This window comes from Balaenoptera borealis, assembly GCF_965194805.1.
Source record: "Balaenoptera borealis genome assembly, chromosome: 3".
In the NCBI taxonomy this organism is placed as follows: Eukaryota; Metazoa; Chordata; class Mammalia; order Artiodactyla; family Balaenopteridae; genus Balaenoptera; species Balaenoptera borealis.
In genome coordinates this window covers 674,398-743,050 of record NC_138866.1, presented here as the reverse complement: position 1 = coordinate 743,050, position 68,653 = coordinate 674,398, and the positions used below count along the sequence as shown (strand labels likewise).

Here is a 68,653-nt window from a genome sequence, read left to right as displayed (position 1 = left end):
CACAGGCGCATACCAGCCCCTCTGTGCCACGGTATGGCCCACGGAAGTCTTGATGGTTTCACGGTAACCCAGACAAGGGGAGCAGGACGTGGGCGCCTTGCCCGCAGAGGGCGGGACGTGAGGGTCCAGTGACCTGGGACTTGGCAGGATAGACCCCTTTGCCCCTGAACTTTAAGAAAAAGGCACTGAGCTCAGGTGCCTTTGTGGGCGTGGAGGAAAGGGCTCCCCACTGAAAAGCCCCCAGCTCCGAGTGGGGACAAAGCAAGAGCAAACCCTACAGCAAGCAGGTCCCTGATGACCGAGGGGCGTCCCGGTGCCTGAAGGAGGCAGGTAGGAATTCCCTGCGTGTTGCCTCCAGAGGTCCCAGTGGGAGGGTCCCAACAGAGGTCCCCATGCAACAGGTAACCATCCTCACTTCGAGAAACAGCTCCTGGCTTGGGCCAGGTGGGCTGAGGACACCAGACAGTGGAACACCGAACGCTCAGGTGGCCAGCCTGCCCAGCGGGAATGGGTGTTGTCTGGACCAGGGGCTGGGCTGGGTCCATCGCCAGGTGGGCGTAGTGTGTCTCCCGCAGGTGTCCAGCACTACATGCATGGCTTCGTCTGTGGCTCCCAAGCTGGGGAGAGACCACCAGATAGAGCCCAGTGTACAGGGGGCTCTGTACGGTCTCGGGCACCCACTGCAGCCGCGACCGCCCGGGGGGCACGGCCGGCTGCCTGGGGCAGGTTGCTTACACTGGATCTTTCCCACCACGGACGGACAGTCATTCTGTCTCCAGCCCCTCCCCCGTCACGGACTTCTGTCTTATTGTCCATCAGGGTCTCCGTGGTGGCTAATTTCATATGTCACCTTGACTGGCCTGGGGAGGTCGGGGTACCTGGTACGACATTTTTCTGGGTGTGTGAGGTGTTTCTGGGTGGGCTCAGCGTTTGAATCTGACGGTGGCCTGAGTGCGGTCGGCCTCGTCCGGTCCTGGAGGCCTGAGTGGGGCCCTCGGCCCCTGTCTGACTGTGGGGCTGGGGCCGCGGCCTCCTGCCCTCAGGCCTCCTGTTCTCTGGCCTTCAGACCTGGACCGGGATCTAAACCCCTGTCTACAGCTCTCAGGTCTCAGCCTTCCATCCACACCACTGGCTCCTGGTCCCCAGCCTGCAAATGGCAGTTCGTGGGGCCTCTCAGCCTCCAGACCACCTGAGCCCACTCCTCACAATAAACCTCTTTCTAAAAAGACACCCCCTGCTAGTCTCTGGAGACTAGTTCTCTGGAGAACCCTGACTAGTCATCTCCCCCACACACCACTCCTGACCCCAAGCTCACTCTGGAAGGAAAGCCAGTGTCTTATCCCAAATCTGCCACGAGCCCCAGTGGGAGGCAAGAATTGTGGAGACACCGAAGGGGCCCCAGCGTCCCTCCCCCCCCGCACAGGGTCTCCGCCCCACGCTCTGAGCCGTGGGGAACGGGAACGGGGACCCCAGCGCAGGCCCCCAGCGCAGGCATCCTCACCAGCAGGGCTGGCTCCCCGCGTCCCGCTCCCTGGTCGGGACCCATGCCCGTTGCTTGCCCCCAGGAGCCCCGAGGGGTCCACCACCTGTCTCGGACCCCCTGCTCTGCCCCGTCTCTGGTCAGCCCCGCCCATGCCCAGCACGTCCTCTAGGACTGCTGGCCCCTAAGAGGATCCAAGGCACCGAACGAGATTGTCAAATGCCCTCTTAAAGTCCACGGTAATTACTTCCAGAGGGTTTTATAGTCCCCGAGGAGTCAGATAGCCACGCCCCACCGTCCAGGAAGGCAGTATTTCACCATCAAGGACACGACCCTGGGTATTTACAGACGGTAATGAGACTGTCCACTGCTCGATGTTACCATAAATAAGCAGTGAAAACTGCTGAGTTTCATGCAATTTCCCCTGATTGCCTGGAAGGCGTCATTATTTTAATAAAAAAAACTAATCAGCCAGAGTCCCCAGCATATCAGGCTCGGCGTTAATTACATAGAGGCTGGTGGGTGGGAGCTGACTGTCATGGGGTGGGGTGGGGGGTTCTTTTATGTTAAAAGGAGTGAATTAAAAGAAAGAGTAGGACTTTCCACACCTTAAAAATAGAGGTGATGTACAGGATGTCTTCCTGACCCAAGGGACAGACACTAAAGACCACCTTCCCATTATCCACCTGGCCTTCTGAAGTCATGACCCGCAGCCCTTTTCCCATCCAAGGTAGCAGTGCACCCCCTCTACATGAATGTTTCTTGGTTCCCCTTATAGCTGGAGAGGGCCAGGCAGCACAGTTTGGACCAACGTGATGTTAGTAGAAGTACTGGGTGGGTTTCCCAGAAAGTAATACAAAAGCAGAAAGACTCAGTCATCAGGTTTGCCTTCCTTTTTCACTCTCTTTTGTCTTCTGTCCTGCCCCCACTTCCTGCTGGAACACAGATGTGATACTGGAGGTGGAGCAGCCATTTTGTGACCATGAGGCTATTAGCCGAAGGACAAAAGCCACATTAAGGATGGCCTAACAGAAAGAGCTGAGTCCTTGCATCACCATGGAGACCCTAAATTAGAGTTTGGAATCTGTCTACTTTGGAGACTGGTCAAGGCTCAGGTGCCCACCCTCTCCTGTAGATGTCAAGGCCCTGGGGTACTCAGCCTGTTACTCCAGGAGGTTGCTTCCTGAGGCCATGGTGGAGTGTGGGGGGCAGTGTCAGGAGAGTAGGGGGCTTCACTCCAGACTGCAGCTGGTTTCCCCCAGTCAGGGTCAGGGTCAAAATTACAGCCATCCTTTCATGGTGAGAATGAATGCCTGTCCCACAGCCCCTCCTGTCCTCAGAAGAAATCATCATACCCCTGCCCTCCCCGTCCAGCAGGGAGTCCAGCAGGGGTCCCCAGGGTGCCCTTCTGGGGATCGGGAAGGTCCATCCACCTGATGGGAGACGCTTCTCCCAGCGCCAGGCAGAACCTCCCAGACCAGTCTGAAGGTGAGTGTTTCAGAGTCCAGAGGGCTGCCAGGCACCCCTGCTTCCCTCTGATGCATACGAGGCCCCAACCCCTTCCCCACTCACATCAGGGGCTCTGCGCCCAGCGGGATCTTTGAAGCCACACGGGGGGAACGCTCCACTGGGGATGAGCCTGAATGGCTCTCGAGGATACTCGGGCCAGCAGAGCCTCTGAGGTTGTCCAGGCCGGCCCAGCCCAGAGGAAGGCCCCGCTGCAGCCCCCCTGCGAGGTCCCGGCAGGTGTTACTAGGCCTGTCACTGCCCAGCCAGTCAGAGCGGGGGAAGGGAGCCCTTGAGACACTAGACAGGGCAGTGGGGAAGGGGCTGACCCCCTACATCCCCTCCAATTAGCAGTCCCCACGCTGACAAGCAGGGCCGCGCAGGAGCCAAATGGAGCCTTCAGGAGGGAGGTCAGCTGATGGAACTGCGGTGGGGAATCTACTTTGTAATAAAACTGTTCATAAAAGTGAAATGTCGGTTAAAGGCTGCGTTTCCGCGGGGAATCAGTTTTTATGTCACTGCCTGTCTTGGAGAAGCAGGGACCTCTCTGCTCACCATCCGGCTGGGCTCGGCAGGGGGTGTGGGACCTCAGGGGCTTCACAGGGGCAGGGGGCCCCATGAAGCTGCAGGTTAGAGGGACCCCAAAAGCCTCTGCTCCCCCGGCCCTCGGCCCTAAACGGGAGCCGTGGGGACCGGCCACCGTGGGCACCGGCCACCGTGGGCACCAGCATGAGGGTCCACCAGCAGGACAGGGTCCAAAGAGCAGGCTGGGGCGGGAGGCGAGCGGTAAAGAGGGGCAGAGGGGTCTCCCCCAGACGCTCCTCCACTTACCCAGGCTGCGCAACCTCAAGCTGTGCAACGAGGCGAACTCAAGCAGCCACTTTACGGGGCCTCAGTGGAGCCACTGGCCCCAGTACAGGTGGCCGAGTGGGCGGAGAAGCGGATCTGTGGCCAGTTCCTGTGTCTGGAGGCTAATTTCCCGAGGAGTCTGGACTCGGAGGGGGGGGTCTGGCAGTGCCAGGCGTGGGGAGGATCCCCAGGCACAGGCGAGGCGGTCCTGGCACGAGGCGTAAGGGGTCACTGGTGCAGCTGCGTCGACGGCACCTGAGGCTGGAGGTGTCAAGGCTCCCTCCCTCACGTGGCCAGGGCGCTACACGAGGCCTCCCGTGTGGCCCGGGCTTCGTCAAGGCGCAGCGGCCGCGTTCCCAGGGGCTGCCCCAGAGAGCCAGGTGAAGCTGCCACCTTTACAGCCGAGCCTGGCAAGTCACACAGGGTCACGTCCCCCACGTCTGGTCAGCTGGGGAGACCCAACGAGACCCGCCCTGTGCCAGGGAGGAAGGTGGGCTCCACCGCTCGATGGCGGCGGGGGGGTGGGCGTGAGCACCTGGACGGGCCTTAGGCAGACGAGAGAGGCTCCCCCAGCCGCGAGGGGCTCCTGGTCATTACGGTCCCTTGTGGTCGCCCCCGTGGGTTGGGCTGGACTAATTCTCACGCTTTCGGGGACTAAAATACTGCAGAAGAGATGGGGTGTGCTTCTAAGATTAGGTTAAGAAAAGACTGGCTTCCGTCCTGTGGCCTCCCCTGCTGTCCCCCACCCTACCTCCCTGGGGGAGCCAGCTGCCGTGCCGCGAGGCAGCCCCGTGGAGAGGCCCAGGTGACAAGGAGCGGAGGCCTCCTGCCAACAGCCGGCGAGGGAGCCCAGGTGGGTCCTTCCCCAGTGGAGCCTTCAGGCAACGGCAGCCCCGGGCTGCACCTGTGAGACCTGCGCGGAGGCGCCTGGCTGAGCCACACCTGGATTCCTGACTCACCCGCGCTGTGAGGTGGTGAGTGCGTGTTGGTCCCAGCTGGCCAGCTCAGGGCCGTCTGTTACGCGGCCGTAGGTAACTAATACACCCCTGTGGTTTGGGGGCTGCAGGGGACGGCTCGGAGATCGTGGTTATTCTTTGAAGAGTCCGTATTGCTGAGAGACACTTACAGAGGCACCTGGGATTTGCAGGTGAGGAGAGGGGGGCGCAGGTCGTGAGAGACAAGCCTGGAGGGCCGAGGCCCGTGAGGCAGGGAGCGCGCGAGGGTCCGCTGCGCGGTCTGCCCTGCTCTGGGTGCGTTTGCTCGACGTGCTCACACACGGGCCTGCAGACCGTCCCTGCCGCCCTGGGTGCTGCTGGGAACGGGCCCGCCGCCCGGCAAGGGCACCCTCCCTCGTCACAGCCCCTCCTGTCCTCACCCCAGGGCCCCCTCCTGTGGGCTGGACACTCCCCGGGGCAGGAGAAGCCCCAGCCTCCCGGACGGTGGGCCACGGCTGCGCCGGGGGAAGTCATGGCAGCCCCCAAGGTCCCCCCGGTCAGCCAGCTGGAGGTGAGGGCAGAACAGGGGGGCAGGGGGGGCCCTGCTGGGAGCCGGAGCAACCTAGGGTCCCCGAGTCTGGAGGCGGGTGGATTCCCCAGCCCCGAATGCCCCCCCACTGCAGCGCCTTTGCGCTTGGCTGCTGCCCCCTCTGCAGTGAGGGGAGACCCCAGAGGAGGGGCCGCCTCTGCGCTGCTCCTCCGGGAGCCCCAGTGCCTGCGCGTGGCTGGCCCTGCACCCCTTCCCTCCCGGGCTGCAGCCTTCATCAGCCAGCCTCCCGCCTTCCTCCCTCCTAAAGGCCCCGGCTCGGAGCTGGACCTTGACGCAGAGCTCCCAGCCCAGCCCCGAAGACCTCCCTGCCCCCACCCCACCCTGCAGGCCAAGGCCCTCAGCCCCTGGGACCTCGTCCCTGCGTGCCTGTGACTGTGGGCGGCAGCGCGGTGACGCAGCTCCTGTCACCCCAGCCACCAGGGCGCCTCCTGTCCCTCTACGACAGTCCAGGCGGGACTTTCCCCAGGAATTCTGTCCCCACGCTGCCAGCGCCTCAGGGCAGGCAGTGCCCCTCGGGGGCCTGTCCCTGCCGCAGCTTCAGGCGGGCTCTGTCGGTGGTGCCACCGACCCAGGGGCCCGCAGAGTGGTGGCCACTGCCTCTCAAGGGGAGGGGGGAGCAACCCTGAGCACCTGATGGTGGGAGGTAGGGGGGGTGCCCCTGGCAGCTCGGGGTCTTCTCCCACCTGCCCCCAGTCCGGTGAGCACACCCGTCGGGGCTGGGCTTAGCCTGCATCTGCCAGGGTGGGAGCCACAGGCCTGACCCACCCACGTGCCGTGAGGGCTGGGCTCCCCGCCGCCCAGCTCCTTCCTCAGAAGGGGAGAAGTCTCTGCAGAGCAGCTCGCGCCGGTGCAGGCACCTGTGGGCAGGTGAGCCAGGCGCCGAGACGTCCAGGGACCCTGGCCCACCTGAGGCCCGCCTGAGTCCGTCCCGGGCCAAGAACAATGTTCCTCCCGGGTTGCCCGTGCGCCCGCCCAGCCGGCCAGTGACGACCTCTCTCCATCTCAAGACGTTCTCCTTCCCAGCTAATCCAGCTGGCGTCTTCTCCACCTCACTCTAATTTACAAGGCAGCTGGAGCACAGGACACTTTTAATAAAAATTAGGTACAAGCAGATACAGGGGATTAATCGTTGTATTATGATTTTATAGTTCTCCATATACAGCGGCACGGAAAAGGCAATGAGAGCAGAGCCACTTCAGGCAGATAAAATGGGGCATTTATTTTTAATGGAAAGAGAATTTCAGGACTCGCCCAGCCGTGGAGAGAGCTGCTGAGTCCTCAATGGTGGGACAAAGACGAGCCAGAGGCATGGTGGCCTTGGCGAAGTGCCCCCCCTCAGGGTGGGGTAGAGACCTCCGGGGCTTGCCAGGGCCGGTGGGGGGAGGTCGCCAGGTGGGGATTTCCCCCCAGATCAGAGGGGCATGAGGCCCTGCTTGAGACAGGGACCAGGATGGGGCCTTGCAGGCCTAAGCCTCAGTTTCCCACCTGTACAGCAAGGGCAGGATGAGCAATTAGGAGCAGCGGATGCCCCTTAAGGCCCAGGGGAGGGACGTCACAAAGCGTGACCTGCCATAGCCTCTGCTCCTCTCCTGCGGAGCAACATTTATTGAGCACCTACTGTCTTCCCTGAAATCACAGCTCTGCCTTAAATCCTACCCAAACCTGGCTGGTGGCACGGTCGTGGGCCTGCCTCAGCCAGGCGGGTCTGGCCCAAGCTCAGGCCTCGGGAGGCCTTCCTCTCATCCCCACTCCTGCCTCCAGGACCCACCAGGCTGCTTCAGACCAGCTCAGAGCTTGAAAAATGCACCATCGGTGGAAAGAGAGCCAAAGGCTACAGCAGCTGGGAACCCCCGGGGTGTCACTGGTGGGTGGGATCTGGCCTAGCGGGTAGGTGGGGTGGCAAGGAGGGCAGAGCCTTGGGGACGTTGAGGGCTTTGGGGGAGAAGAGGACCAGGGCTCTCGTCCCAGAGCCCTGAGGTGCTTGTCCCGCCCTGTCCAACCTGCAGCCCTAACGGGAAGAGACAACACCGACACCAACTGGCCTTCCCTGGCCCCCAGGCTTCTGCGCAAACCACTGTCCCTACCCACCCCCTGGCCGTCCACACGGCTCTGCTGCTGACCGAAGGCCTCTCGTCCAGCCAACGAGGTGCAGGAACGCACGGGCTGAACCTGACCCCCCGATCCTGCAGCCACCTGATGGGACAGTGACACGGTCTCCAAAGACGGGGCTGAGCGCCAGCAGGGTGGCCACACCCTGTGGGGTCAGGGGGGCCTCCAGGATTCACAGTGCTCCAGAGACCCAGGGCTGGAAACAGGAGGGGCTCCTCCATGGTTACCCGGGGGACCCCTGAGTCACCCTGGGAGTCCGGTCCTTAAACTGCAGGTGGTCAGCTGACCTCAGAGTCCGGCCGAGGACAGTGCCAGTGGCGGCCCAGTGCCTCCAGGCCTCCCAGACAGGCTCACCCGCCACCAGACCCCGAGGGTGCTGAGCCAGTGTTAGGACCGGCCTCTGAGGACACGGATTCAGCTGAGCCTCCAAAGCCAACTAGATCACATCACGTACCTCGCCTGGGAGCAGGGGAGGTGGGGGAAGCCCTCTGGGTCCTGCACATCAAAACCCAGAGGTAGCGGAGGCTCCATGAATGCAGAAGTTGATCAATTGATCCACTGAGAAACACAGAACAAACCTCGGAGGCAGCGCCAGTGGAGGCCCCCCGCCCCGTGCCAGGGCCCCTCCAGAACCGGGAGGCGGGCCTGATGCTCCCACTTTCTAAATCACGCAAATTAATTTAGAAATCAGAACGGCTCCCGCAGCTAGACTGCAGCTTTCAAAACAGCTTAACAAATTACCAAACCCCCTTTAAGAAGACAAATTACTCCGGCTCCTCCGCGCCTGCCTGGTTAATTATGCATGCGCTTTTGTTAGGCCTTGTTAAATATTCACTAGCTGCAGGTTTGCACTTGTGAACCAAAGCTTCACTCTGCGCTGGGGGGGGCCAGCGTTTGTGCCCCCTGCTGTCCCGGCACCCAGGCACCTCGGGCCTTGGGACCACCGTGCAAGTTCCCCCCTCAGCCCCCGGCAGGTGCCCCCACCTGACTGACCGCGGACCTGTCACATCCGGTCTCTCTCCCAGGGTCCCTGCCTGTCCCCGGGTCACACTGGGCACCGCTGCCTGTGCGGGGGCAGACCCTGCACCCTCCTCCTGTCCCAGACTCGGCCCCCTGGGGGGCTCAGTATTGCCGGTGACAGCTGGTGACAGCCATCCCCTGGGGCCCACCCTCAGCCACCCCGGCCGCGCCCTTTGCCTCCTGACCACCCAGCGTTCACTGATTCCCTCCTTCCCTCGCACTGACCGGGCTCCAGCCTCACCAGTGCCCGCACGGGCTCTCAGCCCTCAGCCCCTGAGCCCCGGCATCCCCCCCCAGAGGGGACACTCGGCCTGTGCGGCGCCGGGGCGGCCTGGGCTGGTGCCTCGAAGCAGATGACACCGAGTGACCGGGCGTAAGGGACGCACAACCAGGCCGGAGCTCCGGCAGCCGGGCAGGTCTCGGAAGGAGCGCCGTCCCTTGCTGGGGTGGGGTCTCCGGTCCAGTGCCCTCCCTCGAAAATCTCAGAATCACTGGACCTCAGAGCTGCAGGCGCCTCAGCTGCCGCCAGCCCAGCCCGCGCTTGATGGGGGGTGAGGCCGAGACCCGGGGCACCTGCTCCAGGACCCAGGCCGCCGCCGGCCCGGTCCCTCAAGCCCCTGCTCTGCCTCCCCTGCCCCGCCCCGTGAGCTCCTGTGGGTTAGACGGCGCTGGACATCAACTCCCAATATCTCTCACAAATGTCCCACCCAGTGAAGCCCACATGAAGGGGACCAAAAAGGACAGGGCAGCTGCTGTCGACCGCTGGACCCCACGCTTCCCCCTGGACTTGGGGAGCTCTGAAAGCGGGCCCTGCTCCCCAGCGCACACGCACACGTGTGTGTACACGCCCACGCACATGTGCGCACACACCTACGACACACGCGTACACATGCCTACACGTGCAGGCACACCGAGTACACAGGAGCGCGCGCACACACACACGTGCACACTCACTCATGCACGCGGCCGCGCAGAAGCCCTGGCCGCGACACCACCTCGTGGCTCCAGGGCAGGGACCCGACCCGCAGGGTCCACTCCTCATGGAGGACCTGTGGCCAAGTGAGGAAGGGGGACTCGATCAGGGTGTCCCCGCGAGCTGGCGGCCAGGCTGGACGGGGCTGCCCTCAAGGCTGGGACAAGGACGAGCTGGGCCGGGCAAGCGAGGCTGGTTCATGCAGGCGCAGGGGTGCAGGGGTGCAGGGCGGCCCCTCCCCGGCCCCACGTCCCCCCTCCCAGCAGCCCACGGCCTGTCTTCACCGTAGTAGGGCCCAACCTCGCACACCTCTCTTCCCTCCCTGTGCCGTGGCCCAGCCCCCGAGCTCGTGTGGTGGGTGCACTGTGGCCCACGGTGAGGTCTGCCACGTCTTAACCGGGCACCGACGGGTTAAAACGCAGCAGATTCCATATCCGTGTCCCAACGTCCAGCCTCGCCGTGAAGCAGGAGCGCAGGGAGGGAGGCGGGGCTGTTCCCAGGTGCAGGGGCGCTGCTCCCTCCGGCAGGGTGAGGTCTCCAGCCCCTACCTCACCTCCTTGCCCCGGCTCAGGACATGCCTAGTCCTGGGTGCGGGGGCCTGACTCTGGACCTGCAGCCCTCCCCCCGCCCCACCCAGCCACCTGTCCCTAGCCCTGTCCTGGGCCACACCCAAAGGCAGGTGGAGAAGACTTCGCTCCCAGCTTCCCTGGGGCACCTCTTCACCCCAGCCCCCTTCCTCCCCCACCCACCCCAGCTCTCCAGCCTGACAGGGACCTTAGGGTCGCTCCTCGGCTCCCCACCCTTCCTGGGGCACCCGCGGCCCACCCTGCGCCGGCCACGCACCCCGAGGCCCGCTAGCCCCCCATGCCCTCCCAGAGCAGCCTGCGGTCAGACGGGACACCCCGGGCTTTCTCTGCAAGGGCTGCCAAAGACACGGTAAGTGTCCCCTGGGCGAGGCGCTGGGCGGGCGCGGGGAGCACGGCCCTCAGAGCTGGGCGGCCTGGCCTGCCTTTGCACTCACTTTGGAAACTGTCAGTTCAGCAGTCTGGCTAACTACCTGCTCGGCGGTGGCCTTAAAACTGTCCACACTCATAAATCACCCCGGGATTTAAATAAGCGCCGGTGGCAGGTAATTTTTCAGAACTCCCCACACTCACGCACGGCGAGCGTGGTCGTGCAGGATCATGGGTGGAGCGCGAGAAAATGAATTGAGGCAGGTCCGGGGGCGCGGCGGCCCGTCACCCGGGAGAGCCTACGGAGGGAGGTGAGCTGCCGGAGCCTGGCGGCCGGTCAGGACTTCCCCGCTCCACTGAGGCCCACCGCACAGCCCAGACACCACTGGCTTGCAGCCTACCAGCACGGGGCCCCTCCTATGGGGTCTGGACGGATGGTTTCCTCCCTCTGGGTCTGCTTGCTCACCACGAGGAGGCTTTCCCCGAGGGGATCAAGTGCTGATGGCGGGATCAGGCCCCGAGCACAGAAGGGGCCACAAAGGAGCTGTGTCCGGGGCGTCTCCTTGTGCCACGGCCTGGAGGGGCAAGAGAGAATTAAACACCCCCTTGGGACATTTTCCCAGGCTGCCGCCACCCCAGCAGGGGAAGCAGGAGCCCCTCCACGCCTGCCCCACCACTGCAACCCTCACCCGCTTGCTCAGCGCAGACTCCCAGAGCCCTGCTGCCGGCCCCCGGCCCCCGAGGAGCCTATTCTCCGAGGGGTCCCCCGGGCCACTCACCACCTTCCTATTCTTCCTGTTCGGGCAGGGGAAACAGGAGAAGCCAACACTTCCCACCCATTGTCAACGCTCTCGGGAGGGCTGGACAGGGGTCCCAGGGCGGTCGGCGGCCCCATGACCCAGCACCCACCGTGATGCCCAGGGTGTGACGGTGAGGAGGGAGCCCAGACCGTCTCCCAGGATGCAGTCTGGCTCCCCACACGGCCAAGAAAGATGTGCGTGGATGTGATCCCCGAGAGCCAATGGCCAGGCCCCTGCGTGCACCCCACTCCCTCGGGCACGGCCGGGTCAGGCTCTTCAGGTGTGAGCAGAGAGCTCCTGGGGTCCCCCGAGCTGGGCCAGCCGAGGAGCACGGTGGTCCTGAGAAGGGCATGCCCCCCGACCAGGCTGTGACTCCCCGGGGCGTCTCAGGCCCCAGGCACACTGTCGGGGCCTGGGGGTGTGGGTTGTCCTCACCCAGCTGGAAACTGCACCCCTGGCGGGCCCTGCCTTTGGGAAATGCACTGCCCTCATTGGTTCCCCAGATATCTAGTCGGCTGGGCCTTAGGGTGGCGTGGAAGGGCCCCCTCCGGGTGGGGCCCCGTCCTGCTAACCCCTGCCTCACCCCCGTGACCAGCGGGGACGCGCCTGGCCTCCTGGTCCGTCCTCCACCGCCACCTGGTGGCCGGTCGGCCCACACCCGCGGCCACCCGCCAGCCTGCCCCTCCTCCGCCTCACCTGCCGGACGGCCAGCTGGACCGGCCCGGACTCCCCGAGCACAGCCCGGTGTCCAGGCAGCTCCAGCCCTGGTCCTGGCTGGGGACGGATGCCCTTGGTCTGGAAAAGGAGTTTTGCTCATCAGAAGGAGCTCTGTCTCCCGAGGGAAAGACAATAAAAAGAACATAAATGCATGAAATTAGAGCTGCCCCAGGCGGAGAGGGGCCCCGTCCTGATTGCTAATCAAATTCTCATTCCTAAGGATCTTTAAAATCCTTCTTGTGCCGTGTTATTGTCTCGAAAGAGCTGTTATTACTCATGTAAAAAAAACTTATAAAAAATTCTAATCAGCGTGGGTCTTAAACCTCGGCGTCTGGCGCCCAGCGCTACACCATCGGCAGGGCCGTTTACGAGCCATTTCACACCCGGCGGCTGGCCCCTCCGCCTCATTGCTTTTGTTGCCCATCATAGTGATAAAGACGGTGTTTTGTGACCCCAAAGTTATTTATTAACACCCAGTATTTTCCACACAATCCCTGGGGCAGCGAGGGCGAGCTCCTGGGAGGTTGGGGACCGTGTCGTTGGCGTGCACAACGGTGTCCAGGCCCAAGTGGCCCCCGCTCCACCGTCCCCTTCAGCTTTACCTGGATAACTCGCAACTGCGCCTGCCCGGCCAGCACAGGGCAAAGCCGGGCAGACCCTTTAGCAGGACCGGGCGTCTGAGGCCCCCAGCAGCTGGTTGCCAGGTCCTGCTGCAGGTCCCACCCTGAGAGCCTGTGCGACCACCGTGCGCCCAGGACACTGCACGATTCCTCAGGCCAGGGCCACAGTGAGTGTGCAGAGCTCGAGACCTGGACCCAGCGCATCACTCAGTGGGACCTACGGGTCACCCCATCTCAGGCCCCAGCTTCCCTGTCTGGGGCCCCGGAGTGGTCAGGCTCTCTGGGCTGGAGTCCAGCTCGACAACGCGCCTGAGTGTGACCTGAGTGCTTGCTTGTCCCTGGAGCCCCAGGCCCCCCAGCTGAAGCTGCAACTGCCAGGCTGGGGGCAGTCGCTGGGCTTGGGTGAGGCGCCCACAGTCACCGGAGCTTCCTAGTCACGTCCAAGGGGGTCCAGCTCCCCATGGCTGTGGGATCCCCTCGTGCGGGCCGCCGACCACCTCTCGCCCCACAGGTCAGCGGAAGCTTGTCCCCCGGAGGTGCCGCTCAGCCTGGGGAGAGACGGGAGGGTCTGTCACCACGCAATGCAGGGCGCAGGGGACCTGGCCGCCGTGTGCCCCTCCTGGCCGGAGGCCTGGGAAACGCTGGCCACGTCTGTCTCCGAGGGGGACGCTTGCCTTTCTGCCCCTTCCCTACTCAGGCTGCAGGCTCTGCCCGGTGCCCACACGGACGTCCTTCACCAGCCTCTCCGGAGGGTGGGAGGCCAGCGCTGCGGACGGGGACAAGCATGAAGGCGCAGCAGGGTCCACCACGGCTAGCAGCACCCTCTCCTTCCCCAGGGGAGGCCAGGCAGGCGGGGCACCATGCGCGCACCCCAGCCCACATCGGGCCCCGCTGGCTGACCCACGGCGCAGAATTGGCAGCCTTCCCTCCCTGGGCCCCCGCCCGGGGCCACCCACCCGCACAGGGATCCGTGTGACAGCGACAGTGGGGCCTGGGCCAGGCATCCTGGCAGGTGTGGGAGGGGTGTGAAAGCAGGTGTGCACAGGTGGGCACTGCCTCGGAGGCCTCGGGCTCCAGGGATGCCCAGTGGAGAGCACAGCCCCATTCTCTCCCTCTGAGTCGCCTGTGAACCCCTGACCTCGGCAGAAGGAGATCCGTCCAAACAGCCGTGTCTCGGAACACGCTCGTCCACCTAGGATCCGAAAGAGGCCGACCTGCCTCTCCGTTCAGGATGGGCTGAAGGTGAGTTCCGGGGAGGGGCCGGGCTTCCAAGTCAGAGGGGCAGAGGATGACCCAGGGTGACCCTAAGCCCACCTTTCTTATTGAGGGGCCCGTCTCGGCTTCTTCTGTGCCCGTTGGAAAGTCTGCCGCCGGGCTGCATGGGGGCCAGGACTGCAGGAGGCCAGTGATTGTTCACAGGGAGAAACAGTGAATTAACTGCGCTGTGAGGGCCTCCCCCTCCTCCGTTGCCTTTTCTTTAGCTCCAACTGCAGGCAGACGGGCTCCCACACGAAGTCGTTTATTCACACAGCCCTTCAGCAGCCCACACGCACCCACCCAAAGTCATTTATTCACACAACTCTTCAGCAGCCCACACGCACCGCAGACCCTCCTCGGAGCCAGGGCTACGGGGCCGGGGTGCACAGCAACGGGCCAAGGGCCTTGCCCCCTGGAGCACCTGCCAAGCGAGACTCGTCAAGATGCAAGCTCCAGAGAGGGGCCTGCAGGGACGCAGGGGACGTGGCAGGGCCAGACCCCCCCAGGGGTCCCACCAAGGCAACTTTGGACAAGAGCTGGGGGGTGGGGGCCTGGGCCGGGAGGAGGCACGAAAGGCCCCGAGGTGGGATCGGTGGTGAGCAGCCAGGGCACCTGGGCCTCAGGTACGCAGGGGGGGCCCCTGCTGCAGGCTGCAGGGCAGGGAGGGGCCTCTGGGCCTGAGGAGGGAACGGGGCGGCTGGTCAGGGGAGGCCCGCGCCCCCGACTCCAGCGAGGGGCACACAGCGCTCAACCTACCTCCCTGGTTCTGTTTCCTGCATTCTCCCCAAGTTGCCTGGAGTCCAAATATTCCCACTTCTAAAATCCCCCCGGGATGGCAGGGTGGCAGAATGTGGGGCCGAGGAACACCCCCTTGGAAGAGGCGAGAGGGCCTGCTGATACGATGCGAGAAATCCATCACACCGGCTCCTAAATCCTCGCGCCCTCCCAGGACACGGCCCAGATTAAAATGCATGATCCTCTGATGCCAGGGCCCACGCGGCTGGTCTCCCTCAGAGCCAATACGGAAGCATAACTCAGCGGGCAGAGTGCAGATTTCCCCCAGGTAAACGCCGAAGAGCACCCGTGCTGACACCCTAGACCACCCGCCCCGGCCCCCGCTTGGACCCCGGTCCCTAACATGCACTTGGGTCCTGTGGGTGGGAGGCCCTGCCTCACTGTGTCCTCGGGGCCTTTACCCAACTGGGCGTGATGTCCTCGTCTGCAGGAGGAGGGGTCGGCCAGAGTCAGGGCTCGCCAGGCTTCACTAGCCAGGTATGGACGGGACCTGGTGACCCTGCACCCCAGGGCCATGGCAGGTGGCTCTGGGGGAGGGGGCACTGCAGCCACCCAGGTCCCCCCCCGGCAGCCCTAGGGGTCAGCGGCTCAGCCAGCTGCCTTGGCCAGAGTGTTCCATTCCACTGTCTGATCCGGCACCACCAGCAGCACCACGTACGTTCTGGCGGTGCAGACTCTGGGCTGCCCAGACCTCCAGAACCAGAGCCCTGCTTTCCCGAGATTCCCAGCCGGATGGCCGGGCTGCATGAGGCCACAGGAGGCCTCCTCTGCCTTCAGTCTGGGTGTCCCTGGCTCATGGAATGGGGTACACTGTTTCTTGGAAGCGGGGAGCTGGGCCTCTGCTGGGGGAGGCACTGAGGCACAGCCTCCACGGGCCACTCGGGCGGTCACGGGCCGGGGTCCCGCGACGGGAGAAAGAGGGCCTTCCCGCCGCCTCTCCCAGGCCCTCGGCCCCAGCCCGGAGTCCCTCCAGCCCTTCCTGCCCAGCTGCTCCCGCCCGCGGGCCCCCCCACCACAGGCTGCCTCTGTCCTAAGGTTTGTCCGAGCTCCCGCCCCCCCAGCACCGGCCTCCCCACTTGCGGCCTCTTCCGACTTCAGAAACTCAGTCCCAACTCCCGCCGTCGCCTCCCAGGACCCCTGACCCGCCCTCCTGCCATCCCCTGGGCCCACTTGGGCAGGGGGGTCCCTATTGTCTCCCAGCCCACACCTCAGCTACCTGGACCCTGCCTGGCCTCCGCTCGCTGCTCGCCCGGGGCCTGGCACGGGGTCAGCCCGGGCACAAATGTGCCGAGTGGATGAGCAGACAGTCGCGCCGCCAGCCCCCGCGGACCCTCCAGCCCTCGGCCCCTCCAGCACGTCCAGCAGGGAGGTGCCTGCGGGCCTGAGGGGTGTCCCGCGCCCACGCCAGCCACCCCTACCTGCCGGGGGTGGGGCAGGGCTGCACCTGAAACAGTGCGACTTCGCGAACACTGTTCTACAGGGAAGGCGGCACACAAGCTCTAAATAAGCCCCAGAAAGGAAAATAAGACTGTTTTACCACGGAATCAATTCACCTCTGATTCTAATGCTCTGAAAAGGTATTTTATCGTGATGACTCCATTATTCCATCAGACGGTGTGCAATAAACTCCCCCTCCCCGACTTCGCAGCCGGGCTCGTCCGCCACGTGGGCAGGGCTCCCAGTGTTTATAGCCAACCCTGCGCGGCCAGAGCACTCGGGTCCCCTTTAGCGTGATTTTATGGAATATTCCACCATCCGGGTAATAGAAAGTCTAGCACTTAATTAACCTCCCTCAGCTGCACAGTCTGCCGCAGGGTCTGCGGCTCAGATGGCGCACAGGTGAGCCACCACGCCCCCAGATACAGAGCATGAACCCCACAGGGCCCGGGGGGCAGAGCTCGGGGCTCAGCTGGGCTCCCTGTCTCCTGCCAGCCAAGTATCAGTGGCCATGTCCCCAGGCCAGCTACCTGGCCTCCTGCCCCCGGGGGACCGAGGGCCCCTCCCTCCCAGAGGTCTTGTTCCAGCCACGCCTGAGCGCGTGTCATGTGTGTGTGTGCGTGTGTGCATGCGTTCGTGTGAGTGTGCATGTGTGCCTGTGAGTGTGCATGTGTACATGTGCCTGTGTGTGTGTCTGTGTGTGTGTGTGCGTGCCTGTGTATGTGTGTGCGTGTGCACGTGCATGTGTGTCTGTGTGTGTGTGTGCGTGCCTGTGTATGTGTGTGCGTGTGCACGTGCATGCGTGCCTGTGTATGTGTGTGCGTGTGCACGTGCATGTGTGTCTGTGTATGTGTGTGTGTGTGCACGTGCATGCGTGCCTGTGTATGTGTGTGCGTGTGCACGTGCATGTGTGTCTGTGTGTGTGTGCGTGTGCACGTGCATGTGTGTCTGTGTATGTGTGTGCGTGTGCACGTGCACGTGTACATGTGCTCTGCATGTGTACGTGTGTGAGCATGGTCCCCAAGGGTGAGCCAGCAAGCATGGGACTGACCAACCACCCAGTGGGCGCCGAGGGACAGCAGGGGACAGTCCTGCTGAGTAGAGCACTTCCTGCCATCGTTTTCCAGACCCATAACGGCCACCTGGCCCTGTTCTAGGCATCGGGGGAGGTGCGGGAACACAGAGGAGTGACTACAGGGCCCTCTCACAGGGCAGGGCCACGGGAGGAGGGCAGATGTGCTGACAGTGGGCCCAGAACAGAGGGAGGGTGACGTCTGGGGGACGGGGAGGCCACAGGGCCGTGGAGATAAAGCTGAGTCTTAAAAGAACAGGCCCAGAGGCCACCGTGTGTCTGTCCCACGGAGGTAGACACAGGGCCCACCACTGCTCCATCCTGCGTGGTCCCCAAGCACGTGCTGGGTCTCCTCAGACACGTGTGGATGGAGGGCAGCTGAGGTCAGAGACAGCGGGAGTAGCAGGGACAGGTCTGTGTGAGGGGAGCAGTGGGCCATACGAGGGAGGGCTGCAGAGGGTACAGGGTGGGGTGAGGTGGGAGGGCCGTGTGTGAGCCGAGTAGGGAGAGCACAAGGCCTCTGAGAGCCCAAGTGTGACCTTCGACTACCCAAATCTCTCATGCCCTCCATATCCAGGAAGATGGGCAGGGCTGGCACTGGTCCCTTTGGCACCTCTGCCCCTCCTCCAGTAAATATAAGTTGGCTCCTTGTTGCATGCACAACGTGAACAACTGCGCATGGCCGCTGTCCAGGGATCCCAGAAACAAACTTGTTTGTAAATTGGAGACCAAAGCCTGTCTGCCCTGTGTGGGGCCAGGCAAGGCTCCTGCGGCTCAAACACGCCCTTTCTGCTCCACCTGGCTGTACACACACACGCGCACACACGCCCACCCACACTCCTGCCAGACACAGGCACACACTCGCGCACATCTCCTCCCCGGCGAGGTGACATTGCACATGGGGTGGAGGCAGCTGGGCAGGAGTCAGGCCGAAAGAACAACAGGGGCCGAAGGGCAGCAGGGGGAGAAGCAACCTCAGAGGACACCCTAGGTGCTGTGGGCACGAACACGCGTGTGCCGGGGTTGAGCACGGCTGCGGCGTGCTCACGCAGGACTCACCCGGGAGGCTGGAAACGTCCCTGTGCTCTGGGCTGAGTCGGTCAACGCTGCAGCATGAGCAGGCTTCCGGGAGGCGGCGTCGGGCACCCTCGGCCGCCCCGCTTTTGTTCCGGGGACCCAGAGGGCGGGCAGCTATTCTGCAGTGTGAGCGTGCACCCCTCCCCGGTTCAGTCGCCACGGCCTGGACCTTCCTGAAGCGATGCCTGTGCTACCCGAGCGTGTGTGGACACTCGCAGCCGAGCCAGGTGGCGCCCAGTAACCCGACGACACCGTGATGCCCGGCGCGTGGCTGCACTCAACCTCTGGCGCCCCACTTTGGAGTCGGGAAACTCCGCAGCCGTGGGCGCTCGGGTGACGGGAGACCCAGCGAGTGGACCACCGCGGGGGTGTCGCCGAAGGAGCCGGCACGCTCGCTGTCCCCGGGAGGCCGTGTCCTCCGCTCTGCAGACCCCACCACGGTCAGCGGCCTGTAGGGCCCCGCCCTGCAGCCCTGTAACCCTCTAGACCAGCCTCGAGACCGAAGAAAGAGCCCAGAGTCAGGACAGAGACCCCAGTGACTTTTTGGGCAGGGAAACCTACACGTCGGAGGCAAAGGTCCTGGAGCGACACCCCAGTGGGCACAGCGGACGGCAGGTAGGACAGGCAGCAGTCTTTGCTCACGGGGCGGGCGGGAGGAGGCTAGCCGTATGGGGGGCACAGTGTCAGAGGGCTCCTGGGCTGCTGGACCACTCCCCACACAGCTCTGTGGGTCAGGACCGTCATTTCCATCGCCAGGCGCCTCTGGCCACCTGTCCCCACATAGGGGACACGGGGGCCGTGCTCGCAGCCCTGGCCACTGGAAGGTTCCCCAGCCCTGTCATCTACCCCTCCCTCGCCACATCAGCTGTTAGTTTTCGCACCACACTTTTTTTTAAAAAAACGGTGATTTTTCTTTTTTTTTTAAATTTATTTATTTATTTATTTATTATTTTTGGCCGCGTTGGGTCTTCGTTGCTGCGCATGGGCTTTCTCTAGTTGCGGCGAGCGGGGGCTACTCTTCGTTGTGGTGCGCGGGCTTCTCATTGCGGTGGCTTCTCTTGCTGCAGAGCACGGGCTCTAGGCGCGCGGGCTTCAGTAGTTGTGGCACGCAGGCTCTAGAGCGCAGGCTCAGTAGTTGTGGCGCACAGGCTCAGTAGTAGTGGCGTGTGGGCTTCAGTAGTTGTGGCACATGGGCTCAGTAGTTGTGGCTCGTGGGCTCTAGAGCGCAGGCTCAGTAGTTGTGGCTTACGGGCTCAGTAGTTGTGGCTCATGGGCTCTAGAGCACAGGCTCAGTAGTTGTGGTGCACGGGCTTAGTTGCTCTGCGGCATGTGGGATCTTCCCGGACAAGGGATCGAACCCATGTCCCCTGCATTAGCAGGCGGATTCTTAACCACTGCGCCACCAGGAAAGTCCCTTCGCATCACTGGCGAACACAGTCAGCTCCTGGGACCAGGGCTGGAGTTTTCCTCCATCGTTAGCAAATCAAAGAGAAGGCCCCCGCTTCCGGAGGCCCCCGGTGTGAGTTGAAAGCATGATGTTGGTGTGGACCGTCTTGCCCACCAGGTCCGGTTAGCACGACACCTTGGGCATGGTGGAGCCACATGATTTTCTGCAGATTAGGGAGGGGCAGGGAGTCCCGGCAGACTGGATCGAAACAGGAGAGCCAGAGGGGGACGAAGCCCGGAAGCAAGGCTGCGTGTACTGCTGTCCTGCGCAGGGAAAGGCCAACGAGCCCGGCTCCTCTTCACGGACGGGGAACGAGGACGAGGTATCTGGAGCAGCTGGTGCAGCCCCTGCAGACGTGGGTGACCTGCGCCGTTCCAGGGACCGCGCCAGGCAGAGCAGCTTCCGCTTGGGCTGACGCAGGCTCAGGTTTGGGGTGACCCACCATTTCCTACCATCATCTACTTGGCTTTTGCTGGGGCCACACAGGTGAGCTGAGGGGGACATGGTGGGACCACCAACCATGTATCCTTGGGGACATGGTGGGACCACCAACCGTGTATCCTTGGAGTCTTCGGGGATGGTTTCCATTTCCGTCAAGCACTCAGGATGCGTGGAATGACTCTCTTGGGCAGGGTGTTGGTTGGTTGGTTGGTTAGTTGGGTTTGGTTTTTGTTATCATCATGGCTCTTACCCCACAGGTCAGGGGAGCAATGAGAGGGCTCTGCAGCTGCTGAGGGCACACAGCACAAGCGTGAAGCAGGGGCTGGGGCAAAGGCAGCAAGCCCGGTCTGCAGATCACTGGACCCACTGTGAGGTGGGCTCGAGCTGGTCCATTTGTCTCCTGGCCTCCATAAGCTCTCCCTCGAATCCTGACGGGACCTGGGTCCCCTGATATCAACGCCAGCCCAGACCCTTTATCCCTCAGCTCTCTAAAGGTCTGGCTATGTCTCCTTCCAGCACATGGTTTCTCTAGAGACCTACAGACTGACTCTTCCTGCCTTTTCGGGCCAGCCAACTTGGGGAGGCTTCTCTCTGCATAAGGCAGAGGGTCCGAAGGATAAGCATTCCCCGCCCTGAGGCTGAAGGCTTCAGGCACAGCCCAGGGCGGACAACACCCCATGACAAGCACACCTGGGCCACGCAAACCTGTGGGCATCCAGGTCCCGGGCTGCTGAGCCGCTGCTGGGTCTGCCCCAGTGTGGACCAGCGCCACGTGCCTGCCTGCTACTTTCAGAGTGTGGCGCTCAGATCCCTCCAGAGCCTGCAGCAGCCCCAGGGTGAGGATTCCTACGGGAGAGGGGCCAGCGGCTCTCAGCTGGGCAGGCACCGGCCCAAAGTCACGCAGTCAGGGATGGCGGAGCTGGGGGCCCTGCCTTCTGCCTCCAGTGACAAGCTCTTTCTAACGTTCTGTGCCTACAGCTCTAGGCGGCCACGTGACACAGGTGCCAGGACAGCCCCAGTGGCCCTGGTTCAAACCCCGACTCTATGAGCTGCCCCCTCGGGGCCTCGTGTGGGCACTTCCCCCCAAAATCTGTGTTCTGGTCGGGCCAACACGAGGGCCCATCCATGGGGCTCCATCCATGGCGGGGTCCGAGAGGCTCTGAGCCATGCGGGGGTCTGGCACACATCCTGGCCCAACGAACACACCTCACCTTTGTGGACAGAGCATGTGCCCACACGTGTGTGTGCGCGCGGCATGCGTGCACATGGATGCACAATCCTGGAGTGTGAACCTGGGGTGTGTGAGACGGGTATGAACGCTCAGCCCTGGGGCTGGCCAGAGGCAGGTCCCCGAGCCCAAGAATGGGAGTGGCACCCACAAAACGGGAGATTGGCCACCACGGACGGCTCTAACCAGGGAGCCCAAGCCAGGGTGACCTGATCGCCCCATTAAAGGCCAAGCAGACCCCCTCAGCAGGTCAGGCCAGCAGGCTGAGCTACCCCCACTCCCGCAACCCTCCCCGCTGCTCCAGCCGCCCAGGCCCTGCTGGAAAAACAGCTGTGACGGGCAGCTTCCCGCGGCCCCTGCCTCGGTTACGGCTTATGTACGGCCCCCCAGGCAGCTGGCTCTCGGGAGGGACCGGCTTTACAAATAAAATTTATCATTGTAATTATGGCTCCTGTAGAGAGCTGACGACTTCTACGGCTTCCTGGAGGTCATGAATAATTTAGGAGAAGGGAAAAGGGGCCGCTTCTGTTAGTGCACAATGGGGCCCAGCGGTTCCCGTTACCGCGACTGCTGAAGACCAGGGGGCCCACGTCCGCTGCTTCCGACAGGAGCAGCCCAGCCACACGGTGACCCAGGTCCCCGCCAGGCTCTGCGGGGACGCTGCCCAGGCCCCCCCCCTCTTGTGAAGTGGGGCCTTGGCTGGGTGGCAGGGTGAGCAGACACGGCCCTAACTGCCAGAGGGTCCGTGCTTCAGGCTGAGAATGACAAGCTGTGGGCTCCCCAGTTAAGGGCATTGATGCTGCACCCCCAGGGCTGTGACCTCAGGCGGGACCCTCAACCTGCATCCCAACCAGAAGGGAAGCGTCTCTCCTGGCGCACACAAGGGCCAGACCCCAACCCGCTGAACCGTCGAGCTCTCCCTCCCTCTGCACGTCCCCACAGCACACGTGATCCTGGGGTCGTGTGGAGCCCTTGAGAGGCCCCGAAGGCAGGAATCATCTTTTCTTGCCTCCAGTGATGGAGGGCTCACTACCTCACTACTGGTGGAAATTCTCCCCACCTCTTCCTTCCCCCAAGAAGGGCGGCCTGCACCTGTGGACCCCACCCCAGTCTCCTGTCCTGGATCCACCCAGATGGTACATCAGCCCCTCCGACCCAAAGTCTGCCCTCTCCTTTCCCCCCTTCCCCTCCCTCCCCCTCTCCTGAGTCCCCACCCTCAAGCCCACCAAGTCCACCTGTGACCTCCTCACAGCCAGGCCCAGTGGTGAATTTCCTCTCCTCGTCCCTCCTGCCCTGGCGGTGGCCCTGAGAGCGCCCCCTTCCTCCCTGCCCCCCGCCACCCTGGGCTGTACCACCCCACAGGCCCCCTGCTCCACCTCCCTGCCTGGCTTCTCCCCACCACGCCAGCCTGACCTGGGTCCAAGGCTCATGCTCGGACCTCACGATGCGCCTCTGTCCCTGGGCACCCCTGGGTCACTCCTTCAGGCCCAAAGCTTTCTATGTCATCTCTAAGATGGCTGGTTCATTTCCCATAGATGCCATAACAAAAAGCCGTAAACCCTATGACTTAAGCAACAGAAAACAACAGAAACTTATTCTCTCGGCGTTCTGAGGGATCCTAAATCAGGGCGTTGGCAGGATCGCGCTGCCTCCAGGGGCTCAGGGGAAGGGTCCCTGCAGCCTCTCTCAGCCTCTGATGGCTGCCAGTGTCTGTGCCTTGTGGCCCCATCCCTCCAAGCTCTGCACCTGTGGTCACATCACTGCTTCCTCTTCTGCGTCAAATCTCCCCCTTATGGGAACACAGGTGATGGCACCAAGTAAGTTAACATCCACAGGTTCCAGAAATGTGATGTGGACATGTCTTGGGGAACCATTTTTCAAGCTAGCAAGAGGGTGACCCCAAATTCATATCTCCCATCTGGAGACACCTGGAACCAGATACGTACATCCAACTCCCCCCGCCCCGACTTGGAAGCCCCTCAAACATCTCAAATTAACTGGCTCTCATATTTAATCCCCATGGTACCCCCAAAACCTGCACCCCTGCCATCTGTGGTGGGCAGAATAATGCCCCCAAAAGATGTCCACATACGAACCCCCTGAATCTGTGACTATGTTAGGTCACATGGCCAAGGGGAATTAGGTTGCAGATAGAATTAAAGTTGCATGACTTTAAAATGGGGAGATGATCCTGGATTGAGGGGGCGGGACAATGTAGTCACAGGGTCCTTATTGGTTGAAGGTCGGGGGCAGGAGGTTGGAGTGATGTGAGGTGAGGTGACTGGACCAGACAGTGCTGGCTCTGAAGCCCGAGGCAGGGACCACGGGCTGGGGAAGGTGGGGCCTCCAGAGGCAGGAAAAGCCAAGGAAACGATGGTCCCTGGAGCCTCCAGACGGGCCAGCCCTGCCCACACCCTGAGCTCAGCGCATTTCCCACTTCTGGCCTCCAGCACTGCCGAGACTACATTTGGATTGTGTAAAGTCACTGTTTGCAGTCATTTGTGACAGCGGCCACTGGCGGCACCTACACCGTCTTCCCCAGGCCAGCAGCCTTGTAGCACCCTTGACCCTCACACACCCACACCTGACCCCTCAGTGAGTCCCACACCCACCCTCCCACCCTCCCCCCAGTCCTTCCCCCAGGGGAAGGCAACCGAAGGGCCCAATTAAACCCCTCAGGTCACATCCATCCTCTGCCCCATCCCGTGGGTGCCGAGGCCCGTGCAGTGGCCTACAGGGCTCCGCAGGAGCCCCCCTGCCTGACTTCCCGCCGCTCCTCACCTGCCTGGGAACCCTCCACCAAGCACCCCCCCAGTGTCTTCCAGAAGGCGTGGAGCAGCTGACCGTCCACTGCTGAGAAGACTGTCGGTAAGACGCGGCCCTGCCCAGCCGAGGGGCCCAGGGCTGGCCCTGATGGGCAAGGACGTGGTCTGGGCACCTGGTCCCAGCAGCTCACACCGTCCCTGAAGTTCTGTTGCAGGTGCAGGAGGGATGCCATCTGGGCTCTCCCACCCCTGTTCCCACCTGACCCTGCAGGGCTTTCTGCATTCAGGCAAGACCTCTGTCCCAGGAGGGGGGCCTGGGAGTCGGGGCCAGTACTGGGGGGCGAGTGGGGTGAAGACAACGTGGAGGGTCACCATGAGGCTCCCGAGTCACCCTCCCCGACCTCCGGCCTCTGCACGGAGACCAGGCCTGGGAAGGCTCATTTTGTGTGTCAGCTTGGCTGGGCCACGGGTGCCACAGGTGTTTGGTGGGACTTTCTTCTGGGTGTCTCTGGCTGAGAGTAACATCTGAACGGGTGGTCTGAGTCAAGCAGGTGCCCTCCCCTTGCGGGTGGGCCTCGTCCAGTCCTGGAGGCCTCAACAGAGCAGAAGTGAGTGATGCAGAATCCGCTCTCCTGGCCCGACGGTCTCCAGCTCGGACAGCGGTCTCCTGCCTTTGGACGTGGACCGGAGCCACCGCTGGCTCTCCTGGTCCCCCGCTTGCTGCCAGCGGATCGTGGGACCCCTCAGCCTCCGCACCCAACCATGAGAGCCAGACCCTGCGGTCACTGTCTCTACACACGTCCTGTTGGCCCGTTTCTCTGGAGATCCCCGAGTAATACAGCCCTCCCCCCAGCCCCCTCTCTTCTTGGGTTTCACAGCTGTTGTTGGGACCACAGAGCCGCCTCCTGCTGAGCAATGGCTGTGCTACTAGGACACAGGGCCCCAGGGCCTGGCACAGGGCGGGTGTGCAATGCAGACCTGTGGGGGGGGGCAGGAGGAGGGAGGGACGGAGGGAGGGAGGGGGAGGAGGGAGGAAGGGAGGGAGGGGTGAGGGAGGGAGGGGGATGGAGGGAGGGAGGGGGAGAGGGGGAGGGAGGGACGGTGCCCGCCTGAGCTGAGCTGGTGCGGCTGAGCCTTTGAGCCAGTGCAGCTCTTGGAAGACCCAAGGGCCGGCATCAGAGGCAGAGTGTTGGGTGGGGGGGAGGCAGAGGGTGGGGTGATGTGGGGGCCTGGCGGGGCACAGCCTGTAGGAGGGTGGGGTGATGTGGGGGCCTGGCGGGGCACAGCCTGTAGGAGGGTGGGGTGACACCAGAGTCCAGCCCCCGACTGACCCTGCCCCAGGGTGGAGCCCCAAAACAGAGAGGGGCCGGCCCTGACCCCTGCTCCTGCGCCCTCGTGCGTCCTGCCTTGGGGTCCCAGGAGGAAAAGGCAAAGCACAGGTCCCAGGCTGCCGGTTAAGGGCACAACGGCTGAGTCCCGACATTGCCCCAGCAGGCGGGGCAGAGGGGGCAGCAGGGGCGAGGAGCCAGCATTTCCCAGGGTCTGTCCTGCGCTGGGAGCTGGGGGCATTCAGCTCTCTATTGCGTCCTATTGCCTGGCAGGTGCTGAGCTGCCCAGACTTGTAGATGAGCAAAGTGCAGCTCAGAGAGGGGAGGTAACTTGCCCAAAGTCACACAGCCATGAGGGGTGGGCCTGGCCCAGTCTCGGCACCCCCTTTGTCCTCCAGCCAGCTCCTGATGTCCTGGCACGTGTGGCAGCCCTGATGGAACCGGGTCTGAGAGAGGCTGGTGCCGGTGGCTGCGGGCCCGGGGGGTGCGGGCAGATCCCTGATGGGTTTGTACGGTTTCCACCGATCAAGGGGGCTGCCCGAGGGACGTGGAGAGAGCCCTGACCCCTGTGCCTCTCTGCTGGGTGTGGAGGAGGTACAGCCGTAGGAACCGCCCCCACCGCCGTGTGCCTGGGTTGGACCGGGGCGGCGAGGGGCAGTGTGACAGAGGGTGACTGACTCTCAGTGTCCCAGGGTCCCCTGAGGGCTGCACGTGGCCACAGTGGCCTGGACCCCACGGGCTGTGCATGTTCTGTGCAGAAGCTGGCGAGGGGCTCTGGGCTGGCGCTCCCCCCGCCGCCGTGTCCACACTAGGGCCGGGCAGCAAACTTTCCTAGTAACGGGCCAGATGGCAAATGCTTTAGGCTCCGTGGCCGTGCTCAACTTTGCCCTCATGGGGCGAAGGCAGCCGTGGACAGAAAGCAAGGCTGCGTGGCTGTGTTCCAGTAAAGCCCTACTCACTTTCATTTACAAAAACTGCGGGTGGGCAGGGCGGCCGAGGGATGGAGTTTCTGAGCCATTTTCTGGAGGCGGGCTGGGCAGAGGGGGTCCTAGAGTCACACGAGACCCCCTCCCCCTGAGCCCTTGCCCCGAGGCCACCTCTGTCGGCTTCCTGTCCACAGGGGGCTGGGGCCTGTCCCACCACAGGAGGTGCTGCACTGCTCAGGCTGGGGCTCCAGGGCGGACGTTTATGTCCCCTCTTGCTGACCAGAGAGGAGGGAACGGCCAGCGCCGGCTGTCCCTGAGGACGCCCTGTCCCGCTGCCCGCGTAGCAGTTTGCTCGGGTAATTTACTAGCTCTGAGGCAATGTCGGGACTCAGCCGTTGTGCCCTTAACCGGCTGCCTGGGACCTGTGCTTTGCCTTTTCCTCCTGGGACCCCAAGGCAGGACGCATGAGGGCGCAGGAGCAGGGGTCAGGGCCGGCCCCTCTGTTTCGGGGCTCCACCCTGGGGCAGGGTCAGTCGGGGGCTGGACTCTGGTGTCACCCCACCCTCCTACAGGCTGCGCCCCGCCAGGCCCCCACATCACCCCACCCTCCTACAGGCTGCACCCCGCCAGGCCCCCACATCACCCCACCCTCCTACAGCCAGCACCCCGCCAGGGCCCAACATCACCCCACCCTCTGCCTTCCCCCCACCCAACACTCTTCCTCTGATGCCGGCCCTTGGGTCTTCCAAAAGCTGCACGTCTCCAGAACTGGCCTGGGAAGACACATACGGGTCTGGAGGGCAGGGGGGGCGCTGCCCCCTCGTCTTTTCTGCAGGCCGGGCCTGTGTTCTCAGGGCCTGGGAAATGGCCACCTCCTCTCCCGCTCTGGGGCCAGTGGCCTGTCCTCGGGGTCGCTGCTATTTCTGCCAAAGAGGAGAGGTAATTATAGCTCAGCCTCTGCCAGCTGGCCGAGCTCTGCCACCTGGCAGAGGGGCCTGGGGCGGGGACACAGGCCGGCCACAGATTGGCCCCACAGGCAGGCAGGCCGCAGCTCCAGACCAGGGCAGCAGGAGGCCGGGCAGTCGCGGCCCCGTTCACCTGAGCAGCCCAGCACCCGCCTCTCCAGGGCGCAGGAGGGGCACCGCCAGCGAGACCAGGCCAGGATTATGCGGCACGGTGCCCACTGGGGGACGCCACAGCGCCCAGCTGGCACCACCCCTCACAGGCCCAGGAGGGAGCCAGGTGAGAGCCACTCAGGGGCACAGGGGATGCTCGCTCCGCATCAGGGCATGAGGCAGCCGGAGCGGAGAGATTCCCCAGAATGGATGCGGGCGGAGACCCTGCTGCAGGCGGGCGCGCGGCAGTGGACTGAGGCCGGGCGGCGCGCACTGTGGCCCTGGACGGGGGCTGGGGGGCCGCCCATCCCACCCACCCGGGCCGTGCGCTCTCAGCGCTCATTCGAGTACAGTCCCAGGCAAACCAGGCAGTGGGTGACGTCAGAAGCCCCGGCACCTCTGAACCTCGTGTTTGGTGTGTACAGGGTGGGTGGCCGGCGCACTCAGCCGTGTCCCAGGCCACTGGTGCTCTGAGCCCCTCCCCCGCGGCCAGGCCTGACATGAGGGCCCCACCGGCCCTTCACCCGCGCTCCTGCCTGAGGCCATGTGCAGGCGAAGCTGGACTGTGGGTCCCTCCACGCGCCACCCCGCGAGGACCCAAGCCTTCCGAGGCCCGGGAGCCAGGGTTCTCGGGCTCTGGGCATTTCGCACGGGCCGCGGCACAGGCGGCAGGGTCGGGCACCGACGCCAGCAAGCCTTCCCCAGAGGCCCTCAGGGGCCCTGCTGTGGGCCGAGCCCAGAGGGAACAGATGCGTTACTGGGGTCACTTGAGCCCAGGCCATGGCTTTTGGGCATCCCCAGAGACACGGCTCTTTTCTGAGCTGACTCTATCAGAGGGAATCCATATCCTGGCCCACCGTGCGCGTGGGGCTCAGGACGCACCATTTATTTGGCACTTGCTGTGTGCAGGTACCCCGGGAGGCCTAGCTCTCCATCTTGACAGCACTCTGGACGGTGGGCAGAAGCTGGGGGTGGGAACGTGGGTTGATGTGGCCGGTGTCCGAGTGGGGGTCCACCTGCCCTGTCACCTGGGGCTCCCGAGGCCGAGGCTGGCTGTCCCCACGCACCCAGCAGGCACACAGCCATCACCCGGTCCTGCTGCCACCCCATGTCCTGAATGTGCCCTAGAGAGGTGTGGGCCTCGCATCTCAGTGTGGAAGGGGCCTCGGGACCACCGGGCCAGTTCCCACTCTCTGGATCCCCGCGCCGGGCAGGGCCAGCGGGCGCCGGGCAGGCCTAGTGAGCAAGGCCAGCCCCACGGGGCCTCCCCGGGAGTCCTCCCCTGGCTTAATTCAGAAATGGTGTGATCTGGGAAGCTGCCAGGCTGGGAGCTTTGGGCTGGGAGCAGCCGCTAGCCAGCCAGCCCTCACTCTGTTCCCCGCCCTCCCGAGGGAAGGCCAGCATGGGGGTGGCCACAGCCTCCCGTCTCGTTTTCCCGCTGAGGAAACGCGCAGCTCGTGGCCTCAGGCCCCTTAATTCAGCCAAGCTGCTCTGGGCAGGGGGTCAAACTGCCACCAGGACGCCTCAGGGTAGGACAGCCCAGAGGACCGCTGAGGCCACTGCCCCGTGGCTGGAATGGAAACTTCTCGGCTGGCCTGTGAGCGGCTCCGGTTCCCACTGTGCTGGAGGCTCTGATCGCCAGAGGATTATAGGCCGTCAGGTGGGCGAGCTCACGCAGGGCTGCGACAGCTGCAGGAGCCCAGGTGGGCCGAGCAGTGTGCGCGCGCGCGTGTGTGTGTGTGTGAGCCTGTGTGTATAAACGTGTGTGTGGGATGTGCATATGTGTACGAGTGTGTGTGTTTGCATGTGATGTGTGTACATGTGGGTTGTGTGTGTGAGATGTGTGTATGGTGTGTGCGTATGAGTGTGTGTGTCTGTGTAGGTATGTGTGTATGTGTGTGGTGTGTGTTGTGTGCATGTGTGATGTGTGTGTGCATATGTGTGGTGTGTGTGTGTGTGTCTGTGTGTGGTGTGTGTATGTGCATGTGGTGTGTGAGTTGGTGCGCATGAGCTCAGCCTCCCCGGCGAGGTCCTGGCGTGGTCCTCTGCCTGCGCCAGCCCCGGAGGCGGTGTCCCCCGCGACAGGACAGCGGGAGGGGCCCGGCCGTGGCGCTGCTGCCCCGAGCCCGGGGCTCCTGAGGGCTGTGCGACTCGGCAAGCTTGTCTGTCCCCTGCGCCCTGAGGTCCCCACGGGCGGACAGGCGCAGGGAGGGTTCGAGGGGCGATGGAGCAGGTGCGGGTGCTGAGCCGGTGCCAGGCGTGGGGTCAGAGCCAAGGAGGGGCCCTCCCTGTGCAGGGCCGGCACCGCGCCGGGGGTCTCAGAGGTCCCTCAATGAGGACAGAGGTGTGCCAGCAGGCCGCGGGGGAGGGAGCGGGGGACAGACCCAGGGCCGCGACAGCCTGGCCCACAGGAGGCGGAAGGCCAGTGAGCGGTGTCACAAGCGGTGGGGCAGGTGTGGGCAGCGGGACAGGCGGCCGGGACCCAGGACTCAGCATTGCTCGAGGCAGTGAACCAAGTGGAGCCGGCCCGGCCCAGCCAGCAGCCCTTGGAGGCCGGGGGAGCAGGCGGGGTGGGGGGACGGGGTGCAGAGCTGGGCTGGAGGGACCCCTGTGGATGTTGTCACTGTCTCCCAAAGGCGCATCAGGTAGGGTGGGAGGGAGGGTGCTCGCCCAAACCGCGCAGACTGTCAGGGTGGGGGTCTTGTGGGCGTGTCGTCCTGGCCAGACCCCCTTCTCCTGGAACGCGGGCGGAAGCCTGGGGACCCCGCTCGGCACCCTCCAGGGCCCGCAGGGCTGGAGCAGGAGCTCTGGGGGAGGCCCAGGGCAGGTCCCCACCCCGGGAAGGACAGGCTCCCCTCCTCTCCAGGCGGTGTTCTGGGAAGCCCCACCCTCAGGGGGCGTGCCCTCCCCAGGCAGGGGACGGGGCAGAGCGGGGGTGACACTCCGCAGGCCCAGGCCCAGAGCTATTTTCCACCCTTTATCACCCATCTGTCACGAGGCAGCCTGAGAGCCAGGGCACTCGTATTACACGCTGTCCCTGCCAGAGCCCAAGGCCTCCCGCTCCCACATGGGGCCCTGTCCTCGCCATCCAGCCCGGGGTGGAGGGGCCCCTGCTGGCGCTGGAGGAGGCCTGGGGGGCAGGCGAGAGGTGGTACCCGGAGCGGCTTTACCTGCTGAGCCAACCAGAGCCACACGCTACTCCTCCGTTTTCCTGGTGGGGAAACTGAGGCCTGGGGCCGTCCCTCCGCTTGACCAAGGCTCCTGAGACAAAAGGGCAGAACCCAGGGCTCAGGCCAGTCCTGGGGGTCTGCAGAGGCCCCGCTTCCTCTGGGGAGGGGGGTGGCAGGGATAACACTTTAACGGGAAGCTGGAGCCTGAGCCAGGCTGCCGGGCGGGGTGAGGACGCTGGGCTCGGGGGACCACCTGGGAGCAGAGAAAGGCCCAGGCAAAGGCACAGGCCGGAGAGGGCCCAGGGCTCCTGAGAGGCGCGGGAGAGGCGACATCCCACAGGAGGCTCTCACCGTGTACGCAGGCTCCGTGCCAGGTGGTCACACCCTCTCCCTGAGTGATGACCACGGCTGATGGCCGCGAGCACAGGCGGGTCCCCAGGTCGCCTCTGGGCCCTGACGTGAGCTGCCTCACTCAGCCCCACCGGAGCCACGGGGGAAGCTGCTACTGCTGTTTTCATTTTCAGCCGAGCAAACTGAGGCACCGGGCGGTTAAGAGACTTGCCAAGGTCACACAAGGTCACGGGAGGCACAGGACGGAGCCGAGTGAGGCTGCCTGCGCTGGAAGCACAGAGCTGCCAGGGACACACACCACGCTGCACGCGCACACACGCATGTACACACACGTGCACACCCAGTTGCAGGTACACACATGCACACAGGCACATTCACACACACACTCGCACATGTGTGAACACAGCACGCACACAAGCGTGCACACATGTACATCTATGGACACCCACACGTGCACACTCACACACAAGTGCTCACACAGCTGTGCACACACTCACACATTGTCCCACCGCCCCCGGCCTGGGGGGAGGGCCTTGGGCACAGCAGGGGCTCGACAGCTGGGCCCGCTGGCAGTGACACTGTCACAGACACACACCCCGCCCTCCTCCCCCCCGGGGCTGAAGCTGGGCCCCCAGGCCACCCTTTGTGAGACCCGGTCCTTCAGATAAGGCCTCCCTCCCCGCCCCTCCTCCCCAGGCTGGCCGGCTCCCCCCTGACCCTATTTGCAATAAAAAGCTTGATGCTGACAGAGGAGAAGATTGCTCCTTTTTTAAATAACTGAATGGCTGGCCTGTTATCTCCCAGGCGGAGAAAGCCCTCCCCCAAACCGGCCCCCCTTGCAGCTCCCCTTTGGGGAGGCCCTGAAGGAGCTCGTCTGAAGGTGCCCCTCACTCAGCTCCATCTCAGCCCCTGGGGGCAGGGTCCTTGGAGGGTGGATGGAAGGCAGAACACTCCTCATAAAGTGCAAACATTTGACCGCACAGGAAGGGAGCAGTAACGGCTGCCAAGGACCCAGACCAGAGGCCCCTGGCAGAGCGTGGGGCTGGGGATAGGAGGGGAGATGGCTCCTGTGCCACCCCGCCCCGTCTCATCATCCAGGGGGAGGGGGGCAGAGAGGACCTGGCAACAGCCCCTGGTGTCCACGTTGCCCCACATGTACAAGGGGGTGAGGGGGGCCCATCACCCCACAGGGTCCTCAAAGGACTGAGGCTAAATGCCTGCCGGGCTTCACCTGCACAGGCCCGGTGGGAGCAGGATAGGGGGAGGTCTCAAAAGTCAAGGACCGTTCAAAGGATGTGAAAGAAAATTCACACCAGAAGGGCTGCAATTAGTGAGGAGAGATGGGAAACGCTGCAATCAGAGGCTCACTGACGAGACAGGGCAGGTACCACCTTACACCTAGTACATGAGCAATCCAAAATCCGGGGGGAGGGAGAGACAGAGAGAGTCTGGGCAGGACTGAGGGGCGGGCCCACCAGCTCCAGCCCCCACGAACCCCTGGAGAAGCCTTTCCTAGCCCCCATGAAGCCCTGACAAAGCCCAGCCCTGGACCCCATCATTCACGCCTGGAGCGTCCCCGAGAAGGAGGCAGCAGTGATGTTTATTGCAGTCTTATCTATGGCCTCAGAAAATTGCAAGTGACCTAAAGAAACTGCAAGTGACAATAATAAAATGCAAACCTCCCAAACATCCCCAATAACAGAGGAGGGTGGCTGTAAATGATGGAATCAGCCCTGTGGAATATTACGCAGCCATTAAAGCTGATAATTAGGAAGATTGGCAGCAGGGGAAGCTGCTGACGATCTCGGTTTTGAGCAGGCAGGATTCCTCTGCACCCGGAGCACCTCAAAGGAAAGCAGTGCCTGCCTGTGGGCCAGGCTGATGGGAAGAGGGAAGCCAGCCCAGCTTCCTGGGAAGAACCTCTCCTCCTTTTATTTTATTCCTATGAGGAGTGTTCCGTGTGCAATAAATAATGTCTTTGCTTATCTTAGGACCATGTTCCAGTAAATGAAGACGGCAGCACACGCCCTGAGCCCCGACTCCCTGCCAGAGACGCGGCATCAGACCAGAAAGAATGAGGACGCGGCTCCAGGCTCACCCACGCTCAGGGCGGGGAGGGTGCGGCAGGGCCCTGGGTGGGCGCTGGTCCGGCGGGGGGGCCTCAGCTGGAGGCAGGGAGGCGGAGAAGCAGAGGGAAATGTGGTCCCTGCCCCTTCCCCGAGCTGGCCTCAGCCCCAGGATCCCCGGGAGGGAAATCGCTGGGTTGGGGGGCTGGAGGGGGGCTGGCAGAGAGGGTTAGAGGTCCCCAGGCTGGGGCACAGGATGACCACGAGTGCACAGCATCTGACCAGGGCTGAAGGTGGGGGTAGAGCATACAAGGGGCCTGGAGGATGGGTCAGAGCAGAGTCCCAGGGGCTGGGAAGGGCCGGCAGAGGCAGAGGAGGTGGGGGCCATGGAGGGCTCGGGAGCAGGGCAGCAGCAAGTCTGGTGCTTCTCCTGGCGGCACAGGGAGGAGGGTGTCGGAGTGGGGGAGGGTGGAGACAGCAGGACAGCGAGGTGACAGGACGCAGCCAGGTCAGGCCTGGGTCCAGGACAAGGGAGAGTCGGCAGCAGCAGGAGAGGGAAGGAGTGTAAGGGGGTCTCCCCAAGGAGCAGGTGGGGCCCCGACTTCAGGCCCTGAGTCCTGAGCTAGGATCTGAGCTCGCTGCTGGCCAGGGCAGGCCACAAACATAGGTGTCCCAGCCGAGGGAACGGGACAGCCATGAGCTGGGCCAAACCCCGGGACCGGGTGGGTCTCCCGCCCCAGCAGGACCGCCTCAGCCCGGAAGGCCGGCAGCGGGCTCACGCAGCCGGTGGCCCCCCAGCAGGGAGCCATCTCACAAACGCCCCGGATCACAGGGTGCCCGCGCAGAACAGCCTGCTGTCACCATTTGATAGATGGGAACACTGAGGTCGGAGAGGGCTGCTGACTCCTGGCTCCACCTTCCAAACACACAGTGGGTGGGAGGGCGGCCCCTGGGCGGGCTGTGTCCAGGCTCTGCCCCCCGCCCCGGGCCAGTGGCCTCCTGCTCAGACCCCTCCCCTCGTCCACAGGTAAGTGAGCGAGGCCCAGTGGGTGGCGAGAGCTGCCCCACGCGGGCTCCGGGTGGCGCTGCTGGGGCAACGACAGGGCGCTGAGCTCAGGCAGGGCCTCCCCTGGACAGAGGAGGCCACCAGGCAGAGCCCCCGGGGCGCAGGGAGGTTCCGTGTGTACAGCTCACACGCGAAGGCAGTCAGTCCTCGGGGGATGCCAGCCGCGACCGCGTCACCGTTACTGACACGGAGAAGTGGTGCCGGACCCCGTCGGGATGGGTGGGGGCAGAGCCTGGGCGGGAGACACAGGCCTGCGTGATCACGGACCGCACCCGTCCCCGCTAACACGGCCATCCAGTCATGACCAGTCCCAGTGGCTTTGTCCCAGCCCTCACCACTTGGCAGCAGGCCTAGGGGGTCAGACGGCCAGGCTGGGGCCGGGGCAGGTCCGCAGAGGGTCTCCACGCCCCTGTCTGGTCCCTGCTGCATAAACCCAGAGGAGACGGCAGGGACGCCGCAGGGGCTGCCTGTCTCCAGCCTCGGGGGGCCGGGCGGGAGGGGCTCACTCCTGCCTGCCTCCCTCTGCTTCCCACCCCCCAGGAGGGCGACAGGAAGGGCCCCCCCTCTATCCTGAGACGAAGCCCGCAGGAGCGCCGCAGCCATGGGGCCGAGCCACGGAGGACCACGAGGCGCGTGCGGTTCCGCGAGCCCCTGGAGGTGGCCGTCCACTGTAAGAGGCGAGCGGGCCAGGCGGGGTGCGGGGACATCACCCAGCATCTCACAGAGGGCTGTCCGCAGGGACCACAGTCACTGCCCTGTGCTCACAGGTGTAACCCCAATAAAACCCAGGCCCCTGGGCTCGGTCTGAACAGAGTGATGGTCAAGGAAACAGCAACCGGCAGGAAAAATATAACCAGAGCTGCCCAAGTCATTAGTGTCTTCCTGAAGGAAGGCCAGTGGGTAGGCGTTCCCAGAGCCCACCCGCTCTTCCTTCCAACGCTCTGAAGTTTCCCACCGCCCCTCAGCCTTCACTGCCCACCTCCCAAATTCTCCCCACCCCCTGCCCTCTCCACCCCAGTCTACCTCACTCCTTCTCCAGCCCTTCCCGTGGGACACTGCCCTTGTATCAGCTAGCTATGCCTCGTATCAAATCACCACAAACATAGCAGCTTCAAGCAACCCACGCTGATTATCTCAGTGGTCCCGTGGGTCAGGGTTCTGGGCGCAGCAAAGCTGGTCCTCTGCTCAGGGTGGCACAAGGCAGGCATCAGGGTGTCAGCCAAGGCTGGGCCTCACCTGAGGCTCGGGACCCTACTCCAAACTCACAGGGTTATTTGCAGAATTCGTGTCCTTGCAGCTGTACCTTCAAGGCCGGCAGCAGAGTCTCTCTCTGACCTCCAGACCCTCTTTTATAAAGAGCTCGCCTGATTAGGTCAGGCCCACCCAAGACAATCTCCCTTTGATTGACTCGGTCCACCGTGGGGACTTCCATCACAGCTGCAGAACCCCTGCCCCTTTGCCATGTTCTGTTGGTAGAAGCAAGTCACAAGCCCCCCACACTAAGCAGAGGGGACCACACAAAGGTGAGGACCTGGGGGGATCGTGGGAGCATCTTTGATTCTGCTTCCACAGACCCCCCCCAAGGGAGGTGCTCCCTGAGTCCCGCCGAGTTGCGGATAAAACTCACTCCCCCGACATGTGTCAGTGTCTCCCTTGAAAGCCCATCGTAAACGTCGGGTCCAGGCCTCCCACAGGGGTCCTCACCCGCCCCGCCCTCCCCAGTCCGGCCCCCAACCCCCAGAGCTTCCCAGCAGCCCCAGAAGCAGACACTCTCAGGCGGGGAGTCAGGGCCCAGACGGTCCGGGGCTGGTCTGGGGTCCCCCAGTGAGCAAGCGGAACGGACAGGAGGCGGGGGGGTCCTGCCTGCCTCTCCAAAGTGCCAGCCCCTGCTGCCCCCCCAGGACCCCTGCAGTCTCCTCCTCCTGGGCTGCTGCAGGGGCCCCACACCCCACGCCCCCGCAGGGCCCCCGGAAGGCTCTGAGAGCAGCGCCAGCACCTGGAAGCCAGAATCTGAATCAGTGAGGCTGCGGCAGAGCCCTGGGTGGCTCCGGGCAGCCTGACCGGCCAGGGGGCATGGACAGCCGGCCGGGTCAGGACCTGCGGGGGCCCGAGTCTCCATCTGTGAAGAGGGGTAGCTCTAGCTGACCCAGCCCGTCTCGGGGTCCTTAGGGTGGGCGGGTGAGATGAGGGGCCCCGGGGGCTCCTGGCTGGCAGAGGCAGCGTGCCCTCCGAGCGGGGTGCCCCCCCGCTCCGCCCGAACCCACTCTCACTCTCCTCCCCAGACATCGCCTGCAGGAGGGAGCCCTCCGCCACGGCCAGGGGTAAGTTCTGAGCCCTCGGCCCTCATCCCTCAAAGCCCCAGCCCACACGCTTGCCCAGCACAGCCCCAGCTCCAGGCCACCACCAGACCCCCCACTGCTCCAGCCGGGCTCCCCACCCCGGCAGGGCCATGGGGTCCCTGACAGTCACGGGTCGGCGGCAGCACCCCTCGGGTACCTTCTGCCCCCCTCACTCCTTCCCCAGGGAGGGTGCGAGGGCAGGGCCTACGGGAGGCCCTGTTGCAAGGAGATCGCAGGCCCAGATAGGGCCGGGGAGACCCTCGCCGCAGGGGCCCACCCGACGGGCAGCACCGAGGTGCCAGCCTCCGGGTGAGCCGTGCCCGCCCACCGCAGCTTCCCCACCAGCCCTGCAGGGAGGCGGGCGCCCAAGGGTCCTCACTGGGGCCGGGGCTCAGGCCCGCGGGCCGGGCTCACCAGTCCCCCCTCGGCCCCAGCGCCCGGCCGGCGCAGGCCCCGCGACGGCGCCCTGATCCTGCGGCTGACGGCGTGCGTCCTGCTGCTGCTGGCGCTGGGGCTGTGCTGCAGCCGGGCCGAGCCCGTGGCGCTGGCCCTGGAGGAGCTCCGGGCCCGGCTCCTGGTCCTCCTCCTGCGCCTGCGGCTCGCGGCCCTGGCCTGCTGGCGCCACCTCCTGCAGCTCTGACGGCCGACACTCACCTCCCCTGGGCCCGGGGGGCAACACTGCAGAGGGAGAGCCCCAGGTCGGGCTGGGGGCTTCCAGACAGCCCTGAGCCCTGGACTCAGCGGGGATGCTGCAGGCAGGGTGACTGGGAAAGGGGGGCCCACGGCTTGAGATCAGACGTGGGGTGCTGCGGCCTCGGATGCAGCAGGCGGCCCCCCAGCTCCAAGCAGGCAGCCCCTCCTATTTCACATGTTGGGGTGCCCTGTGAGGCTTTAGGAGAACAAGAATTCCACCACTGAAACTCAGGGTCCCACAGGTTCCAGCCCCCAGGCTACCCCTTGGGCCCCTCCCTCACCCCGGTGGGAACTCTTGGTGACCTTGGGCCTGGCCCGGATGTGGCCGTGTGTAGCCCCTTGAGGACGGGGACACCCTCCCTATGTCTGTGGGAGTCCTAGGAGGAGGTAAAACTGGACTTTTGCTGCTTGGGGCCTGCAGCCCAGACCCCGAAACCCCTCTGGGAGAGGCTCGGGCTGCGGGGCGGGGGGTACTCCCTCCTGCAGTCACGTGCAGGGCAGCGCCCCGGAGCCCCCAGCTTGTCTGACGCCTGCACTGGGCCCAAGGCCTGGGGATCCCCTCTTGCCCCGGCTCCTCCCTAGCCGTCGGCCTGGGGGTGTGGCCGGCGCAGAGAGGACATCGGGGGGCCGAGAGGACCCCACCACCCTCAGGACACAGCCGTCTGCGCCCGGGTCCCAGCTGGCGCCGCGCGGCCTGGGAGTCCCGTGACTTTGTAGACGCCGAGCCTTCGTCCCCGTTGCCAGGCCAAGGAGGCCACGTGATGACGGACCCCAGGGTCCCCTCAGACGCTGCATGGAGCGGGGCCCTGAACAAAGCAGGGAGGCCCAGGGTCAGACACCGGGAGGCACCGCTAGGGGAGAAGCTGCACCCCCATAGCCTTCAGACGAGCGTCTACGCAGCCGCCGGTGCTGTGCTGTCCCTCCCACGGGCCTTCTCTAAGCATCTGTTCCACGGCTTACGTGGGGAGACACGGATTCTCTATTAAAACACACTGCACCTCTTTCAGTCTGGGGACTTTTACCCAAAGGAGGGAAATGGGGACCGATTTGCGGTGGGAGTCACTCCAGCGGCTGAGGCAGAGGTGGGCAAGCCGTCCCCTCTGGCCTCAGGGGCCGGGGCGGCAGCCTCCGGGGTCCCTTCGGGCTTCAGGACTCGGGGAGCCCCGAGTGGGGAGCCCAGCCAAGAGGGGCCCACCTCCAGGAGCAGTGTCCTAGTGGGGTCCACGGCGGGGCTCCGGGCCCTGGCCCTCGGGGACCCTCCAGCATCACACACCCCACACACACCAGCCCACCCCCCCCCCAGCCTCGTCTCACCCTGCCCCCTGAAGAAGACAAGCAGGTTAAGCCCAGCGCCAGAGCCCTGGGGCAGGTACTGGGGGGCGGGGGGAGCCGCCCAGAGGGGCTGGGCTGTGGCGCTCCCCTCCTCGCGGCCCCGCTGCGCTCAGCTAAGGGCTGTTCGCTGTTGCAAAGACATGTTCAGCCCTGGAGGGTCCGAGAGACCGTGACCCCCACTGTCTTCGGAAAAATGTTGCTCAAGGTGCACCCGACAACCCCAAGAATTCCAAAATTTGAAATCCATCCTCACACCCGTGAAGTCTCGACGGGAAGCAGTGAGAATGGAACCCATAAGAAAATGTGCGGATGTGAGGGTACAGCCGCTGTGGGGGAGGGGGACCAACTCCCAGTTGCTAGGAAGTTCCGGGAACTCCAGGAGCAAACACGGAGTGCAGTGCTTGAAGTCTTCAATCGAAAGCAGATACAACAATGGAAACAAGGCAAACTGGAGATGGAGAAAAGACGGGCAAAGAGATGATTCCTCCTTGCCCACTTTAGAGGCTCAGGTATTTTTGTTTCTATTTTGACTTGAGAAATAGATGGATACAGTTAAGTTTAAGAATCTTTACTTTCAGTTAAGCCAGAAGTAGAAGTAAAACAGGATGTCCATTATCAAACAGCAGCGGGGAGAAGCAAGGCATCATGGAAGCGATCGGGTGCACCCACCTCAGGAGCCTCAGAGGCACGGCCACCCCTCCTGTCCGGCCCCGGGGGGTCCGTCCCCCGCCCACTGCAAGGGCGCGCGGCTCCTGTCCCAGTACCCCTCCCCGGGGCCAGCTGTGCCTTTCCCAGAAGCCCCCGGGGTGGGGATGTCTGGGGTGCCGGTGCAGCCAGCCAGTGTGTCAGCGGCAGTCCCGCTCTGCAGGTGGCCCTGTAAGCGCACGCAGGTCTCTGCTCGCCTGACCAAGGGGCTGCTCAGATCAGCTCCAGGCCATCCACAGGCGTCAAATCCGCAGCAGACCCTCGGGCTCCGGAAGCCCACATCCTGGCCCTGCTCCTCCCTCCAGGGCCCAGACGGCTGCTACCTGATGGGGGACAAGGCAGAGCCACCCCACCTTCTGCTGGAGACCAGGAGCTCTCCGGGGCCGGACAGGGTCCCCACGGCCAGTGGACTAGGGTGGGCGCATCCCCTTGGGGGCCTCAGGTTCTGTCAAAACACCTCCCCAAGGACCCTGCTGCTCTTCCCAAAACTCTCAGCCAGGCCCGGGGCCAGAGCATCTGAGATGCCAGGAACCTCAGTCACCCTGGTCCCAAGCCCCCACTCCCGAAAGGTGCCAGCTGAGCAGCGTCATGACAAGTGACCTGCAGCCTCGCTTCCCGGGCCCGGGCTGCCCGCCACACCTGGCACCTTGACCCAGGCCCAGATCCGTGGCCTCTGGACGCCCTGTTCCCCCGCTTTTTGGGAGACTGAACCATCCACCGGTGGTGAGAGCCATGGACATGGGGAGCTGGGGGCTCACCTTCCCCTGGAGGGTGGGGGGCAAACTAGCACGCAGGCCAGACCAGGAAACTATTTACTAAGCTCAGGGGAGGGGCGGGGCGTGCTTACACCTCGGGCACCCCAATCCCGGACAGGACACGGAGGACAGGGTGCGGAAGCCGGGGAGCCCCGAGAGGAGGGGCGTCCACAGCCAAGCAGCCCCTGGTGGCTTGTCGCAGAGCTCCAGGGTCCCAGCTCCCCTCCCAGCTCCACCACCTGCTGCCGAGGGGGCAGGACCATGCCCTCGGGGCCTCCTGAGTTGGGAAGGCAGCCCCCTCCCCTGGGGTGCAAGGGGCCCTGGGAGCAGCCGGGGACGGGGTTGCAGACAGCTGCCCGCTCTGGTCTCCACCCACACCTGCACGCTCCCACACACCTGTGCATGGGCACGCTCACCTGCACACTCACACCCACATTCACACACGCTCACACCTCGCCATGCAGGCCCATGTGCACACTCACACACATGCACACACTCTGACCACATATGCACCCACATCACACACACACGCACACCCTCACGTGCCTCACATGCACACAGACACCCGCAGTGGCACCTGGCCCCCGCTCCCCTGCGAAATGGCACCTCCACATCTGGAGTCCCTGTCTCCGCCCACCAACCACAGGCCCAGCCCGCACGGGGGCCCCCGGGGCCTCCCCGGGCAAGTCTCCAGGACGCCCGCGAAGCCACCACCTGACCCCAGGTCCAGCCCCCCGTGCCTGTGCTTCTAGCGCTGAGACTAGTCTGGCCCCAGGGGCTCTGGAGCCACAGCAGAGGGGACTCAGCCCTGGGTGGGGACCACCCGGGGCCAGAGGGCAGCTCCGTCCCACACTCGGCTCTTTCTCGCAGGTGGTGGGATTCTTGTCCACACGCGGCTCAGGAGCAAGTGACAAGTGTGACCATCGCGGGCCGGTGGGGTCACGCTGGGGACTCGGGCTGCTGCCACAGAACCTTGCAGGAAATCACGCAGATGGCATCCAGCCGAGGCCCGGGGAGCAGGGGGACCACAGCCAGCCCGCTGGCCGGAGGGCGTCCCTCCAGGCTGACACGGGGACAGGCCCGTTGCCCCCGCGTGGCACCTGGGGGAGGCCCTCCCACCCCCGTCGGCTGCCATGCCGCTCAGGCTGGGAACGGGGCGCCTGGTGAGGGGGTCGCTCAGTACACGCAGTGCCGAGGGGAGGCATGCAAGTCGCGGGGGGCCGGGCACAGCCCCGGCCGCGGCCCCAGGGCAGGCCATGTGCCCTGGACGGGGCGTCCGGGGCCAGGTCTAGATGACGGCGCTCTTCTCGCCCTGGAAGGTGGCATGGGGGGCCGGCCTGGCCAGCAGCAGCTCCTTCTCGTGGACCAGTTTGTCCAGCAGGTCCTCCTGGCGGTAGTTGTGGTAGACTTTCAGGAAGGCCAGGATGGTGATGGCCAGCCAGGCCAGCCACGAGGCCCAGAGGCCGAACTGTGGGGGCAGAGGGCGGGGTGAGGGGGCCAGCCAGACCCAGTGGCCACCACCCGCCCCCCAGGAAAAGGACGGACCCGCTGGGGAAGGAACGAGGTGCTGCGGGGACAGGACAGGACGGGGACGTCACCCCCGGCATCTGGCGGCCCTCCCGGCCCCCAAGCTGTGCAAACGCTTTGGGAACTCTGCCCACCCTCACGCCCAGACAGGGCCCGGGAGGAGCTGGGGCCGCTCGGCTCCAAGGGAGCTCGTTTCATCCGTAATGGAGCCTCTTCCAATCGCCGGAACAAATTGACCTTTATCTGCTGTTTCCAAACAGTTGAAGGGGAAACAGTTTAATCAGAACCAGCCTCGAGCTGCAATTAAACTGACTCAATTGAGGGTGTTTGTCATCAGACTTAGCCTGTACCTTCCTTGATCTGATCGGCATAAATTCCATAAACTCAGGCTGGAGCATTTCCCACTAAATTTGCGTGAAGGTGTCTCCGGCAGGCTCCGCTCGTTTCAGCGGGACCCACACGACATCCAGCACCCACTACAGGGCTCCTCGCCATAGAAAGAGTCCTCAGACCAGCCACTGGCCAATGCGGGTCCAGAGGTGGACCTGAAGGCTGGTGAGCCCTGCCCTGTGTTGAAAGGATCCACCCCCTGCCCCGGGGGGCCCCGTCATCCCTGCCATCAAGGTCATCGTCAGGGTCAGATGCAGATTTTGAGGGACAGGCCCTCTCTGACCACATGTCCCGACATGCCTGTGTTCCAGCAGACAGGGTCCCCGGAGTTGCCCTGTGGTCTCCTGGAGGGCAGGGGACGAAGCTGATACAAGGGCAGGGCTGGAGGAGAAGGGTCTCCCCAACAGTGGCTGGGGGGCTCCTCCAAATGCAGGGGCGGATCCCCTCCTGGGACACCCTTCCTCAGACACTGCCTCGGCATCCCTCTCTGGGGACTCACTGTGAGCCCTCAGGCTTCTATCTGAGGGCCCACTTGGTGCCAGGACCAGAATCCAGACTCCCGGCCCCGGCACTGCAGACCCAGGATGACGCCCGGCTTCCTTCCCAGCACCACCGGGCACAGAGCCACGCCCTCACTCCCCAGGCCTCCCCGCCTCTGCAGTTAGCTCACGCTGTTCCCTCCTCCTCGGACGCCCCACAACCCCCCCCTCCGCACCCCCTGCAGGCATCCTCTCAGTCTCCAAGATCCAGCCGTCCGCTGGGAAGCCTTCCCGACTGCTCCCCCAGCACAGGGCTCACTCAGCTCCATCTCCTCTGCCTGGCACCGTCCTTAGCTACGAGTGTGCTTCCTGCCCCGGGTGGGGTGAGGGGATGGGTTCGCTGTGCACTCAGTGAATGTTCAGCAGTGAACGGCCCCCTGCCCAGCAATGCACGCCTGCCGTCCGCCTGGGCAGCGCCACCCACCTGGGCGATCGCCCCCTGCCCAGCAATGCACGCCTGCCGTCCGCCTGGGCAGCGCCACCCACCTGGGCGACCGCGAGCTGATCATAGAAGGCAGAGTTGTCCGCGTTCAGTTCCAAGTCGACGTCCTGGAGCTCCTCGCAGCTACAACGGCAAGACGCAGGGTGGATGGGGACCGCTGGGGGACCAAGCACGGGGGGCAGCAGGGCATCACCCCCAAACGGCGAGCGGCTGTCCCCAAGGTGGGGCAGACAGGCGGGGTGGGGCCCCACGGGTGGGGCAGGGAACCTGCAGACCCGGCCCCCATGTGGCGCTGGACAGTGGGGGCCACCAGCGCTGCCCGTCACTCTCCTGGAGACCCCAGCCTCGGCCCCCACAGCTCCACAGCACTGCAGAGCCAGGGGCCGCAGAAGCAGGGCTGCTGGGCTGCTGCTTCTGGCCCCTCGGTCCCCGGACTGAGCTGCACAGTAGCGGCTGGAGGGCCACGGGCATCCACGGGGGCAGCCCCGGCCAGCTGACCCACTCACCCTTCACCTCCTGGGGCTGGCAGCACAGGCCAATGTAACCAGCGGGAACTAGCAGGGCAGACTACAAAGTGCTAGTGACCCCCACAAGCTCCTCGTCTGTAGACAGGCTGGGCCAGGCCAGCCTCAGAAGCCTGGGGTGAATGCGGCCTGGGCTCAGGGGCCCGTACCATCCCGAGGTGTCAGCACACGTTAACGGGAGCGAGGTGCCTGGCAGAGGGAGGCCCAGAGGCCCCGGCGCGCGCTGCAAGGGGCTGGAGGGCTGGAAGTGGAGTTTGTGAGGGTAAAGAAAGTCTTTCTAGAGAAGCCCAAGGCCACACCCAGGGGCCTGCCCATGCTCCGAGGGCTCTGGGTGGGCGGGGGGGGGGGGGGTGAGGAAGCAGGTGACCGGGGGCCCATCGGGCAGGGCGCAGCTCAGCATGGGCAAGACCCCAGCCCACAGAGGGGCTGCCCTGGTGTGGACCCCAAAAGAGCCACCCACCCAGGGTGCTTGAACTTCCCTCTGTTGCGTGCCCCAAGCTGCTGCAGAGGCACCCCGGGGACCCCCGAGGTGAAGGTGCAGGAATGGCAGGTAGATGCCCCCTGCCCCGCCCACTTCGGATCTTCTGTCCATTCTATACTTTAAGGTTCCAGATCTGATTTTTCTTAAAGAAAGAATCTGGAGTCTCTGGAAGAGGTAACCCAAGGGTCCCTGCCTTTCCAGGGGAATGGCCTGGGGCACTGGACGATGCCCCTTAGGGCTGGGCAGCGGGCAGCCCTTTGCCAGGGGTCAGGCAGTCACCATGCTCCACCTTGGGCCGCCCCCAAGCCAGAGATGGCCCCTGCCTCAGGGCCCAGAGCCTCCGTCCCAGCCCCGAAGGCCTCCATCCCCGACGCCCTCCGACCAGAAACTTCCACTCCCGTCCCTCACCGTCCCCACCCCCTCCACCCTCATATTCCACACCCTCCTTATTACCACACCTGGGCCCAGGCCTCTGCCCCCAACGGCAGCACAGGGCTGGCTCTCCGGGGCCTTCCGGGACCTGGAGCCCACCCTGTGGGGCCCCGTCACCCAACCACGTGCCAGCAATGACGGGGAAGCCAGAACCTCCGACCTCCTGGGCCTCTATCCCCCCCATACCCCGATCCACCCCCGGGGTTTGTGGGGCCCCTGCTCTTGCGTGAAGCCGCTGTGGGGTCCCTGAACTGGGAAGGGGGTACGGGCCCCAGGGCAGGGGCGGCCAGGTGTGCACAGGCGGGGGAACGGGTGGGATGAGCAAAGCTGCGGGCTCAGGGCGGGGTTCGTGCAGGAAGACGTCATCCCAGGAGCGGCGGGCGGGGCCCAGGGCGCACCTGTGGGGCACGGTGCCCTTCTCCGTGACAGCGTCACACCACATGGTGAAGCCCACGCTCACGATGGTGCTGGCGATGAAGACCAGGAAGACCACGAAGGCGCTGACCAGCAGGTTCAGGAAGGCGTAGAGGAAGGAGCTGCAGCGAGGGCGGGAGGGGGTCACTGTGCCACCCCCGGTCTCCACAGCACCGCTGCAGGGCCAGGTGGCAGCGGGAAGGCAGCCCCCCGCCCTCGGGGTCCCAGCTGGGGTCTGGGCCCCAGATGACGGGGTAGGGCCAAGTGGGGTCACCAGAGGTCGCTTCCCCTCCGGCAGCGTTCCTCACCCCACAGGCCCACGCGCCGGCCAGAGCTGCCCAGCCCGTCCCCCCAAAGCCCGGGAGTGGGGACCATCTTATAGCGGAGTCACGGCCACCATTCAAACCCAAAGCCGCCTGGTTCCGAAGCGTCAGAACCAGCACCCATGCTGAAAAGGCCAGACAGCCTTTCAAGGTGGATCACCCTCGCGGGCACCCACCAAGCCCATTTACCCACACAGTCATCAATGCGGCTGGCCTGCACCTGCATAGGGGTCTGTGACCCTGCTCTGATTTCTCCACTGAAACCTGAAAGGCCATGGGGTGACCAGAGCGGGCACCTGGGGGACCCAGGAGGCAGGGCCGAGAGGGCAGAGCTCGCTCAGGGCCAGGCTGCACTGCCCCACGGGGCCAGGGCCTCTCCAGGGTCCATGGGAGCACGGCCCCCACTGGGGTGCTTTCAGAGGGCGGCGATGTTTGCCCTCTGATGACACGGCGGGTGGGGGGAGGGACGTGTGGGAACCCCCACCCACCAGACTCTCCTGCCGGCCTGGAAGCATCCACCGTCCCACCATCTCCAAACCACCCCCTGGAGATTCAGAGTCCTGCAGGAGAGCAGGCAGCTGAGCTGATGCCGCAGGGGGCAGGGGGCACAGGGCTGGCCCGTGGCAGGGGTGGCGTGGGCAGAGGAAACGCCCTCACGTGGGGCCACAGCCTAGACCTACATCTAACCTGCTGCAGGTTTGATGTGAACATCAGTGCTTGCAGTACATTGAATCTGGGGGAAATGATTGATCAAATCTGGCTTCACGGGGAACATTCACTAAACAAGGTGTCAGCTGGGGTTTCAGCCAAGAAAACATCAAAGTTATTGTCACCGGACATGGTGACTATCAGCCGAGGCCAAGCAGCGATGGATGCACGGCTCCTGCGTCTGTTGTTTCTTTCGTTTATCCACCCGCCGGACGTTTCTGGGCCTCCACCCCCGCTGTGCTGGGCCCCAAGGACAACGCAGCACGGATGCCGCAGCCCCGGCCCAGGAGCTGCCTCAGAAAAACGGGCAGACGGTAAACCGAGGTCACCAGTGCCCAACTCACAGCACGAATGACCAGGCTGCTTTGTCACAGCCGGGACCGTCCGCATCTCCAGGGAAAGATCCCGCAGCGCTGCTGTCGACAGGCCCCATCCAGGGCCGCCCTGCTGAGTACCAAGGCTGGGAGGGCTCGAGCCACCCCGACAAGAGTGTCAGAGGAGGGGCGAGGATGCTCCTGAGACCCCAACAATCACAGCTGCAAGGGCAGGGACAGCGGGCCTGGCCCCATGTTTGCACTCACGCTCCCGCATACACGTGGGGCCTCCACACCCAGGATCCAGGCCAAGGGGACGAAGGTGAGAGCCGTGCGCAGGAAGCTCCACGCCCGCCACGGCCCCCCATCCCCAGTTCTCCAAAGACTGGTCCGGGCAGCGCAAGCTCACCTGCACGCACCGGGCGTCCACGGTCCTTGCCCAGCTCAGGGTCAAGGCTGTGTGTTCACTGTGCTTGAGTCTCAAGCTGCCCGCCCTGCTGTGTCTCGCCCTCTGAGGGTGGCACCGAAATCCCTGCCCGGACGGGACCATCGTGGGCTGCTGCTCTTCAGGTCACGGCCCCTCCACCCTCCACTGCGGGGGCCGACCGGAGCGGGCCACCCTCTCCCTGGCTCCTGGCTGCATCCAGCCAGTGGGGTCCCAGGGGGGACGTGACAGTGGGGGTGGGGGGGTGTTCATCCCCAGGTCCCTCCTGGGGGCAGCCCCAGGCTGGCGGTGTCCCTCCACCAAAGGTTGTCCCTCTTGGCGGCCTCATCCACGTAACCCTGCCCAGCCCCTCGGCCGGGGGTGGTGACAGGGTCCACACCTGGCCCACAACTTAGTCCTCAGGTTCTCCTCACTTGGGCGGTCATCAGTCTCCACCTGGGACCCTGATGGACGCAATTCTGAACTGCAAAATCCATCTGGCCCTGAGAGCTCAAATTAGGGGTCAGGGGCCTATAGTTATGAAGAGAGGTACGTTATAGCCCATCCCCCTCCGAAGCTGTCACCAAGCAGAGGTGATGTCAAGCCCGGTCTGCCCTTTGCCAGCTGTGTGACCTTCACTCTGCAAGGCACTCTGGGGGCCTCGATTTCTGCTCTGTAACATCGGGTTATGGTGGGAACCGAGGGAGCTTATGTGGGTGAAGGGCACGTAGCTGCGGGGCCACTCATGAGCTCGCATTCCCCCAGGACAGACCTCAGCCCATCATCCAGGCCGGGTTGGGCTCACTGCCCTCTGACCCCCAAGCCAGGGGCACACCTGGAGCCCTCAGGCTGGGGCCTGTGTTGCCACAGGAGATGGGGTGCAGGAAGCAGGGATGGAGAAGCTGCTGAGTCACCCTTGGGAACCAGATTTGGAGACGGGCTCACGGCCAGCTGTGCCCCCTGTGGGGCAGCATGGGGCTGGGTGGGGCTCGGGGGTTGGGGAAGGCCCAGCCCACTGGAGCCCCCCTTCCCAGGAGCTGGTTTTCCGAGGAAAGCAGAGGTTACCCAGAGCCTACGCCCCTGGCATCTCCATCTTGGATGGACACTTGGCTCCAGCCAAGGAGAACACGGTGGTCCCAGGGAGGCCAGGGACGAGCTTCCACAGGCAGAGCAAAGGAGAAGGCCGCTCTTGGCACAGAAGTCCAGCTCACTGGGACGGCGGTTCCCTAGGTGCCCTCCACCTGCTGACAGGCCTCTGCCGTCCCCCCAGGAACCCTGTCCCCAGCGGGGCTCCTGGGAGGAGGGATGGCCAGGGTGCGGAGGGCAGGCCAGCGGGCCAACCAGCCGGCGGCAAATCCTGTTCCTTTTCGTTAGGGAGGGGCCACAACCCCCCCATTCTGTACCGAATTCTAGAGGCCCAGGAGGGCTCTTCACCCCCTGTGTGGACGGAAGTGCCCTCATGGAACCCCTGGCACAGTGGGCCTGAGACACAGCCGACCCGTCGGAAAGCTGCCCCTTCCCACCTCTGAGGGCGATCTACAGCACAGTCTCTGAGAGCCAGAAACCACCGACACTCCAGCCGCATCCCTATTAAATGGGCACAGATTTGGGGTCTCCACCCCACGAGACCCCACGGGAAGGGCCCGTGCTGGGGTCCTGCCAGCCAGCGGCCTCCTCTTACCCTCCCCATCGGTTTCTGGTCATTTCCTTGGTATCTGCTCTGGCTTTACAGATTTTTGAAGAATCGGGTGCGTGAGAGCCTCACTTGGCCCCGGCCCCCCCAGAGTTCACAACACGACTCCCACCCCCTCCTCCCAAGGACGGGCCGGGGCAGCGGTCAGGAACGGGAGCCCAGCACTCACAGGGTTAACTTCATCTTTCTCCCGCTACCTCTCAGGGTGCCCTGCCTGGAAGTGCCGTCTCCATGGTGACAGCTATCCTGGGAAGCCCTGGGAGCGATTTGCAGGCTGAGGGACACGTGTGGGCAGGCAGATGGGTTGTTTTAACCCAGCGCTCCCCAGCCGTCAATCACAAGCCACTGCCACCTGGACCGGCAAAGCTGCCCGGCCCCCAGGCCCAGGACTCACCCTCAGCTCAGCCAGGGGCCTGAAACAGCAATGCCCCAGGAGCCACAGGTGCCGCTGACCACTCACTCCTTCCCCCAGCCAGCAAGCAGGATGACACCCCCTGTACAAAAAGCTGCCCCGACCCCTTACCCGTCACACCCCTGGGCACAAGCCATCGGGGTCCCCAATCTGCACAGAGACACACACTGCACGAGGAGGGAGCTGGCACCACGGACACCGCGTCTGACCACTAGCTCGAGACGCAGCCGTGAGCCCCTCACACAGATCAAAGTGTAGGGTTCCACCCTGGGTCTCGGTCTGAAGTTGGACTCTTAGGAGAATTAGGGTGCACACTAAACCCTAAGCAGGCAGGGCCCTCTAAAAACCCAAGTCTAAGGAGGGCAGTGGTGTCCTTCATGGGCCGGATGTCCAGTGGCCATCAACACCCCTGAGAGCCACGGTCCATCACACTGCTCTCTCCACCTGCCCTTCCCGGCCTCCTGGCTGTCCCGAGTCCCTCTACCCACCCAGCACCTGCTCGTCTGGTCTATGCAGCTTGACCAACAACCGTGCCGGAATTGGCTGCCCTCAGGTGACCGTCCTGCCCGTGGCTGGATGAGGCAGACCCAGTCTTCCCACAGGTCCAGACCTGGCTGACACAGCGAGCCCAGAGCGCTGACCCCTGGGTCAGATTGTGAATCTGCAAAGGCATCAGGACCCGTGAGTGGCTGTGAAGCGGCAAATCTCAGGGGGCAGGAATCTTTCTGTCATTCACTCAACAATCACTAATTTGGTGACTCCTGGGCACCATGCCCCATGCTCAGCCCTGAGCACACAGAGGTGAACAAGGTACGTGTGCGCTTTGGGTTCAGCCAGCCCAGGGTCCCCTCAGGTGCATAGCCATGGCCTGGACATCCACAAGAGCTTTGACCTGCGCCTACAACCCGAACCAAGAAGAAAGGATGACACTTGTGACAGATGTCATCACAGCTGACCAACTGCCAACTGGCTTGTGTGGTGGACAGGGTGCGAGCGGGCAGTGGCACACCACGTGGCCTTGGGCCGGAATTCCTGATGGCTGAGAAGGACATTCTGCAACAGATGTCCCTGGAGAAGAGAAGCCTGGCCCAGCCTTGGCTGCCATGGTCGAGGCCATTGGTGGTAGGACAGATGAGCCCCTAGGACTGATGCAAAGGGACAGAGGACCCTAAATGTTCCTCCAACCAGGCCACCTCCATGGGAGCACAGGCTCCCTCTGTCCTCAGGGGATGGGCACAGTGAAAGAGCACAGGGAGGCATGTACACTCCCAAGCCTCAGTTTTCTGTCTTTAAAATGGGGATGGGGATGGTTTCACAGAGCTGATGGACACCTTCTATGAGATGACAAAGGACAGAAGCTGTCCCTAGGTTCCTAGGTTTGCTGCCTAACTTGTGCGAAACAGGCAGTCCTGCGTGACCAGGTTTCCTTACTTGCAGGCCCTGGGTTCCCATTGCTCTGCTCCCAGCCTCTGGTGGTGCTTCTGAAACCTCCCACCACTCAGAGCCATGGGGGACTGGGCCCCACCTAGAGAGCTGCTTGCGTGTCCTCGCCAGGTACACCCTGAATGCCTTGAGGTCACCTGTCTTGTAGGGACAAGCTGGAACCATGGGCGTGAGCTGATGGCCAAGCCGTGGCCCCCACCTGGCCTGTGCCCACTGCCCTCAGCTTCCCAGACTGAAGGGACCTCGACCTACCCCGCCTGCTGACCGCCCTGTCAGCAGACCCTGACCTCAGACCCTGTCTCGTAATCAGAGATGCTTCTCCAGCCCCAGCCTGCACTGGAGACTCTGACTGGGTACCACGTGAGCTTGGCACCGCAGGTGCAGATGGTGTCTCAAAGCCTCCTCGGGGCACCAGCCATCGTGCGGGTGGAGGGAAGGAGGAGCAGAGCAGGCGCCCCCCTGGGACTGGCCTGGGCTCACCCTGGGAAGAGCCCCCACCCCGCACACAGTACCTGGAGGACACCCTGGGCTGACACATGGCTTCTGCAAACCCCAAATGCAGAACTTTAGTGCACTGAGTTGAATTGCGTCCCCTGACAACGTATGCCCACATCTGCACCCCCAGTACCTGTGAATGTGACCTTATTTGGAAATAGGGTCTTTGTGGGTGTCATTAAGCTAAAGATCTCAGGATGAGGTCATCCTGGATTTAGGGTGGGCCCTAAATCCAATGACTAGTATCCTTATAAGAAGAAGGAAAGAGAGAGAGAAGAGGCCATGTGGAGAGGGAGACAGAGATTGGAGTGATAAAGGCCTAAGCCAAGGGACATCAGGGGTTGCAGCGGCCGCCAGGAGCTAGGAAGAGGCCTGGAAATATTAACCCCCCAGAAGAAACCAATCTTGACAACACCTTAATTTTGGGCTTCTGGCCTCCAGAAGTGTAAGAGAATAAATTGTCTTAAGCCCCAGTTTGTGGTGCTTTGTTACAGCAGCCCCTGGAGACTCATACACATGGGTTACTGGGATTTCACCCCTCTCCCCCCAGCCTCAGCTGTCCCTTTCCTCGTCAACCTGCAGCCCCCCTTCCTCTCTCCAGCCCCTCTCTCCATGCCAAAGCCAAGCTGAGAGCTCTCAGGAGTCCCTGCCCACTCACAACCTCAAGGCCCCACCTCCCCGAAAGAAGTGAAAAGCCACTAAAAACTGCCAACAGATGATGGATGGGGGTGAGGGTGGGGGCAGAGTTTGGGAGAAGGCGTGGACTTCCCACGTAGATGTGAGGGCAGGCAACAGGCAGGAGTGGCCTCCCGGGACCTCTGCAGGAGACCTGGCCGCTCCAGGGCGCAGGGATCCACAGCCTGGGCGTGGGTGGGGCGGGCCACACAGGGTCCCACAGGGGTAGAGGCCCAGGGAGTGTTACCGGCTGAGAACCCCAGCCCAGGGACCCACATCCCGCTCTCTCACAAAATAGAGCCAGGACAGGAGAAGGTGAAGAGGAGACTGGAGGCCAGGGGAAGGGAGGCTAGCGGGACCTCACAGACCTGCCGCTCCCTCTCCCGCATCCCCCAGCCAAGGTGTGTGCGGTAGCGGTGGGCCTCGAGGGCCTTCCCTCCGGCTTTCCTTCCCAGGAGGATGGGAACGAGGGGAGGATCCCCTGTTAGCCTGGTCTGCCCCCTGCCTGCCTGCCTGGTCCCTCCCAGTCCACCCGGAGCTGGGAGCAGGCCCAAACCCGGCTGGGAGCTGTCCGCGGTGCTGACGGGTGTGGGCCCCGCTGGGCCAGAGAGGGAGGCCCAAATCGGCTCCGAGATGACGATGCAACATTTGCACCCCGGGCTGTGCATGGTGATGCGCACTTGGAGAGGGAAGCACTGGCCTGGTACGGAGAACGCCACGGTCCCTCGGTTCTGCGTGCAGACAAAGGGCAGTTTCCCTGGAAGTGGTGAGGGCCGATGGTTGATATTTTCGGGCCTCTGAGACCATGGGGAGATGCAGGGACTCACGCTCCTTCTTGTCAGGGGAGAGCCTGGGGCGCTGCGGGCACGGGAGGGGGGCCGTGCCAGGGGTAAGGGCTGCGTCTCTTGGTGCAGGGCAGCTGCGAGGCCCCCACTTACCCCTCGTGTCCCTTGCAGAGGAAGAAGAGCGTGCGCCAGGCGTGCGCCGCGGCGAGCAACAGCGAGAGGAGGCTGGCCAGCAGGGCGAAGCGGCAGGCGGCCGGCGGGCCCCACTCCTGCACGGTGAAGCGCTCGCGCTCCTGCACCGTCAGGTTGGCGCTCAGCCACATGCCCTCGGTGAAGAGCAGGCAGCGGCCGCGGAAGTCGTGGCCATTCTCGGACAGCGGCACCACCACCACGAAGCTGAACAGGAAGGCCAGGAAGTAGCAGGCGCACTGCGCGAAGAGGAAATTGTTGAGCGCCATGGCGGGGCCAGGCGGGCCGAGGGAGCGGCCGGAGGAGGCCGCGGGGCTGGCTGGCGGCGCGGGACGAGGGGCGCAGGCCGGCAGGTGAGGCCGCGGGAGTCTCCCGGCGCCGCGCGCACCCAGGCCGGATCCGCGCGGGAGGCTGCGCAGTGGCGGCGCCGCCGTGGTCCTGCGCGCCCCGCCCGGGACGCGTGCGCAGCGGCCGAGCGCGGACCGCGCCTGCGGTCAGCACCACGGACAGCTCCCGGCGGGCTCGCGGCGCGGAAAGGGGGCGAAGGGGACAGTGGGTGGGTGTGGGCCACGCTGGAGAATGGGTGTACCGATGCAGAAGCGGAATGGAAACCAGGAGTGGGAATGGGAAGATTGCTATGTCGGCTTACCGAGACCCGACTCTGGTACCAGGAGCTACCTGTGTGGGCCTCACATAGGATGGTTCCCAGGTCCCCAGTTGCCCCATTGGCGTTAAGGAAAGGAGGCTAGGAGGGAGAGATTCACAGGGACGGATCCAAGATGCCCATAATGAGGGGTGGGAGCGAGGTTTGCAGTCCGGACTGGAATGACTCTTTTTCGGGGGTCCTGGAGTGCACCAAGTATATGGGAAATGGGCCGGAGAGGGGAGGATCTGGGGTCGAGGAAATGGCACAGGGGTCGCCCACGGAGAGATGGGTGCCGAGAGGACAGAGTGGGTCTGTTAGCTGTTTGTGCTTCTCCAGCACAGCACCCTCAGAAGGGACATCTTTCACACTGCCTGACACAAGCAGAGCCCTGAGTTGGTATTTGTAAGATAAATAATGGATGCCCCAGGCACCTCATTAAGACAGCCTTTCCCGAGATGGAATCTGCTGATGCATTAATTAATGGAATTAATGCCTTTTCTAGTTCCCTTTAAGACTAAGTCACATTTAGTCCTATTCCTAGAGTGAGGAAGCCTCCTTCTAAAAGAAACTGCCAAGTGGTTTAAAATTACATCAGCATTTTTGTTGCAAGCACTAAAAAAACCTTTTTGTTTTATTGCCAAAGTAATATATGCTCATTTTAAGAGTCAAGCCACATAGATATGTATAAAATAAAAAGACAATGTCCCCTTCTTGTCCTCCCCACCCCCACCCGGCCACATGACTGGGGTGACCACTCTTCACAGTCTGACTTCAACTTTTCTAGACATTTTGCTAAGCACATAAACACACACACCCACAATTTACACAAGTACTTCATACTATACACACCATTCTGCAGGTTGATTCCTTCATTCAGCAGTATGTCATGGACATTATTCCCTGCCCACACATAGAGATCTACTTCATTCTTCTTAATAACTGTGTAAAAGTCCATAATCATGAAGATTCCACAATTTGCATAACCATCCCTCTTTGGGTAGCTGGTCAATGTCTTCCATTTTTGCTAGTTCAAATACTGTTGAGTGAGCTTCCTTGTACACACATGCTTGCGCACTTGTACAGGTATTTCCTAAAAGAGAAGTTCTTAGGAGAGGAATTGCTGGGTCATGGGGTATGCACATTTTAAGAGTTGACAGAAATTGCCAAACTGGTCTCTTAAAATGTTGTACCAACTTACCTTCTTATCCATGCTGCAGACACCCTCTCCAAAACTGAGAAAATCAGTTTTTAAATTCTGTTAGTCTTCACTGATGTGTAACCTTGGGTTTCCCTTATCATCGTGAGGTTGAGCATCCTTTCCTATGCTGGTACTATTTGTAATTTGTCTTCTGTGCATTGCACATTCACTTTGCAGTCACTTTAAAGCACACATTGAAGACCAGCCATGGGTCTGGGACAGCAACCCTTCCCTTAGAGAATACACATGGGGTTTTTGCTACTGTTGAGTTCCCCGATTCAACCAAAGGGAGCCTGCTCAGGAAATTCAGTGCCACACTCCCCCAACTTGGACAAGAGTTGAAATCCCATCCAATCATTATCCAGTGGACTGACTAATTTGAACACATCTGGGGGTCTTACACTTTAAGGGTTAGGCCAAAACAAAAGAGACCATGACAATTGAGAGGCAAGTGGCTCAAAGGGAGAACTACAGAATAAATTGGAAAGATTATTAAACATCTACCATTTTTTAAGAGATCTTTATTGGACTGTAATTGCTTCACAATACCGTGTTAGTTTCTGTTGCACAACAAAGTGAATCAGCCATATGCATACACATGTCCCCATATCTCCTCACACTTCAGCCTCCCTCCCATCCTCCCTATCCCACCCCTCTAGGTCATCGCAGAGCACCGAGCCGATCTCCCTGTGCTATGCTGCTGCTTCCCACCAGCCAACTATTTTACATTTGGTCGTGTATATATGTCGATGCTACTCTCACTTTGCCCCAGCTTCCCCCTCCCACCCCATGTCCTCAAGTCCATTCTCTATGTCTACATCTTTAGTCCTGCCCTGCAACTAGGTTCATCAGTATCTTTTTTTTTTTTTTTTAGATTCCATATATATGCGTTAGCATATGGTATTTGTTTTTCTCTTTCTGACTTACTTCACTCTGTATGACGGACTCTATGTCCATCCACCTCACTACAAATAACTCAATTTTGTTTCTTATTATGGCTGAGTAATATTCTATTGGATATATGTGCCACATCTTCTTTATCCATTCATCTGTCGATGGACATTTAGGTTGGTTCCATGTCCTGGCTATTGTAAATAGTGTTGCAATGAACATTGTGGTGCATGTCTCTTTTTGAATTATGGTTTTCTCAGGGTATATGCCCAGTAGTGGGATTTCTGGGTCGTATGGTAGTTCTATTTTTAGTTTTTTAAGGAACATCCATACTGTTTTCTATAGCGGTTTTACCAATTTACATTCCCAACAACAGTGCAGGAGGGTTCCCTTTTCACCACACCCTTTCCATCATTTATTGTTTCTAGTTTTTTTGATAATGGCCGTTCTGACTGGCATGAGGTGATACCTCATTGTTGTTCTCTAATAATTAGTGATGTTGAGCATCTTTTCATGTGCCTCTTGGCCATCTGTATGTCTTCCTTGGTGAAATGTCTATTTAGGTCTTCCATCCATTTTTTAATTGAATTGTTTGTTTTTTTGATATTGAGCTCCATGAGCTGTTTGTATTTTTTGGAGATTAATCTTTTGTCTGTTGTCTCATTTGCAAATATTTTCTCCCATTCTTAGGGTTGCCTTTTTGTCTTGTTTATGGTTTCCTTTGCTGTGCAAAAACTTTTAAGTTTAATTAAGTTCCATTTGTTTATTTTTGTTTTTATTTCTGTTACTCTAGAAGGTGGGTCAAAAAAGATCTTGCTGTGGTTTATGTCAAAGAGTGTTTTTCCTATGTTTTCCTCTAAAAGTTTTATACTGTCTGGTCTTACATTTAAGTCTTTAATCCATTTGGAGTTTATTTTTCTGTATGGTGTTAGGTAGTGTTCTAATTTCATTTTTTTACATGTAGCTGTCCAGTTTTCCCAGCACCACTTATTGAAGAGGCTGTCTTTTCTCCATTGTATGTTCTTGCCTCCTTTGCCATAAATTAGGTGCCCAAATGTGCATGGGTTTATCTCTGGGCTTTCTATCCTGTACCATTTACCTATATTTCTGTTTTTGTGCCAGTACCATACTGTCTTGATTACTGTAGCTTTGTGGTATAGTTTGAAGTCGGGGAGCCCGATTCCTCCAACTCTGTTTTTCTTTCTCAAGATTGCTTTGGCTACTTGGGGTCTTCCATGTTTCCATACAAATTATAAGATTTTTTGTTCTAATTCTGTGAAGAATGCCATTGGTAGTTTGATAGGGATTGCATTGAATCTGTAGATTGCTTTGGGTAGTATAATCATTTTCACAATATTGATTCTTCTGATCCAAGATCACGGTATATTTCTCCATCTGTTTATGTCATCTTTGATTTCTTTCATCAGTGTCTTATAGTTTTCTGAGTACAGGTCTTTTGCCTCCTTAGGCAGCTTTATTCCTAGGTATTTTATTCTTTTTGTTGCAATGGTAAATGGGAGTATTTCCTTAATTTCTCTTTCTGATTTTTCATTGTTGGTGTATAGGAATGCCAGAGATTTCTGTGCATTAATTTTGTATCCTGCAACCTTACCAAATTCATTGATTAGCTCTAGTAGTTTTCTGGTGGCATCTCTAGGATTTTCTATGTATAGTATCATGTCATTGGCAAATAGTGACAGTTTTACTTCTTCTTTTCCAATTTGTATTCCTTTTATTTCTTTTTCTTCTCTGATTGCCATGGCTAGGACTTCCAAAACTCTGTTGAATAATAGTGGTGAGAGTGGACATCCTTGTCTTGTTCCTGATCTTAGAGGAAATGCTTTCAGTTTTTCACCATTGAGAATGATGTTTTCTGTGGGTTTGTCATATATGGCCTTTATCATGTTGAGGTAGGTTCCCTCTATGCCCACTTTCTGGAGAGTTTTTATCATAAATGGGTGTTGAATATTGTCAAAAGCTTTTTCTGCATCTATTGAGATGATCATATAGTTTTTATTTTTCAATTTGTTAATATGGTGTATCACATTGATTGATTTGCATATATTGAAGGATCCTTGCATCCCTGGGATAAATCCCACCTGATCATGGTGTATGATTCTTTTCAGTGCTGTTGGATTCTGTTTGCTAGTATTTTGTTCAAGATTTTTGCATCTATGTTCATCAGTGATATTGGTCTATAATTTTCTCTTTTTTTATAATTATCTTTTTCTGGTTTTAGTATCAGGGTGATGGTGGCTTTGTAGAATGAATTTGGGAGTGTTTCTCCCTCTGTAATTTTTTGGAAGAGTTTGAGAAAGATCAGTGTTAGCCCTTCTCTAAATTTTTGATAGAATTCACCTGTGAAGCCGTCTGGTCCTGGACTTTTGTTTGTTGGAAGATTTTTAATTACAGTTTCAATTTCATCACTTGTGATAAGTCTGTTTATATTTTCTAATTCTTCCTGGTTCAGTCTTGGAAAATTGTAACTTTCCAAGAATTTGTCCATTTCTTCGTGGTGGTCCATTTTATTGGCATATAGTTGTTTGTAGTAGTCTCTTATAATCCTTTTTATTTCTGCAGTGTCAGTTGTGATTTCTCCTTTTTCATTTCTAATTTTATTGATTTGCATCCTCTCCCTTTTTTTCTTGATGAGTCTGGCTAAAGGTTTATCAATTTTGTTTATCTTCTCAAAGAACCAGCTTTTAGTTTTATTGATCATTGCTATTGTTTTCTTCATTTCTATTTCATTTATTTCTGCTCTGATCCTTATGATTTCTTTCCTTCTACTGACTTTGGGTTTTCTTTGTTCTTCTTTCTCTAGTTGCTTTAAGTGTAGGGTTAGATTGTTTATTTGAGGTTTTTCTTGTTTCTTGAGGTGAGATTGAATTGCTATAAACTTCCCTCTTAGAACTGCTTTTGCTGTGTCCCATAGGTTTTGGGTCGTCGTGTTTTCATTGTCATTTGTTTCTATGTATTTTTTTATTTCTCCTTTGATTTCTTCAGTGATCTCTTGGTTATTTAGAAGCGCACTGTTTAGCCTCCATGTATTTGTGTTTTTTACAGTTTTTTTCCGGTAATTGATTTCCAATCTCATAGCGTTGTGGTCAGAAAAGATGCTTGATATGATTTCAATTTTCTTAAATTTTCTGAGGCTTGATTTGTGACCCAAGATGTGGTCTATCCTGGAGAATGTTCCATGTGCACTTGAGAAGAAAGTGTATTCTGCCACTTTTGGGTGGAATGTTCTATAAATATCAATTAGATCTAGTCTGGTCTACTGTGTCATTTAAAGCTTGTGTTTCCTTATTTATTTTCTGTTTGGATGATCTGTCCATTGGTGTAAGTGGGGTGTTAAAGTCCCCTACTATTATTGTGTTACTGTCAATTTCTCCTTTCATGGTTGTTAGCATTTGCCTTATGTATTGAGGTGCTCCTATGTTGGGTGCATAAACATTTACAATTGTTATATCTTTTTCTTGGATTGATCCTTTGATCATTATGTAGTGTCCCTCCTTATCTCTTGTAACAGTCTTTATTTTAAAGTCTATTTTATCTGATACGAGTATCGCTACTCCAGCTTTCTTTTGATTTCCATTTGCATGAAATATCTTTTTCCATCCTTTCACTTTCAATCTGTAAGTTTCCCTAAGTCTGAAGTGGGTCTCTTGTAGACAGCATATATATGGGTCTGGTTTCTGTATCCATTCAGCCAGTCTGTGTGTTTTGGTTGAGGCATTTAATCCATTTACATTCAAGGTTATTATTGATATATATGTTCCTATTACCATTTTCTTAATTGTTTTGGGTTTGTCTTTGTGGGTCTTTTTCTTCTCTTGTGTTTCCCGCTTAGAGAAGTTTCTTTAGCATTTGTTGTAGAGCTGGTTTGGTGGTGCTGAATTCTCTTAGCTTTGTTTGTCTGAAAAGCTTTTGACTTCTACATCAAATCTGAATGAGATCCTTGCTGGGTAGAGTAATCTTGGTTGTAGGTTTTTCTCTTTCATCACTTTAAGTATATCCTGCCACTCCCTTCTGGCCTGCAGAGTTTCCACTGAAAAATCAGCTGATAACCTTATGGGGATTCCTTTGTACGTTATTTTTTGTTTTTCCCTTGCTGCTTTTAACATTTTTTCTTTGAATTTAATTTTTGTTAGTTTGATTAATATGTGTCTTGGTGTGTTTTTCCTAGGATTTATCCTGTATGGGATTCTCTGTGCTTCCTGGACTTGGGTGACTATTTCCTTTCCCATGTTAGGGAAGTTTTAAACTATAAGCTCTTCAAATATTTTCTCAGACCGTTTCTTTTTCTCTTCTTCTTCTGGGACCCCTAAAATTCGAATGTTGGTGTGTTTAGTGTTGTCCCAGAGGTCTCTAAGATTGTCTTCAATTCTTTTTGTTCTTTTTTCTTTATTCTGCTCCTCAGCAGTTATTTCCACCATTTTGTCTTCCAGCTCACTTATTCATTCTTCTGCCTCTGTTATTCTGTTATTGATTCCTTCTAGTGTATTTTTCATTTCAGTTATTGTATTGTTCATCTCTGCTTGTTCTTTAGTTCTTCTAGATCTTTGTTAAACATTTCTTGTATTTTCTCAATCCGTGCTTCCATTCTATTTCTGAGATTCTGGATCATCTTTACTATCATTACTCTGAATTATTTTTCAGGTAGATTGCCTATTTCCTCTTCATTTATTTGGTCTTGTAGGTTTTTACCTTGCTCCTTCATCTGCGACATATTTTTTTGCCATCTCTTTTTTTTTTTTAGTGGGATTGTGTTCCTGTTTTACTGGTTGTTTGGCCTGAGGCTTCCAACACTGGAATTTGTAAGCTATTGGATAGAGCTGGGTCTTGGTGTTGAGATGAGGAACTCTGTGAGACCTCACTCCAACGAATATTCCCTGGGGTCTGAGGTTCTCTGTTAGTCCAGTGGTTCGGACTCGGAGCTCCCACCGCAGGAGCTTCCGCCTGACCCCAGGCTCCCGAATCAAGATCCCGCAAGCCGTGTGGGGTGGCAAAAAAAAAAAAAAAACAGAGAGAACAATAACAAAGTAAAAATTAAAATTAGACTAGGAAAGTAACAGATATGTTAGAAAGAATGTAAAAATAAAAATATAGATGAATCAACAACTGGAAGGTACATCAGTACCACAATAGTAAACAAGAGGAGGAGGGAAAAGACAAAAAAAAAGAGCTGAGGGGGAAGGCTTTGGCTGTGGAAAGCAGGGCCTAAGCAGGGGCGAGGTTTGGGCAGTGGGCGGGGCCAATTCTCAGGACCCACTGGGCTGGAAAAGGCCCTGGGGGCTGTGGGGGGTGGGGCTTAGGCTCAGGGAACAGAAGGGGCCCAGGTGTGCCCCCCAGCCATGGTCTCAGAGGGCAGGGACCTCACCTGGGAGCCCAGTAGGCTTCCCGGGCCCGAGTGGGCGGGGCAGTCGCCCTCCTCTCCTCTCCCGCTCCTCCTGGATGGCCCCTCCCGCCTGCCTCTCCTGATCCCCCAGCCTCCCTCCTACGCCCCCAGGACCCAGGCGGCCTGGATGGGGCTTTGGAGAGGGGGAAGCAGCTTGGGAGCTCAGCAGCCTCCCCAGCCGAGTGGGCCAGGCGATCGTCCTCCTCGCCTCTCTTGCTCCTCCTGGAGAGCCCCTCCCGCCTGCCTCTCCTGATCTCCCCCGCCTCAGGGGCGCCGATCCTGTCTGGACTCCACTTCTCCTCCCCCCTCGGTCCCCCAACGTCCGTCCTACTGGTTCACTCTGGGGTTCCTCCTGTCTCCTTGGGGGTCACAGTCCCCCAGCAGCTGCCAGCAGGCGCCCTTGTTGTGGGGAGACGCTAACTCTGCATCTGCCCACACTGCCATCCTGACTCCGCCCCCCTAGATATCTACCGTTTTAAAAGGCACAAGACACCAGCATTTTTAGAGATGAGTTCTACTTACCCTTCAAAAGTCATGGAAGTCCCTTGTTCTTAAAATAATTTCAATCTATAGAAAATCTGGAAAACTCCAAAATTCATGTGGTAAAAGTCAGCATTACACTAATGCTAAAATCCTATTAGAATAGTGAAGGAAAGAAAGTAACAGGGGATTTCATTTACAAATATTGATGTAAAAATTTTCAAAGAAAATATTGGTGTATTGAATACAACCCAATGTATTAAGAAAACAAGAAAATATGAACAAGCAGAATTTATTAAAAACGTAAGAACAGCTTAGCTTTAGGAAATTTATCAATAGTTTATTACACCAACAAATAAAGGAGAAAACCACAAAGTTTTTTGTCAAGAGATACCTAAAAGTCATTCACACAATTGAATATCCATTCTTTTTTTTTAAGTCTATGTAAAATAAGAAGAAATGTACCTGAATATGATTTTTTAAAACTGCCTATAAACATTAAAAATCTGCACCCACTCAAATCAGAAACAAGATGAGAATTCTCATTGTCACAACTATTACAACGATTTGTTTGGAAATTCTACCTAATGAAACAAGTCAAGAGAATAAAATAAGCAGTATATCTATGGAAACAAAGAGGCAAGATTATATTTATTGGAGGATAATATGATTATATACCCAGAACACTCAAGATACTCTATTTTAAAAATTACTAGAATTTACAAGAGAATTTTGTAAGATAATTGGACACAAGATAAACATACAAAATTCAGTAGCTGTTCTCTAAACTAGTATCTTAGGTCAGTTCCCTGGGAAACAGACTCTGAGACTCTGAAATCTACACGCAGCAACACATGGCGCGAAGAAGCAAGGCAGCAGAACTGGGCGAAGGGGGACGTCGGCCTGTGATGCAGCTGTAACGGAGGCCTCAGCCAATCCCACAGGAAGCTCTGAGCGTTGGTAGACGTGTCCCAAGCTGAGCCATGGAGACCAAGACAAGGGATGCGGCCCTGGCAGGAATGAACTGTGTTGGGTGAGGCAGCTTCCCATGGCGGAGAGCAATGTCTAGAGAGAGCCACAGTTGTGGTCCACTGGCAGGTCCGTCTGTGCTGAAGGGGGTGTGAGCCCCTGACCACGGCATTCACCGCAGTCCACACCTTGAGCAGCCCAGCCCTGCGTGCTATGTATAGATCCCGAGCTTCTCTAAAGCTCTGCTCACCCGAAGGTTTCCCCTCACCTCTCCTTCAGGGCCAGACTCAGAGGTGGAGCTATAGTTTGTCCCACAAACCTTCCTCTTGCGAGTCCCCAGGTAGTTGCCAACAGAACCCCGCTTGTGCAGCTCACCTGTGACTTTCACCGTGACTGCTCCTGATTGAAATATACCAGTTTCCGTGTTCTGGTGGGCTGCCTCTGGGCGGGAATGACCTTGTGATGTAGTGGGTCAGATAGAATCCAGCGCATGCCGGTCAGTCCTGGCTGTGTGGTCAGCTGATGCCCCACGGTTAGGCCCTCTATCTCCACCAGGGCCAGTGGCACGTCAGGAGCTGTTGCATAAATGGTACTCAGTTCTCCCGTGTGGATGGTGGGCCCTCGCTCCAGAACCTTAGGGTCTACATTGAGGAACCTACTGGGGCTTATAAACGCCACATATCATCCTTTCCCCCCATCAATACCTCTAGTACTATAGGCATGAGACCTGCCCATTTGTACGGCCCAAGCACAGGGGCCACTTGTACCCAGCTTAGAATTTCTACAGGGTCTTTCCTGCTCCGGGACCCAGTCAAAGGTGGTGGCCTTCCATGTGGCTCAGTAAATGAGTCAGAACAGGGCCCCCAGGTGCGGGATTTGTGAGCTTCAGACCCAAAGGGGCCTCTGAGCATGTCCCTCCTCCTCCTCCGTGGTGGCAGGTGCCGGATGCGGTGGTCTGTTCCTTGCTTCACAGAGGACGCTCCAGCATGCTGTAGACCACTGAAACCCTAAAAGGATACTGATGCGGTAGGCCCTGAGTCCTGCACAGCTCAGGCATCTTCCCGAGGCCTCCAGCACACTTGCCACTGCCTGCTCCTTCTGACAGATAACGTGGTCACTGACACAGTGGACCTCGCGAGAGTGTGAAGTTTGTCCAGATGGTTCAGGCCCTTCGGCTACGTGATGACAGAAGACAGGAGAGTTGACGCAGCCCTGGGGCAAGACTGTAATGAACACTGCTGTTCCTCCCACATGAATGCAACCATCTCTGGTGGGGATGGAAAGGAATATATTCACCAGATCAGTGGCCAGATGCCCTGTACCAGGGGGCACATTACTCTGCTCTGGCAGAGACGCCACATCCAGATGGGGCTGTGGTTCAAATTTCCACGTGGTTTCAACCGTCACAGAGTTAAATTTAAAAATCTAAATGCAAGAAAAAAAAAAGTCAATTGCAGGGGGCTTCCCTGGTGGTGCAGTGGTTAGGAATCCGCCTGCCAATGCAGGGGATACGGGTTCGAGCCCTGGTCTGGGAAGATCCCACATGCTGCAGAGCAACAAAGCCCGTGTGCCACAACTACTGAGCCTGCGCTCTAGAGCCCACGAGCCACAACTGCCGAAGCCCACACGCCTAGAGCCTGTGCTCCACAACAAGAGAAGCCACTGCAATGAGAAGCCCGTGCACCACGACGAAGAGTAGCCCCTGCTTGCCACAACTAGAGAAAGCCTGCACGCAGCAACAAAGACCCAACGCATCCAAAAATAAATAAATTTTTTTTAAATAATCAATTTTAAAAAAAACAGAAAAAAAGCCAGTTGCAAAGTAATGTGCACAGTGTTATGCATTTTTGTACCTAAAAAGTCTGGCTATGTGTTGGATACATGTGTGAGATATGCGCACCCAGAAGGAGAGGCTGCAGGCCAGCCCACTGTCCCTCAGGGAGGACGCAGACTGCCAGCTGCCCATGTTCACATCCGTCTGTCCCGCTTTGGCCCACAGGTATCTCATGCTACTGGCAACTGAAGGAACACTGTGGGAGTTCAAGGCAGTCACCCCTGAGTTAAATGCAGTGGCTTCGTTCAGGGCCTGACAACTGGCGCCAGCTCCCACCAGCGTCCTCAGGGCAGAGCCTGTGCACTGCCTCTGGTCAGGAGAGTGGCGTGGAGAAGGCAAGCCCAGTCTCCCTCCAGCCTCATCCCTGGCCTGCAGCCTTTGCATCTTCATTTGCAAACTGGGGCAATATCTCCCCACCCCAGGCCAGGTGTGTGCAGGGGCAGGGCCACTACCCGGAGCTGTTCTCAGGATGACATTGACTTAGGGGTCCCTCCCTCCCCCTACGTGGACCGTTCCTGGGCACCTGCTCCATTACGGCCCTGAACCAAGCACTGGTCCCCCCTCCAGGGCCCCCAGACCGGAGGATGGGGGACAGACTTCTAACTAAATGAGGCGTAGGTACTGTAGGTGCCCAAGCCATAGGCCATGCTGGGCCAGAGGAAGCCATTGATCTGACTGGGGTCCAGAAAGATCCAGGAGAGCTGGGTGGGGCCCAGGTGGGAGAGTCAAGAAATTCAAACAGGGTCAAGGCACACCTGAGAGCTCTTTAAAGTGGGAGAATTGTAAATGGAAGACTCTGGAAGGAACACCCCCATCAGACAGCACCACCACCTCTGGAGGACACAGAGCTGGAAGGGCAAGATCTTCCACCAGGATTATGGATTTATAAATTCTTTTTTGCTTTGCCTATGTTTCATCATACTGCAGTTGATGGCTCTCATGTATTCTTTATGAGTTTTTCTATTTGCCAATTAGAAATACCCTCCTCAGCCTCTTTTAAATATTTTGCCCTGAATTTTATTTTGTATGATGTAAATATTGGTAGGATTACTTACCTTTTGTTGGCACTTTTGATAGTTTTTTTTCAGCCTTTTTTGTTATTTGTTTCTAGTCTATCTGAGAGTCTCTATCTTTTAACACGTTTGTTTAAGCCATTGACATTTATTGTGATTTGTGGCAAAATAAAATCTTACTTTATATTTTCTATTTTATTTGTTTTTCCCCTGTCTTACCTTATTTTAGAGAAAAGTTTTCTCTTATTCCATTTTTTCCTCAACTGGCTTTGAAATATTTACATTCAATTTCCAATCCTCTCTTGATTGCCTATAGATTTCGGCTTATGTTTTCCTGGCAGTGGTCCAAGACTAGATACCTCAAACCAAGACAAGACCTATAGCATAATTTTACTTCTCTCCACACCTCACATCACCCCCAACCTTTCCTGTTGATCCCACATGGACTTTTAGTTTCAGATTGCTAACATTTTTTATAGTCAATACCTATTTGAAGTTCACAGTGTGCTAGCATTTTTGCACCTCCATCCTCACCTGTGAAATGTGAATAGCAGCACCTGACCCATAGCATTGCTGTGAGGACTAAATTAGGTAATGCACGTGCAGCACTTAGCAGTGAGCTAACGATAACAATAACCATCGCCAGCAGCACCTGGGTCCCCTTTCTTCTTGCTAAAACACATCTTCTAGCAATTCTTTCAGAGAGTGGTGGACTGTGGGAGCTAGATGTCTTTTTTTTTTTTTTTGGCCACACCGCGCGGCATGCGGGATCTTGGTTCCTCGACCAGGGATCGAACCCGTATCCTCTGCATTGGAAGCATGGCATCGTAAGAACTGGACGGCCAGGGAAGTCCCTAAATGTCTTTTTTATTCACACATAAATAACGAATTATCCAGGGGTTTGCCTCAGAACTGGGAAGATTTTGCTGTCTTGTTGTTTCCAACACTGAGAAGACAGGTGTCAATCTGGTCCCTGTTCTTTTTCAGTAAAGTCCCCTACCTCCTCCTCCACACACCCCCGCAACCTGGAAGCCTTCAGGATTTTTCCTTTGTCTCATCAACGATCCACATTGCACTTTGATGTGTCCAGAAGCCAGTTTGGGGATTTCTGTTTGCATTTGTCCTGCTTAGCATCTGGTGGTCTGTTTTGGTGAGGTCAGTTTACCTCTGGAAAATTGCCCACCCCCACCCTCCCCTGATTGTCCCCTGGAATCCTTGCAGATGGGTACAGGGGCTTCCAGACCTGCCCTCCACGTCTCAGCTTGTCCCATGCATCCCGATTCTGTCCCGACTCTGTCCCTTTGCCCCCATTCTAGTAGAACCCTCGGCCCCTCTCCCAGCCCACTGCCTCTGCCACAGCACCTCCAGTCTCCACTCAGCTCATCCACAGACACATCTTTGGTTTGTTCCTAATGACTTTATTTAATTATTTATTGGCTGCCCTGGGTCTTCGTTGCTGCGCGAAGGTTTCCTCTAGTTTCAGTGAGCAGGGGCTACTCTTTGTTGTGGTGCGTGGGCTTCTCATTGTGGTGGCTTCTCTTGTTGCGGAGCACAGGCTCTAGGTGCATAGGCTTCAGTAGTTGTGGCACATGGGCTCAGTAACTGTGGCTCATGGGCTCTAGAGCTCAGGCTCAGTAGTTGTGGCCTGCAAGCTTAGTTGCTCCACAGCATGTGGGATCTTCCTGGACCAGGGCTCGAACCTGTGTTCCCTGCATTGGCAGGCGGATTCTTAACCACGGCGCCACCAGGGACGTCCTCCTAATGACTTTTTAAATCCCAAGCCTCTCATGGTTTCTCTGAAATACCTGCCTGTCTCATTTCTCAGGATCCCAATCTTACTTGCTTCAGGTCTGCCCTGCTGGCTCCATTAACTCTGCTGCCCTTTGTCCTCGTGGAGGTTCACATCTCTCAGAAACTGGGTGATGCCTGATGGTGAGTTCACCTTAGCAGTGGTGCCTCCCCATGATGCACCTGCTGCACTGTTTGCCACAACCCTTGGGGGTGACAAGGGCTCCTCGTGACCAAACTTCAGTCTCCTCTGAACCCTCTTTGCAAATGAGCCTCGTCCTTGGTCTGCTGAGTCCAGTTGATCAAGAACCCCTCACCACTGGGACTTCCCTAGTGGCACAGTGGTTAAGAATCCACCTGCCAATGCAGGGGACACAAGCTGGATCCCTGGTCCAGGAAGATCCCACATGTCACGGAGCAACTAAGCCTGTGCACCACAACTACTGAGCCTGCGCTCTAGAGCCCGCGAGCCACAAATACTGAGCCCGCGTGCTGCAACTACTGAAGCCCGCGCGCCTAGAGCCTGTGCTCCGCAACAAGAGAAGTCACCACAATGAGAAGCCCGCACACCACAATGAAGAGTAGCCCCCGCTCGCCACAACTAGAGAAAGCCCGCGTGCAGCAATGAGGAACCAACACAGCCAAAAATAAAAATAAATAAATAAATTTATTTAAAACAAAAAAGAATCCCCCACCCCTGATACCCAGCCAAGCTCCTCTTGCCCCACCCTTGATACTTCCCACGTCCCTCTTGGTAATTTTCCATCCGTTCCCTCACCCTGCCCACCTGTCCCTGGGTATTCAGAGTTGAGCCCAGTTTCTCTCTCCTGTGGCAACAGTCTTGAGTAAAGTCTCCCTTGCCATTTTTTAAAGTGTCCAGTGCAATTTTTTTTCTTCTACAAAGAGAAGGCTAAAGCTTTGGCTGAGATTTAACTTCAATCTCCAGTAAGAGTGGGGAGGGCGGGCCATGCCTGATTGGGGTTATTGGGTACAGACTGGGCATGGGTGCTCCACACCCCTCCCAGGGTCACTGGACCCCAGGACATGCCCTGTGTCTTTGAACCAAGATCCCACAGCCATTGACCCTGGTTTAGGCAGACCCTTGGTCACTGAGCCTGACCAAAGGTGGAGAGACGGGGATGCAAGTGTGGCCAATCACTGCCCACGTGAGAAGGCTACATTTACATACAGGCATCGATTTTTTTAAGAGGTCTAGAAAACGGTTTGTACAGGGTGGAGGGAAGCCTTCAGGGAACAGAGGGGCCTTTCCGTGCCCCGAGCAGACCCTGTTTGATTCCTGGGGTGCCCCACACCCAGGGACGGCTCTGTCTCCCACCCACAGGCCAGATGTCCCCACTCACTATTGTTACAAGTCTGTGGCCACAGACGGAATGTGGAAACAGTCTCCAGTTGGAGAACAACTAGCTGGGGTGGGGCGGTGGGGGGGAAGGGGGGTAAAGGGACCAGTGCAGGGAGGGCAAGTTTGGAGAACTTCCGCCCTTAATTTGGCACTTCCTTTTTTAAAAGAAAATTTTTGTAGCGCAGGAAACCAAGAGAAGAACCAAAATAAAAAACTGCCATGCCCTACTATCAAAGGCCAATGGTAACACATCGAATTTGTGCACAGAGGCAAAGAAATTGTTCCTGAAAAAAAGTGCAAATTGCTACTTCGCTGCACGTAAATGAACCACTAATTGCTTTTTGCAAGCAGTATCTAAGCAAATGGTCCCCCACTCTGCGCAGCTGCGCCTCTAATGCACTCACGTCTCCATTTGTCACCACCCTTCCCTCCTCTCATGGAGCTGCAGGACCCCCACCACACACTCTCCTGCTCTCTTCCTCTGCGGTCCTGGGTCCCTCTCTGCTGCCTCCTTCCCCCCCCTCCCCAGCGCCTCTGCCCCAGGCTCCTCATCCCTGAATCCTGCCTTCCACACATGCAGGTCCTGTTCTCAGATCTCCGGTCCCCGAGTGAACGTAAAGGCCTAGCGGCTCACCCTGCACTCAGAGCTGACAACATCGCTCCATCAGCAAAACCAACAGAAAATCTAGGAACCTGGGACAAGTTTTTGCAAGACATGTCGCAATTTTCCTAATACGTAAAGACTTTCTAAAAATCAACAAGAGAAGGGCCCACAAGTCAGTAGAAAGAAATTTTCAAGCAAGAGGAATCATGACAGAAAATAAAATCAACTGAGTCTTAAACACATGAGAGGGATCTTTAAATCATTCTCATAAAGAAATGTACACTAGGGCTTCCCTGGTGGCGCAGTGGTTAGGAACCTGCCTGCC

At 59.6% G+C, this 68,653-nt stretch overlaps 2 protein-coding genes across 6 annotated transcripts; one reads left to right on the top strand and one right to left on the bottom strand.

Annotated features, from left to right (window-relative positions):
• The first annotated feature begins 27,371 nt into the window (after window positions 1-27,371).
• Window positions 27,372-38,151, top strand: LOC309626655 (nutritionally-regulated adipose and cardiac-enriched protein homolog). 5 transcript variants are annotated; one of them, XM_082387640.1, is made up of 5 exons: window positions 27,372-27,587; window positions 32,973-33,099; window positions 34,654-34,783; window positions 36,396-36,434; window positions 36,887-38,151. In XM_082387640.1, exons 2-5 carry the CDS (start codon window positions 32,989-32,991, stop codon window positions 37,090-37,092), a joined length of 486 nt encoding a protein of 161 aa, XP_082243766.1. In that variant the 5' UTR covers window positions 27,372-27,587; window positions 32,973-32,988; the 3' UTR covers window positions 37,093-38,151. The 5 variants fall into 5 exon arrangements, with proteins under 5 accessions (XP_082243766.1, XP_082243768.1, XP_082243767.1 ...); XM_082387642.1 differs by lacking the exon at window positions 27,372-27,587 and adding an exon at window positions 28,795-29,163; XM_082387641.1 differs by lacking the exon at window positions 27,372-27,587 and adding an exon at window positions 28,796-29,120.
• An 878-nt stretch (window positions 38,152-39,029) lies between these two features.
• On the bottom strand, window positions 39,030-52,543 carry TMEM179 (transmembrane protein 179). Its single transcript, XM_082387632.1, has 4 exons — window positions 52,112-52,543; window positions 44,671-44,808; window positions 42,880-42,958; window positions 39,030-41,405 (listed from the first exon to the last, which is right to left on the bottom strand). The coding sequence occupies exons 1-4, from the start codon at window positions 52,414-52,416 to the stop codon at window positions 41,226-41,228; spliced, it is 702 nt and encodes a 233-aa protein (XP_082243758.1). The 5' UTR covers window positions 52,417-52,543; the 3' UTR covers window positions 39,030-41,225.
• Between the last annotated feature and the right edge of the window lie 16,110 nt (window positions 52,544-68,653).

What these genes read in the sequence shown, in the direction of transcription:
- TMEM179 (XM_082387632.1), bottom strand. Translation starts at nt 52,416, where the DNA reads ATGGCGCTCAACAATTTCCTCTTCGCGCAGTGCGCCTGCTACTTCCTG. An exon ending in CTCTGCAAGGGACACGAGGG is followed by an intron (nt 44,809 to 52,111) that starts GTAAGTGGGGGC and finishes CCCTCGCTGCAG; the next exon opens with CTCCTTCCTCTACGCCTTCC. An exon ending in AAGGGCACCGTGCCCCACAG is followed by an intron (nt 42,959 to 44,670) that starts GTGCGCCCTGGG and finishes TTGCCGTTGTAG; the next exon opens with CTGCGAGGAGCTCCAGGACG.
- LOC309626655 (XM_082387639.1), top strand. Translation starts at nt 33,919, where the DNA reads ATGGGAACACTGAGGTCGGAGAGGGCTGCTGACTCCTGGCTCCACCTT. An exon ending in ACCCCTCCCCTCGTCCACAG is followed by an intron (nt 34,075 to 34,653) that starts GTAAGTGAGCGA and finishes CCCACCCCCCAG; the next exon opens with GAGGGCGACAGGAAGGGCCC. An exon ending in CCTGGAGGTGGCCGTCCACT is followed by an intron (nt 34,784 to 36,395) that starts GTAAGAGGCGAG and finishes TCTCCTCCCCAG; the next exon opens with ACATCGCCTGCAGGAGGGAG.